Consider the following 72,089-nt stretch of genomic DNA (forward strand, 5'->3'; position numbering starts at 1 on the left):
TTCAAATTAAGATGTGGTTTTCAGGAACCAAATGAGTCATAAGTCTGAGAACTGCCTGTATGTATATTTTCCCCTATTAAATTACAGTCTCATAATGGAAATTAAAAGAGTATATATGACAAAAGTTTCATACTATTTTGAGAATTCTAAAGCCTGTTGCTAATAATGTTGTATTTACTTCACTTGGTTAATGTTTTATTTTAACATGTAAGCATATAAGGTAAAGTTCTAAAAGAACACAATAGTGTTATCTTGAAGTAGAGGCGGGGGAGAATAGGGAAATTTCTGCTTTGTTTTCCCTTGGAAAAAAATGTAGAAATTGAATTTTAATTGGACTTGCTTGTGGTGCAATATTTACAACAGTTGTATTGTTAAGCATACAATTATCTGCTTGGAGAGAGTTTTAAGCTTAACAATACAAGGGAGTTATTTTAAAATTAAATTAACTTTTGGTTTTAAAAAGTTCTGATAAGTCAAAGATACTTTGCTTTAAGAACAAAGAAAAATTTTAAGGGTGCTATGGCATGATCTCATTTCTTTTATAACTTACAGTTAATAAGTCATAAAAGTCCACAGTATGTGTGTTTTAAAGCTATTTTGCGTGGCTACAAGTGAAAAGAAAAGAATTCTATTCCCCCTAACAAAAGGTTCAAGCCTGTAAAAAAGGTTTCCTGCCAGAGGGAGATTCAAGGCTCTATAATCAAAAGAAAGAAGAAAGGAAAAACATTTCTTCAATCAGGAGAGTACCTAAGTTTCCAAAGAGACAGTACAGTAAATGAATTACAATTCCATGTAACTACTCCTCACCAGTACATTTTTTTTTAACACCCACAGAAATATCAGGTCAAATACTCTGGCCCCCTCCAGCGGCATTCATCATTCTGAATGCAGTTATATACCAATATTTGCTCAGTTTTGTTTTTCAGGTTATAGCAGATTTTCGAAAAAGAAGGTTAATGCAAAGTATGTCTCTGTACTGTGTAGCCAGGGGTGTCTAAACATACAGGGAGGCAGGGGGAGGTGTAATGGAGTGTAAGCAATGGATCTACGAACAGTATAAAATCTGACATGAATGAGCCAGCAGTGGGTCACATCTACTTTCCGATTATGTGCTCAGCAGCTAGAGAGAGGAACCCTCCCCCCCCCACAACACAGAAATTATTATTTACACTCAAAAGCTAGGCAGTGCAAATCTATAGAATATTGAAAAAATAATAAAAGTTCATCCTGCATTTTAAATTTCAACTTCACCTTTATTGTTTTACTTCCTTTTTTTTTTGTTCTTCTTGTTGCTTATTTAGTATTGTTCGTATTTATTGATTTAATAAACCTGCTTTCAAAATCAATGGCCGTATTTCCCAAAGCAATAGTTTTTAAATGACAAACTGAAAATGAATGAAAATATGGTCATTGCTGGGCAAATTTGGTGCCTTTTAGCTTCTCTAGGGCTGCACATAGACATAGAAATAGGAAGCAGAATTTGTTGTGACTTGTGGAATAATGCTTCCTTTCCTTGATGAAGATTATGCCATCAGGCACTGGCACCCTCTTGGGGTAGGTGAAGCTGGTTGCTACTTCAAGAGCTCCAGAACACTGACATCACTTAGAAGTTTCCAGAAGAGATGTATGGGTAGCATGACATAGAAACACTGCTCAATTTTTCTCAGGCAAGAAAAGTGAAATAGGATATAGCCCTGGCTTTTGTAAACTAATTAAAAAAATGAGATTCTTGTGTAATATGACTCTAGGAAATGGTCCAAAAAAGGATAAAAGAGTCTAGAATTGCAAGGATTGTTAAGACTGCTAATCTACCCATGGAAGTTTTATTGGCTTTAATTTGATATATGCTAGCATAATAATGATTTTGTTATGTGCTAAAAGGGTGATTGGGGTATAAGTTGTAGCTGTGTTGGTCTAAGGACATAGGCAGACAAGGTTCTTTGGGTAAATCTGATATCTTTTATTAGGCAAACTGAAACTGGGTATTTATATGTATAATAAACAATGTAAAATAAGTAAACAACTTAATCCTAATTGTTGTTGACAATTAATTAAAACTCAGTAAAAAAACACCCCCCAACGTATTTAGAAAGTATCAATCAGCACCTTTAATTCTCCATTCTTTCTATAGATACACTTCAATCGATATCTATACCTTCCTTTGTTACTATAGCCCTTGTACTGTGCCTAGAGGGTCAATAAGCTGTCTCATATCAAATGGGTTAACAAGCTCCAAAGACAGTAGTTCCACCCAAGAAGCTACTTAGCAGAAGTGCTTCCTTTTAACCTAAGGAAACAGCACATGAGATGAAACACCATCACTTATGAGCCTGCCCCAGCTTATTTTAAGTCTTTATCATTCAATCTGGCACCTCAAATTCTATATCACAGGTTCAGTTCAGATCACAAAGCACTATTATAATATGCTTAGTGAAAGATACACATCTTAAAAAAGACTGCTATATATTAGTCCAGATTTAGACTCTAGATGGTTTTAAGAGGTAGTCCTATAGAAAGACAAATTATCACATAGTAGGTGTATCTACAGGTGCACTTAACATGTAGCAATAAACTCTGGTGCAGTTTGATCTGGGACAGAATAGCTCTGGGCTGGCAGGGGATGGGACTGGAGGCAAGGAGGGAGAAGGCAGGGGAAGAAGGTTGGGTCAGCCTGCCAGCTGGGAGCTGCTTCATCCTACGTCAGTGTGCTGGGAAGGGGCTGGCTGGGACACAAGGGTGCTACAGTGTGTGACTAGCCAGCAGGCAGTCCCCAAACCATAGCCCCATCTAACTGTAGTCACCATCTACATGTGCATTTTGGTGCACAAACTACTCAATTGTTGGTCAGTACTTGTCTCAGACAGTACTATACTACCGCAGAATTAATTAACTTTACTGTGCCTTAATATGGGTGCACATGTAGATGGTGATGCTTTACTGTGGACCTAATTAGTCAACTCTACACTAAGCACATGTGTAAATACACCCAGAGTTATGTTTATGCCGGAAAGAATTAGTTTCAATCTGCCCCACAAAAGATGGCCCTCTTAGCCACTGATGGAAACGGTAATTGCCCAACAGTAATCTAGAATCAAATAACAATCCCAAATTGAGATAATTAGCAACCAATAGCAGACAAACACTATTGATCAGAAAGGCAAATATGGTTTGTTTTGTTTTGCTTTTACAACTTTTGATTACATTCAGCAACACTTAAATTATACCTGTGTTTCATTTTGATGTTTCTCATACACCAGAGAGAAACTCATTCTATATATTATTAACAAACTGATAATATTCTTCATAGACAAAAAGCCAATTTCCAATCTATATTTTTCCATGTGTATACTTTATTTTTTGTTCATGTGTGTATGTATGTATGTGTGTGTGTGTGGTATGTATGTATGTATATCCAAAATGATTTTGCTCTGTGTTTGTGCCTAGCACAATGGACCCTGGTGCATGACTAGGGTTCATATGTATACCTTGAATAAATAATATTAGCAGTACTGTAAATAATACAAGGGTTAACTTCCCTGAGAAAGAATTATAATAGTGAAATTGGTCCATTGATAAAATATTTGAGTTTGCTTATTTTTTTCTAATCTCACAACTGTTTATTGCAACATTAATCAAAACCCTTGTAAATGGAGGACTATTGGATTGCATTCTCATGTTTTTATATTTCCCATGTGGCAACATCCTCATACAGTCTGGATATCTGCACACAATACTTTGAACACTGCAGATGTGACAGGCAACACCAATAAATGAATAGTTTTAAAGTTTCTGCCAAACCTTCTGGGATTTATATGAGTTTAATAGACCCAGAATATTGTACTTTCAAGTGTATGTTGCTATCCTACTTCCACATATTAATAACAACTAAAAGCAGGATGTCCATCTATTTTTTTTAAATCTAAAATCCCCTGTAACTACATGCCTACCAATTTCTGAGTCTGCAGAAAAATGGTCTGTCAGAATATTTTTTGTGGAACAGCAGTAGCACCAAAATGCCAATTAGATTAGTTTTAATGAATGCTTTCTAATGCCATCCCAGAGGCTATAGCTTATTCCCCATACCACTAATATAAATATGGCTGGCTAAATTCAGTTAGTCAGCTACCCAGTTTTCTCCTACCTCTCTGCTGATTCCATTTACTATCTTGGGAACAGAATGTGCTAGACAGTTTCTGGTAAGAGTTCTAAATCTTTTACAGATTCAACATCGTTGTAATCCCCACAAAATTGCTGTTTTTTACTCTTTGACTGATAGGACAACTGAAATTTGTGACCTGCCCATAGTTAACCCATCAGAGGAACCAGTTTATTGAGGCTCACTAAAACTTGCTATTCCATGTCTTCCCCAGGCACATCTTCAGGTTTCTTATGGCCAAAATCTAGAAAAGTAAATAAATAAATGCATAAATGAATGATTGAATGAAAAACCACAAAACAGAGGTAATTTAGTTTAGTTTCATTTTTATCTCTTCCCTGGATACTGATATATCAGTTCTGCTACAGATGACACCTCTGGGGCTATAAACATACTTTAGAAAAGCAGTTATTTTGCCTTTAGAAGCCAACAGATTTTATCATGTCAGGTATTTCCACAGAATTTCCCAGAGGAGAGATCCCTCTTGAAACCAGGTGGGGGAAAAAGTCCCACTGTAAATGATACATGCTGACACAGTCAAAAGAAATTGGCATTTTAGGAAAATATTATACAAATTCCAGGGAAATATACATTCAAAAATCTAGAACACTTTGTTCAGAGATGATACCTTTTATTAGACCAACTGAGAAATTGCAAAAAAAAAATGTACTTTTCTGCAATTTCTCAGTTGGTCTAATAAAAGGTATCATCTCTGAACCGTGAGTTCTAGCTTTTTGCATTTCTTTTTTGTCTCAGACCAACACGTACCAAATACATCCCTGAACTAGAGAAATATGTGCATTTAATATTAATTTCTTTGCTAAATGCTAGCTCCTGTCTGCTTCTCTTCTGATTTTGGTGCTCATTAAGAGAAGAAAAAAAGGCATTTCGCTTAAATCATAAAATTTCCAGCCCCTATAGTGCACCAGTGGCTTGAATTGGATCAACAATGCTGGGGTCAGTACTGACAATCAGCTAATTTTCAGTCCCAGCCCTCACACTACACAAACCTTGGTAAAATCCCCAGACTGGAACTGACAGTCAGATGATTGTTGGTCCCAGCCTCTGTGCTACACCAGAATCTTGAACTTATATTATCTCTGTGGAGTAGCCCAATGATAGCTGAATATATCACTACAATTTGGAGATATCCCTCCTATGAAAAATCTTAACTTTGGGCAACTATACACATGCAGTGAGGTTGCTCCAATACACTGTAAAAACAGCATGTTGGAGCAGATTTGATTAATTGAGTCCGCTGGAGCATGGTAATTACCGCACTCTAGCATCATGTGTATTAGCATCCCCATGCTGAAAAATGGTGATGGGATACTTTAATTAAAGCCTGTGTTATGAGCTTTAGTTAAAGTGCCTCCACTGCCATTTTTCATTACTGGGACACTGATACACATGAGGCTCCAAGGTGCTTTAATTAGAGTTGCTCTAATTAAAGTCCCCCCCCCACCCCGCCCACTCCTGGAACACATGTATAAACACTCTCTGTGACAACACAGTTACACTCAGTGTCAGGGTCTTTGATCAGTGATCAAGCAAGCCCAACTGGGCCAGCCATGTGAGTTACCACACCTGCCCCTGATCCCTGGCTAATGCAACTTCCCCAGCTTTCTGCAACTAGATTGGCTGCCAAAAGTGCCACTCACCACTTATAAGCACATCTGCAGCCTCAGGTGCCCTGACACAACTTCACTCTTTTCCGGCAAGCCTTGCATTCACTGATCTCCCTAGTTTTCCTGATTTCTGTCCCCAGTGTTTGCTTTCCTGACCCTGCTCTTGGGTCTCACGTGAAACTCGGCACTAGCTGTGCTCTCTTTAGTTTCCCTGACATCCTGACAGCTTGGCTTCCTTGACCCTGATCTTGGATTTTCCCTGGAACTTGGCACTGACTGTCTGACTCCTGGCTCCTGACTTTGGCTTATGTGTTGGACAAACTCTCTTGGATCTCTCCTCTTGGCTTCCCTAGAACTTGGTCCCATGCTCTCTGATCAATTGATCCTGGCCCTGACCTGATAATCCAGTAATCTATGCCCAGGTCCTACTGTCTTGCTCCTTGTTTCTCAGGGCCTATTCACAGATCTGGCCACTTACATCTCAGCCAAACCCTTACAGTAAAGAGTGCTTCATAGACACATGGTAGCATGGGGTGATGGACCTATCATCAGGACAGATTTCTGGGGATGAGCTGCTGACTGCCCTACAGAGGTTACAAACCCAGATTATAGAACTTCAGGCCCAATGCACTCCACCTCCAGGCCCTTCGGGGTAGACAGCCCACTTATTGCACTCCAAATCCTAGATTCCAAGGCCTGCGAAGTTCAATGGGGATTGCCACTGCTTCCAGGGATTAATTAATATTGTCACCTCACTTATTGTCTTTTCACTGAAGCCTATCCTTCAGCTAATGGCCAAGGGGGAAGTGATGACCAGCCTCTTGAGTGGTGATACCTTGGCCTGGGCCTCCCCACTTCTGGAATCAGCAGAACCCCTCTTTAACAAGTCAAAGACTTTATCCAGGCCATGGTGAAGATCTTTGGAGAGCTGCATCAGGTCTGTACTATAGAGCAAGCTCTCCAGATGTTCCAGCAAGGGTGCAATCTCTGTTGCCAAATTTAGACAGCTGGTCACTGATACCAAGTGGAACAAGGCAGTCCAACAATTGCACTTCTGTCAGGGGGTGCAGGGTCATGTTAAAGATGAGTTGTTCTGGGTGGAGCTCCCAGCTACCTTGGATGGACTTATTGACCTTAGTACAAGGGTGGAAAAATATGGCCTGTGGGCCAGTTCCAGTCCACCAAATTATTCTATACAGCCCACAGCTGTACCTCTGAAGGAGAAATGTATGCAGCCCATGGATGCCCTAGTTTTCAGCACCTCACACCCTTCTCCCATCTCTGTGCCATAGTTGGCTGCTGCAGCAGCAGCCGTTACAGTTCCAGCTCCAGCTCCAGTGACTAGGCAGCCACTCTCCTGCCTGGCCTGGTGGGGCCTCCTCTCCAGCCCCTAGTGTACACTCCAAGGCAGGGGATGCTGAGCTCTTGATCAGGTTTCTGTCCAGCGAGGCTGGCATGCCTCTTTAATCCTGTGCTCATTTGCAGACCAGAAAGCCTGGCCCCCAGCAAGAGTTGAAGCTCAGTTATGGCTCTCCCTGCTGGTAGTAGAGGGGCTTCAAGGGGATGAGGGCCAGGAACTGCAAGTTATCCAGGCCCTGTCAGACTAGACCAGAGCCTGGTACAGTTGCAGACAAACTTAAAGCAGTGTTGCACTGTGTTCCCATGTATTGCTTCAGGCTGGTCCATGTGGGCACAACTGGAGTAGAAGGCATGGGTCCTGCCCAACCCTGGTGCAGCTCCTGCCCAATCCCAGGTCCCTGGCATGGACCTGTGTCAGGCAGGATCCATGCCAGCCATTCAATCTTCACCCATGTGGCCTTAAGTGGGTCATGAGAACACAGTGCAGCACTGGCCCAGTGTGGTCACATTCCAGGCACAGGGAGCAAGGGAGGGGGTGCAGCTTCCTGCAGTAAGCAACTTTGTATAACACCTCCAGCAGATGCAGTAAGAACTAAAATCCCATCTTGATGCCACCAAAATGGCATATAAATACCAGAGTGACCAACATCATCAGCCTTGCCCTACCCTTTCAGTTGGTGACAAGGTCTGGCTTTCTTAAAAAAATATAAAGACCCTGAGACCATCAGCCAAACTGGACCACCAGAATTGGGGCTCATTTAAGGTAGCAGAAAAAAGCACCCTGTAACTTTCAAGTTCCAGCTTTCAGAGACATTGAACATACACCTAATTTTTCATGTATCCCTGCTCAAACCTTTCACTGAAAATCCCTTTCCTAACTGAACCTGCCCCCACCCACCCCAGCTCCATGATAGTGTAAGGTTATGAATAGTATATTGTCAAGCAGGTTTTAGGCATATCCAAGGCAGGCTGCACTACCTGATATATTTGGAAGGCTATGGCCCTGAAGAACAATCTTGGGAACCAGACAACCACATTCATACACACAAACTAGTACAGGACTTTCACCAGAAGTACCCAGAGAAATCAGATCCTGGGCCAGCTGGAAGATGGCCCCATAAGGGGGTGGAGTACTCTGATCAAGCACATCTGGCTGAGCCAAGCACCTGAGTTAGTGCACTTGCCTCTCATCCCTGGCTAATGCAACTGCCCCAGGTTTCAGCCAATAGTGCCACTCACGACTTATAAACATGCCTGCAGCAGATTGGATAGTTAGACCCTTTTTGTACAAGATGCATTTTACTTCCAGTCTCTTCTGAAGGCATTCAGAAACTGTGGCTGGCAATATGCAGCAATATAAAACACTGCAATATATAAATAGATAGGATGCATCCATGCAGAGACACTTTGCTCCTCTAATGACACTGAAGACCCTAGTATCATGATATATAACTTTGTTATGATGTCTCAGGAGTAACACTGACATACTTTTTTGCCCCCTTTTTTATCAGAGCGCTGATTTGAATCATAGAAAATTAGTATTGGAAGGAACCTAAGGAGGTAATCTAGTCCAATCCCCTGCTTGAATCAGGATGATCCCTAAGTATATCGTCACATCATCAAAGATGGAGATTGCACAACTTCTCTGAGAAGCCTGTTTTAGTGCTATACTTCCCTCCTCATGAGAGAGTTTTTCCTTATATCTAACCTAAACTTCCCTTGCTGCAACTTGAGACCATTGCTCCTTGTTCTATCATCTGTCAACACTGAGAACAGTCTAGCTCCATCCTCTTTGTAACCACTGTTCAGGTAGTTGAAGACTGCTGTTAAATCCCGCCCCCCCCTTAGTCTTATTTTTTCCAGAATAAATAAGCACAGTTCCCTCAGCTTCTCCTCATAGATAGGGCCTGGTTTAAATCATGGGATAAGCCAGTGGTGATGCATAGGGGATGCATGGGGGTGCACATACACTGCCTGAGAGCGCCGGTGCACCCCCTGACCAGCTGCGCTCACTGCTTAGGTAATCAGCAGTGGAGGCAGGCAGGAGCACCAGTGCCTCCCCTGCAAGCACTGGCCAGGGAGTGGAGCATGGCACAGCAGCAACTTTAATTTTGGAGTTCCCCCCACAATGTGCTCTCCCTGCTGCTGATTGGTGGAAGAGCCCCAATGACCCTGCCACTTGTTGATCACTCTTGATGGCTGGCAGGCCAAAACCATGGTTTTAAATATGCTGTGGTTTTTACTTCCTGTTGGGTCAGCAGCAAGGGGCAGAAAGCAAACCCTCAGCATATTTAAAACCGTGGTTTTTGTCTTGTGGCCATCAAGAAAAAAACAGCAAGTGCCAGGGCTGCAGGGCTTCTCTGCTAGTCAGCAGCAGGAGGGCACACAGGGACAGCTCCAAGATTAGAGGACCTGCCATGCTGTGAGTTGGGCCCATGATTTTAGCCAGACCCTATCTATGAGAAGAGACTGAGGGAACTGTGCTTATTTATTCTGGAGAAAACTAAGGGGGGATTTAATAGCAGCCTCAAAGGTGGTTACAAAGAGGATGGAGAAAGACTGTTCTTAATGGTGACAGAGGACAGAACAAGGAGCTTACAGTCCATTCATCCAACCCCTACTTCCTTAGCTTGCTTGTGAGAATATTGTAACAGACTGTATCAAAAGCCTTGCTAACGTCAAGGTACATCACGCCCACTGCTCTCCCCAAATACACAAAGCCAGTTATCTCAACATAGAAGGCAATCAGGTTAGTCAGGCATGATTTGCCCTTGGTAACATTGTAAAATTTTATTAATTCACTTTTGTTTTGCCTAATTACTCATATCAGTAAAATAAGTGTTTTTGACATGCAAAGATAAACATATTTTTAAAGGTGCTTAAAATTAAAACAATAGTATATTAGTAAGAATATATCATACTATTATACTATATAATTAGTAATTAACATCCATTATATTAAGTAATATGTTAATTAACGTATGTGGCAGTGGCAGGGGGCCAATCCAGGTGCGCATTGGCCAGCTGAGGCAGCACAGCATTGGCTCTGGGTGTGTGGAGCCAATGGGAGGGAATGTAGGGGTTGCCCAAAGATTGTCTAATATCTCTTCCAAGTATGTAGTTGGTGCAATAGAAGATATGAATTAAAAAAAACACAAACTTGAATTGTTCATTTCTTACCAGATTTGCGCCTTATTACCCATTTTCCAGTCCAGTTTACTATAAATATAGTTTTCTCATCATTTCTAGGATAAATTCTGAGGGTTTTGCAAAATTACAAATCTCAAACTTCCATGTTGTTTATATACCAAAGATTTGATAGTGTAAACCATATATAATTATTGTAAAAAAAATTAAAAATGCATTTAACCCACTATGGAGTAACTATTTGACAGATTCACACAGTGGAAAGTGTGTATGTCCCCCTGCACTGTCTACACATCACTTGTCTGCAATTATTTCAATTAGCTGAGTGAACATTTCAGTGGTGCCAAAGAAATCCATGCTGTGAGTGAGTGGCACTAGCAAATTTCTGTATGAAACTGGTCTTAAGGGAAATAGCAGAGCAGTTAAGGAAATGATCCAAGGAAAGTAAATGTGAGATAATTTATTGAATTAATATAGAGTAGAAACTTTAACAAAAGCTTGTTGTCAGAGCCAAAAACTCCCCTTCAATAAATGAAGAGCTTGTTAAATGTTATAAACACGGAGAACATTGAATAATTAACACAAATTAAATAATTAATCATAACTATCAGCTAAATAAACAATAAGCCTCTCCTAGTTTCACGTTTTTGAGCTATTAAAGTTATATCTGTAAGTGAAATTCAGATAGTGAGAGAAAAGTATTTACTTCATGTCTTTTCTAGGAAAAAATTTACTTAAGGAAAATGTGTAAATAATGAAGGGGATGCAGACAATAAAATTACAGCCAAAAAATCTATTGTAGCACCTTTTTACTCTTCTGAAGCAGTACAGGTATATAGGTGACCAGAAAAATAAGCAATGATTGAACATCTATGCAAATATTTTCAAATATAACGGAACTTTTCCATTCCTCTTCTTGTTCACGAATTAAGGCCAAAATGTTTATCTAACCTAATCTTTCAAACAGAAGCAATGTGACAACAGTTATCACAATATATATTGCAAATTTTCATTCAAAACCAACATCCTATTATCAAGGAGTTGAATCATATGTCTCCAGTGTATACAAACCAATACAAAGAGGCAAGAGTATTCAGTGTACTGGTAAAACATTTGGTTGCTATAAAGCTAATTACACATTCCTTTTTACATTTTCCTTTAAAAAATTATTTTTGTCTATTTAGAATTGCTCTTCCTTAATCAACTTGTGATTTCTTTTTTTTCCTTTCAAAACTGTCTCATTAATTAGTCTGAAAGCAGAGGAAACATTTGAAAAACAATTACAATTTTCTTTATAGAAATAGAAATATTGGTTTTTGAATTTTCAAAGTTTGGGAAATGTTGATTGGGTCCATTACTTATTAGATGTTTATGACTCTTTCGATGATTTTTTTTTCCCCCAAGATGCTCTAAGAACTAGGCACCTGGCTTTTTCTTAGGAACTTAACTTTATCAAATCATCATTTAACATGGAAAATAAATAGGAACCTACTACATAATGTAGGACAAAAAGAAAATGGATTAATTTGAACTTCTGATACTGTTAGAGAAACTGTAACACAGTGGACCACTGCATATTAAGGCTGTGCGAGGCTTCGGACCCTACTTTGGATCCGGAGAAGATTCATACATTTCAGCATCTGAAGCAGCATGTCTGGATCAAAGTGCTGGCTTCATTCAGCTTTCTGAAGCAGTTTGGAGCTTCCAAACTGCTTCAGAAAAGCTTCGGAGCCACTTCGGAGATCTGGCCATAGGGTATCATGGGGAATCAATGAAATATCTATAACTTTTTTAGCTTTTGTCTAATTTGGATAAATCTTGCCGGGGTGGTAGCCTCGGATGACAGCATTAATTCTGCTAAGTTTCAAGGAGATCAGTGCAGGGGTTCAGGGGAAACTGCACCCCAAATTCTTGAAAGCAAGATTTGTATCATGTCTATGTGTTACAACACAGGGGGATGAAAACTGCGTGTGGTGGTGGCACCTGGTGAGGCCTCCAACCTGACAGGTTTCAAGAACATCAGTGCAGGGGTTTGGGGGGAACTGCACCTCAAGCTGCTGACAGGCAAAACTTGTGACATAGATGACCGTGTGTGTGTTAAAGCACAGTGGTCTGAAAACTTCAGAGGTGGTGACCCCTACTCAGGCCATGAAACCTGCCAAGTTTCAAGAAGATAAGTGCAGGGGCTTGGGGGGAACTGCAACTCAAGCTGCTGACAATAAAACTCATGACATGGGTGACACTGTGTGTGTTAAGGCACAGCAGGGTGAAAGCTGCAGCGCCTGCAGTAGTTCCCCCCAAGACAGAGACATTCAATTGCACAAGCATCCATGCCACAAGTTTTGCCTGTCAGCAGCTAGGGGTGGAGGGCCCCGGAACCCCTGCACCGATCTCTTCGACAGCTGCTAGGCATCATGGCTGCAGCAGGGGCTGCCATCCCTGCAGCTTTCACCCTGCTGCACCTTAACACACACAGTATCACCCATGTTATGAGTTTTGCTTGTCCACAAGTGGCTTCGAGCTTCAGAGCTGCTTTGGCTGGATTGAAGCAGAAACCTGGTCTGGAGCTCCGGATCAGATCCCTGGCATCCAAAGCAGCCAGATCTGAAGCTGGATTGAATAGCTGCCTACTCACATAGGCCTAGTGGATATTATTATTAGCAGTGCAGATAATTTGTAAAGCTGTGCCCTGAGCATGACCCTGCTGTGTGTGCCCTGGACAGTATGTGATGAGCTGTTTGTGCAGGCTGTGGGGTACCTGTGCCGCTACGCTCTTCTGATGATGATTCTCCTGGTGCTCTGGGCATACTTGCACTCCTGGTTTGGGACCCTGAGCTATGACGGTATGGGGAGCAAGCCCAGGTTGCTCCACAACCTCTGCCAGCACCTGGAGGGCTACCTGTTGCTATGCTATGCACCCCTGCCCCACTCTGATGAGGAGGATATTGCCATTGGCACTGATCCCTTCAGGGTGTGAAAGGCCCATGTCCACCCAGTAGTGGGGACACAGGCTGCTGAATAAAGTTCTGAACTGTGTGTCCCAACTTTGTGTGCTAGGTGGGGGGAACCCAGGGCCAGGGGAGTGTGGGTGGGTAAGGTAGGGACCAGGGGCAGGGGCCAGGGCTGGGAGCCGGGGGCCAGGGTCCAGGACCAGGACAGGGGCAAGTGCGGGAGGACTGGGAGGGCCCTCCTTCAGTGCAGGACTTACCATGTGTCTAGAGTTGGTGTGGCTGGCAGCTTGGCACAGGCCTCCCCATTGGCAAAAGTGACAGGCTGTGCCTAATGTCCACAGCCTGTGGTGCATGGCAGTCCAGCACCAAGCCAGGGACCTACCCCCTACCCAGGGAGGAGCTGATGCTGTTGGTGGTTGGTGGTGACATTGCTGGCCACTCCTTGTGGCATGTTTTGAGGCTGCACTGAGGGTGAGGCAGCTGCTGGCCAGGGCTCCCCAAGCTGCCAATGGATGCAACAGTTCGGGAGGAGGTCAAGGTGGGATGTGTCACCAGAAGGGTCAGAATGGAATAAGGACTCAGTGAGGTTGCCCCTGCTGATGACACTCCCAGGGTTGCTGCCTGGGTCCCGGGGCACCAAAGTCTGGGTTGGCTCCCACATAAAGGCCATGGTCTTGTGGGCATGACCAATCAGCCTGACGATTATTTGGTCATAGCCATTCACTGTGCCCTCAAGGCCTTGACCTTAATGCGGCACTGCAGCACTAACCAGAAGTGCCTTTGTTGTTGCATATCACCTAACAGGGTCTGATAAATGTGGGCATTTGAACGCTCAACCTGCTCAAACTGCCTCAGCACTTCGGCATCACCCCAGAGTGCCACAATGCCACCAACCTCCTCCCATCTCCAGTTGGGGGCCTGGGTAGTTGACATAGGTGTGTGCAGGTGGGCAGGGCCAGGGCTCAATGAGGAGGATGGTGAGGACATGATATCCTGTGCCAGCTCTCTGGGATCCCATGTGGTTGTCCCTGTGATGCTCTCCCTGGACACCTGCTAGCAGCACCCAGTGCAGGGGCTCAGCCAGGAGCCCTGTGGCTAGGGTCAGCCAGCCCCCTAATGGCAGGGTGGACCCGGCACTAAACTTAGTGCTGGGTCATGTCTATGTGTGTATTACTGCACATTAACTAACTGAGACTAAATCTGATACCTGAATTTGCAGGTATCAAATTTAGTTGCAATTAGCCATTTTTACTGTGCAATAAGGGTATGCATGTATAAACATGTGCCCTTACTGCACAGCAAAGTAAAGTACATTAACTCATGTAGATGACCCCTTAAATTAGCAGCCTCCAGTATATACCCAGAAAAAAAGAAAATAATATATAATATATATTTAGGGCCCAGATTTCTCTTTCTTGTTAGTGTTCTAGAAGCAGAGATAAAAACTGCTGCAGCTGAACACCATTGCTGACTCCTTTCTCGGTAGCTGCATAGCTGGAATGGTTGAAGTGAACATTAATAAAAAACAGAGCCATCTACTGACTGTACAAAATCATTAACTCACAGACCTGCATGATGTTATTAGTTTTGTGAAGATTATTGCTGATATTCAAGGAGAAATTATTAAATCGTGTCATTAGTTTTATGTCTCAGTTTTCAGCCTTAAAAGAGTTAGAACTTGGTGAACTAATAGAATTACTATTGATGGATTGTTGGTATTGGGACATCACTGTATTAATTCTATTTCATTTCTTTTTTGATTTTTTATTTTAATTGACTTAGGATTTTTTCTGTAATAAAGGTTCTTTCTCATACTCCTGTAAATTGGTGAAATAACTTACTTTGTATAATACTCAAAACAAAATAGTCTTTTCTGGCCAACAAAGTTCATCTTTAAAGCTTTTTTATTTCCTGCAGGTACTGTAGTTCACTCAGACTGAAACAAAATAATTTCCAAGTTAGGAAAAACCAAATTAAACCTCAGTCTAGGTTACTACCCCATCATGGTATTGACTGTGGTAGTGACATGGTCTGCACCTTAAAGAATTACTCATATGTAGAATTCCCCACCTTCCTTATGGGGAGCTAGATTGAGCTACATTCCTCAGCCATTTCTTATTACACTTCCTGAGTAGTAGGGAAAGGGAAGTTGAGTTTGATTTATATCCTATTTACTAGTGACCAGGAATGGTTGCTGCAGCCTGTCACATGACATTACACTAACTCTCTGTTGGCTGGTAAATCATGAACAAGTCTGAGGGAGACAGCTGGGTCTAAAATCTTGTCTTTATAATATGATCAAAGACTCAATTGTCCTGTGTTTCTGAACTTTATCTCTGTAAGCTTCATACCGTGCAATGTATGAAGCTTCATGTGTTAATTTACTGAGGTTTTCTACTGATGCAATGTAGGTCACTGTAACAGGGAAACCTAGCCCTGTTACTAAAAGGCAGAGCTACCCCTTTAAGACTAGAGTCTACAGGAACAACAAGCACCAGGAGGGTAGGGGTTAATAGCCCAACCACCCAAGCCAGTCAGCTGACAGGAAGGCGATAGGCCTCTGGGCACATATAAACCCCAGGGCCGAGGCTAGCAGGAGACAGTCTCTGGCAAGTGGCCAGGGGAAGAGAGCTCCAGCATGGCAGAACTACCCAAGAAAGCTGTGGCTAATGAGGCTTTAGGAGTCTATAAGGTACCCAGAGCTGGTGGGGTGGGAGGGGTGCTCAATGCGCAAAGAGCAGTTTGGGGTTTAAAGGAGCCAGAGTGTGGCTTTTATGACTTGTATTATGTTGTAGCCCAGGGGCTCATATTTATGTTATTGCTTTATCCGGTGGACTGGACTGAGGCTATTTGGGGAGGAGGAGGCCTCATTGGGGCACACTGCTGTGCAAAGCCCCAGCACCAGGGGGGATGCAACAGAAGGGGAGTGATCAGATCCCAGCACTGAGGGGTGCAGCAACAGGGGGGGTGATCAGACCCCAGTGCCAGGGGGCACAGTGCCAGGAGGTACAGAGACAGGGGGGCAGACCTCAGTGCTAAGAGGCATAGTGATGGGGAGTGAGACAACCCAATGCCCTAGGGCACAGGTCAACAGTTATATACCATCTGCTAGGCATGGACCACCATGTAGGGGAGGTTTGGAGTGGCGAATAATGACCCTTAGCATTGCAGTAGTAAATGGGCAGCCTCCCACCTGAGTAAAACGTAATTATTGTTCCATCAAGGTGTGGCAGGTGAGATAGATGGGCAGGTAGCCCAGAGACAGGGGTGGGCCTATATTAGACAGGCCAGGGGATGGACCCCTGTCACAGTCACCTTTTTCATTAATGAAAACAACTTTTTTTTTGTATTGATCTGCAAATAAAGTTAGAAAGGTATGACACTTCCATGAACTGACTTTTATTATGACCTTGTGACCTATAGAATCCAGTCTCATAGCAGAAACACTGTGTGGACACTGAAAGAAAAAAAAAATTGTGATTTTTAAATCACTCTAGAAACACTTTACAAAGCAAAATAGGACAAGTTCTGTACCCCCAAAGACTTGGGATATAAGCTATAATACATAAGACAACATCTCTCTTGCAATGAATCATGAAGACTTTGTCATAACAGTTTAGGAATTGTTAAGAGAAAGACAAGAGGTATCTAAAGGAGAATGAAGAATGTGGAAACTCTTCCAAACTATAAAGAGGAAACATCTACACAAGACATTTACTACACAGTTGACTAATTAACTGCACAGTAAATGTCTCAGCATCTACATGTGCATCCCTGCTTGGGTGCACAAGACTAAAAAACTCTACAGCAGGGTAGTACTTGTAAATACAAGTCCTAACCTGCTGCGGAGTTTTCTTCATGCTCAGCAGCCTGACCTGCCAGTTGGGGCATGAGGGTGCTTCAATGCCAGTGCTGCCTGCTGGCTAGCCCCACACTGAAGCACCCTTGTGCCCCAGCCAGCCCCTTTGCAGCACATTGAGCACAGTCAAAGCAGCCCCAGGCTGGCAGGCTGACACCCCCCAGGCTCGGTGCCAGCTGGGGCTGCTGCAACCCAGCTCAATGTGCCGTGTTCCAGGTGCATGTGCATGTACAGATGTATGCCCAGAAGCTTCCTGAGAGCAATAAGTAATGACATAGTTAATTGCTGCCCCCTAATGACACATATAGACATGCCCAGAAGGAAGCAAAATTTGAGAGGGGTTAGAGTATGGTAAAAAATGGGGAAAAAAAGCAGGAAGAACAAAAAAAGATGAAAGTAGGTGTGAGGGGAAAGTTTTCAGGGTGTGATAAAAGCAAAGGTTCAAAAGGGTTTTGAAAGCGTGGATGACAAAAATCAACAATGTAGGAAGGAGAAGGAAGAAGAGGATGGTTGTAATGTGGCAACTGATTTTTAAATAATATAGAGGTAATATGAAATTAAGATTTAGTTTGGAAAGTATAACTTTAGGAGTCTGGGACTTTTAAGGATCTCCAGCATAGTGAAATCCAGCCTCTTGCTATCTGAAGCAGCCCCAAGATATAACTTGACCCTCCTTGTTCTTCAATAACCGGGGAGAAGAATCTCAAATTTACCTCTTGTATTATGTTTAATTGTTAAAAAGCTCTTCAAAACTATTGCTTTGCTATGAAGGATATGTAGGAGATAGGAGTTACAGGAGACAGTGAGATAAGAGGCTTTTCTTTGTTTCGTTTATTCTTCTTTCAAGAGAAAGAGACCATTTCTCTTGAACAGGAACAGAAAGATGGAAGGTGAATTGCTCAGCTTGTTTTCTCTTTAAAAAAATCCTTTAAAATAACAATACCTAAAGTGCAATCTCTTGAATAAAATTTGCATAGTTTTGATGCAGGGCTTGAGACATTTTGTACCTGAGTCTGTTGTATAAAAACAAAGTTTCACATACATGTAGAGTCTAGGATACTTTCCAGAGAACAACTTCAGAAGTTTCTGATAGAATAAAGCAATGAACAATCTGTGAGTGAACAGTGAGAATATGAAAGAGCTCTTTAGTTTTAAATCTGGTTGGCAAGATCCATCCCTGGTGTACTTTCACCAGACGTGAATTTGCCCTACTGAGTTTAAAGTACTGAGAGAGGAAACTATCTATTTAAAAAGTTCAGGAGACACTCACAGAGCTATCAGTGCCATCCACAGAGTGATATAACCCTAAAGGCCAGAGAAAGGGCATGTCATCCTCGTAAGTAACTGTCACTATTTGCAGAGAGATCCCTCAATGGATTTGGAGAGGAACAAAGAAGTGGGGTAGAAGGTGCCCTAGGCAATATCTGGGAGGTTGTCAGAGAGGTTCCTGAAAAATTGAACAAATAAGCACTGTGTGTAGCCTACAGTATGTTGTGACCATAGGGAATCATCGATACAAGTTTCATGTGCCTGGGGGGAATGGATTGGATTATTCTTGTTCATTCAAATTACTTTGGGAAATCAAGGTAAATCTCCCCTTATAAAAGTAATGGTGGAACTAATGGCCTTGATAGATAATACTGATTAAATTATTCATTGTGAAATAAATTATTCCACAAACTTAGATCTTTTTTTTTCTTCATTTTATGAACTGTTTGCAAATTGCTGCTGATTGCTATAAACATGTTTATTATTCATTAGCATTTGCTGAATGGTTTGTACAAAGGCATGTCGTCATATGGGTATCCATTAGTTATTCCTTTAAACTATTCATTATTTATGGTGCAAGAATGGTCACTTAAGTCATGTGGCCAGTTGGATATTTCACTGAGTAACAAATAAAAGATAATGAAGTTCAGCTTTCGATTTCCAGTTGCAAATATCCATGCTAATAGTTGTATAAATGTTAGGATTAAAATTTTCATGAATAAATCAACTGTTTTTGAAGTAATTAGAAAGTTCTTCTAAAATGACAGCATGAATTTGCTACATGAAAAAAAATTGAAAGTATATCATGCAGCCACATCTACTGAAGATAAAACTTGCCTGTGCTACTTCTACTTCAGTGGAGGTTTGTTTAATTTTAAGGCAAATCTCTTTGTTATAGGCTATAAGCTCTATTATTTGTATAGTCAGAGGCATGGTGACCTGGGCAGAATATTGGAGAGTGGGGCAGGGAGAACGATGCTCAGATCACTCTTTGCCTTGGCTGCATTTACTGTGGCTTATTCTCCCTGCGCTGCAGCTGCTGCTGCTACCATGTGGCTCCCCGTGGGCTGCCATTGTGGCGTCCTCTCTAAATTGGCAACTGCTGCTCTCTTCACTCTACTTACTGTGTTCAGTAGACCAAAAAATAAATGAAACAAGGGAGAAAGAGCAAGGTACTTTATTACTTTCATGGACAATAATTTGCAGACAGGTACTGTAATTAATATCAACTTGTGATTCTCCCAACATGACATCTCATGATCCACATAAAATTCACCAGACTCCTTAAGTACTGTTTATGTGGTTTCTAGGTACCTTTTCCTACTGTGAAGCTCATTGCAGTTTGGGGAAAAAAAAGCTCTCTCGTGGAAAGGATTTCTAAATTGTAGGATATGTTACATCACCAAAAGTGACCTCAAACAGAAAATGGAACATCCAGCACACACCACCCAGTAAGTGCTATAGAGACATAGAAAGCTGAAAAGATAGGGGGCTTGTATATGTGATGGTGGGGCCATGTACACATGACAAAAAGTGACAAGAAATATTTATTTGTCTAATGTCATGGCATCACCATGAACATATGCATGATTTTTTTTTCATGTAAAAATTAATTTCAGCACGGCAACTTAGACCACCTCTAACATATTTTAGTTTGATTGAGACAAATTGTCCCATTGTAAATAAAAAAACCCCCGTGCACATGGACACGTCTGATGGCTGGAGGAGGCGGTGGGGACGGTGCACAGGGCGCTGGAAACCCAGGCATGCTTGGGGAAGCTCTGGCATGGTGGGCTTCCAACACCCTGTTCACCATCCCCACTGCCTTCTCCAGCCACCAGCACACCCAGCTACCCTCCTACTGCCCCCCTGCAATGCCCCAGGGTCTAGACAGCCTGTTTCCAGGCAGCCCCAGGCAGTGGGAAGGTGGCTGGGATAGTGGACAGGGTGCTGGAAGCCTGTTGGATCTGGCAGTTTCTGCCTGTGAGATGAGGCAGCACCCATGCACTAGCAGGCTGCCTGGGAAGCCCCAGGGGGCATCAACACCGCAGAGGAAAACAGGAAATGCCCCCCCCCCCCTTTTCCCCAACAGCTCAGGGACTGCATGACATGGCAGCAGCTCACACAGGCAGGCTCTGCTGGGGGGGGGGAGCGGGGGGAAGGCAGCAAAGGGCCAGCTTTTTTTTTTTTTCTCTGGTGGAGTCTGCCTAGTTCTCATGTGGCTGTGGGATGAGTTGCCTGGTCCTTCCCTGTGTGGCAGTGGTGGCCCCTGGAGCTACCTGGGCAGGGTGCTAGGATGGGTACTGTCCCAGCTCACAGGCAGCACCCGTCAGATCCATCTCTTCCCTGAGTCTGCATGCTGAAAATCTGCCAGTCATTGCTCCCTGCATGGGCTTCAGGAAGAGTTTAATCCAGTGGGTGCTGCCCCTGAGCTGGGGCAACACCTGCATAGCTAGCACCATGCCCACATGGCCCTGGGGGCTCCCCACAGCTATGGGGCCACACAGCCTGCTGGTAGCTCATGCCCCAGCCATGGGAGATGCAGACAAGCTCTGGGGGCAAAAAAAAAAAAAAGGATTAGGCCCCTCACTGCTTTGTTTTTTTCTCAGGAGAGCCTGCCTGATCAAGTTGCCACTGAGCCCCAGTCCTTCCCTCCATGGCAGTGGCACTCCTGGGGCCACCTGGGCAGGCTGCTAGCAGGTGGGTGCCACCTTGGGAGGGAAGGACCAGGCCCCCTACCACAGCTCAAGGGCCACTGGCAGCTTGCCTCCTGGCTGCATGAGAGGCAGGCTGGCTGCACCAGAAGGAAAAATAAAGTATTGGGCCACTTGCTGGTTTTTGGTTTTTGTTTTTTTTCCCGGTGGAGCCCATCCAGGGGTCAGAGCAGGGAGGGTGAGCTGATGTCAGGCCGTCATTGTTTTATCACTATGATGGATGCCCCTGAATTAAAATGGTGGGTCACAATAAAAAATGCACAAAATTAAAAACCCACCATTTCAATGCAGGGGAACTAAACCCTCCTCACGTGTACAAGCACCCATAGAGGAAACTTGAGATATTGGGCATTTAACGTTGAAATGAGTCTTCTCATTTGTGTTAAATTCAATAGCCTCCAAGCAGGAAGTGAAACTAAGATAAACCCTCTGTATGCCACTTGGAGTAATGTAAGACTTTTATTTTATTTATTTATTTATTAGATTTTTTTATATCTCCATTCCAAAAATGGCTCAGGGCTGCTTACAGTAAGAGAAAGAACATCATATACCAGCAAATGGAGTAGAATATAAAATAAAAGTTTCTTTAAACAGTATCCCTACCTAGCCTTGCTTGCTAAATGCCTACCCAAATGGGAAGGTCTTACAATACTTCCACAGGATATTTTATGTATTCAAATGACTATACTCATCATCACTCAATTTACTCTTTATATAGAAAATATTGTTTTAAAAGAAGTCTAAAAACCTGTGCTGGATGCAGCATCCATGTGTCAACATAATCAGATGGAATGTTTATAGAAGGTCCCTAACAGATGGCACGTTACAATAAATGCACAATTTAAGCCATGTATTGTACTAGAAAGGATTAATAAAGCAAGCAGAAAAGGAGTCTCCACTGTGGAGGGTGCTATATACAACTAAGCATCCAGTCCAGGGCTCTTATCTCTGGGCTGTTTCAGAGGATTATGTTTGAGATTTGAATCCAATATCTCTTTAGCTACATGAAAGGTTCTTTTTTAGGCTGACCTTAGCAGAGGTAAATCCATCTCCATTTTCTGAAAACAGCTGTCTCCCACAATCTAGGACTGAATATTTAACTGCTGTAAATTCTCTCAAATATATGTTATTAAGATATCTCATAAACTTCGAATCCAACCCTTTAAAAGCTTTGGACAAATGCTTTTCTTTGACATACATTATAAGCTGTACAAAGCCCTGTCTCAACATTGATGTTTCATTCCCAAGCATCTCTGCTGCTACTTGTAAGATCTATAACTATCCACCATCCAGCTATATCCTGCAAAGCATGTGCAGTTTAAAGTACTACACAGTGAAAATCAGCAGTTTTCTTGTTATATTCCACATAGATACCTATCAGCAAACCTGCCATATATATAGGAATGGCCAGAAATAAATACACACTAAAAAGTTAGAGGGAACATTACTCAGAATAATTTAATGTGATGATCTGGATTTCTTTGTTCTTAATATAAACATCAGCTGAAAAACCAAAACCCTTTAAAATGCAAACCATTGAGGATATTATGATTTTTATGCTTGATTCATGATCCAAAACTAAGCAACAGTAAAGGCACCATCTGGATATTTAATAGCTAGGGGTATTTTTTTTTTCTTAATGGTTCCATCCTCCCTCTAAATTAAGTTTATTTTTTGTCCATTTCTGCCTGTCATTCATTATCATGCTTTACTAGTCACATGCTTTATTAAATGTTGATTTTAATAAGGCATTGAAGAAGCAGGCAGATCATGTTTCTAAGGCCCCCTCTACAACTATATCCATTATGGAATTACCTTGTTAATTGCCCAATAAATTTAGACTGGCTACACGTGCGCATTAACTACAGAGCCTTAAAAAGCTGCAGCCAGATACAAAGTTATTACTTGAAAAATCATAATACCTTTATAGTTGGTTTCTATCCAGCTTTATTTGCACATAAAGACAGCCTGAAGCTGAGAGACCTCTGCTGCTGAGATCTCCCAGCTGTAGTAAAAAGACGTTAGGCTCCCTGATTTTGCAATAACGCTTGAGCAGCAACTATGTGATAGAAGTGTCTTATGACCATCTTATGACCCTTGTGCAAGATCATAAGGTCTAACGACTAAGCTGTGGTCTGCTGTTCTTACTGCTTGCCTTCGATTTTGAAATCATCCCTGCCCAGTGCCCTAAGGTTACGCTAAGATAAGAGGTTACTAAAGTTTACTAACTTTGCCGCAGTTCCCCTTTCCCTCTGCGCATGCAACAAAAGATTTTGCTGCAGTTCTGCTTTTTGAGTGCGCATGCACTAACCCTGATAAGTCACACTAACCAATAACAAGTTAAGTTCAGCCTACAAGATAAGACGTAACAACTAGGAAATGGTAATGCTGCCAATAAGTGCCTAATACGTCAAGACTATGTTTACGTAAGCTATAAAAATGTAATTCCGGGCCAGACTTGTCGTCGACTCTGATTTGAGCTCAGCTCCTGGGTCGAACTGTTTGCAAACAATAAATCTGAAATTGGACCTAGCCTGTGTGTGTGTGACTCTCTCCTGGGGTGGATTGGACAAGCCTCCACGGGCACGAAATTAGCCGTTTGTGCAACACAGCCACTGGGGAACACAGTGAGCCCCCAAGGCTGGAAGATCACAGCCATTGAGATCTCCCAGCTGCGTGTTTGCTCTACGCAGTAGCTAGGAGATTGCACCTTCTGCAGTCTCTCAGCCGTTGTGATCTCCCAGCCACAGGGTTCTCCACATACCCCATGGGCTAGGAGATCACAATAGTGCCCCATGACTGCTGGAACAGAGTCTCACAGCTGATGGGACTTTTGGTCCTGGCTGTGCCACATGTGGAGTCTGGGCTGGGAGTCCCCTCATCTGTGGGACTCTCAGCTCTAGGTCTACATAGGCCCCCTGGCTGGGAGTCCTATCAAGAGGATTGGACTCCCCCTACACCAGCAATTAGGCACAATGGGATCTAATGCACCATCCCACAATCATGCCTCCTGCCATGCACTTGTGGCATGGCAGGAGGTGTGATGATGTTGATTAGCCATTAGATACCATGGCTCCTTTAACTGCATCTGTAGAAAGGGCCTAAGAAGTATAGCTGTTGTAAGGATGGTTTTAGAGATCTACAGTCTCTTTCACGTTTTGCTGACATTTCAGTAATTTTATCAGATCTCCCAAAGATTTCACGTACATGTGAAATAAAATAAAGAAGAGAAATTAACTTTTTGAGGCCTTTGGAAGCCAAGAGTCCATTGGCCATATATGCCTCTGTGCAGGGCCTGAAAAAAAGAACATGAGACATTCTATTATGGTTACCCACAGTTCAATTCCTTTCATCCCTCTAGCCTTATGCACAAAAGTATGAGTATCACTTACATTATGACTTGTGGAGAAGACAAATAGGACAGGGGTGGATTTAGCTCCATTTTCAAAGGAGAAGCAGAAGTAATTGCCAAATAGCCACAGGAGATAACCTAAAGATAGAGAGATAGCTTGTAGTGTACAGTGTGTGATGTGCACAATAACTCTAAGTATATTTTATGAAATGAGTAAATTTGACCTTCAATTGTTTTTATTATCATTATTAATTTCTTGCACATTCATAGACCACATTTCATAATTGAAAGTTGACAGGAGTGACTGAAAAAGGGAAACCCATTTATGTTGGATGCGAACTCCTCATTCTTTGCCCAACAGCATTTGTTTGTTTGGTTTCGGGTTTTTGGCATTTGATAAAAGTAGCAGCTCAGCATATTGTAAATAAATGAATTAATAAAACAACTCCATGAAATATAATTATCTGCTTCTGACACCACAGTCATTAAATAAAGCATCTGAATGATTTATAAATATATTTATTTGATATTGGTATACATGTTATTGCTCAAAATATATTCCCCTAAATAAACTTGCCCAAATATTTTGCAATTTATTTTAGGGCAAGATAAAATATTCCTTATAGCTAAGTTATGTGTTCTTGGGGTTGCCTAAGTTTATGACCTTCTTTGACTGCTTTTTCTCATTAATCTTACAGAAAAAGAAACCTACAGTTGTCTTTTTGATGACACATGCTAAACAAGCTAAAATATAAGGGTATTTCAGAAAGTAATGGCTATTTCAAAATAAAAGCATTTTATGTACAATGATCATTAACTGGACCAAATCACTTATCTTCATAGTCATAAATGGGTGCATTTGTCAATGTCAGTGTTCCCCGCTGCTATGTAATTCCCAATAATTGCACACAAAATTATTTTATTTCAAAATTGTTACTTTCTTAAATACCTTTCTAAAAGGCCACCACCAAATTCTAAACCATGGAATTTCTTTCATTTTCCAAATCAGAAATGGCTCTTAAGTAAAATTTAAAAAAAAATCAAATGCTATTCATAAATAATCTCACTCTGTCTATCTCTCTCTCTTTAATATAACATTTTAGGATTAAAAAATTCATATATTAATATCTAAATTTGATAGCCATTCGACCGCTTCAGGGGTAACAGCATGGACTGATTTTTAGATCTCCAATAAATGACCTAATTGGACAATTGTTCACAATGTGTTGCACTGTCTGAAAAATTGCACCACAATAGCAAACCAGACTCTCTTTAATTTTCCATTTATGGAGTGGGTGTCCACATTTTCCATGAAGTGTCTAGATGAGATATAGGGAAGACCAAATCTTTCCCGATAGGTCAAATTCTGACTAGGGGATTGTAGGGTTGCTGACGATACATTTCTGCAGCAGGTTGGTATTTACCTAGGCTTCCCTCCATTATTCTTCGATGCTCTTGTTATCATCATATCTTGTTATCATCATCTTCTTGGTGTATTTCCAGAAAGGCTCAAATCTAGAAAAAGTATCTGGTGGTAGTGTGGTGATGTCCTTGTTGATTGGGAGGTTTTGGTTACCAATGGCCTTATAGTATTGCCTCATGCATGTGTCATTGAGGATGACCTGTAGGAGAACAATGCTCACTAGGACTGGAAGCCATGGCAACAGTGTACATTGTAGTGTTCCTGATATAATACACGTAGCTGCATTTAACTGTGTATCAACAATCTGTTTATTCATGCTTTTGTTCCAGACTGGGGAGAAATATTCTTCTGCAGAGAAAACAAGTGCTAGACTAACCATTTGAAGTGTGGTTGCATTAGCTCCCCATGTCGTTCCAGCCAGTTTATTCACAAGGTTAGTTCATGCTTTCATTTTTTTCAGTATATTCTACCTGCTAGCCCCTGGGCACGTGTGATTGAGCCGCTTTGAGCACAAGCTTCATGAAGTGCTCAAAATTGTCTGGTTTCGGAGGAATCTAAGAAATAGTGCGCTTGATATCCTCAGTAAAATCTTCCCAATTAGCCTTTCCAAAGTTATGTCAAGGCATGGGAAAGGACGTTATTACTGGAATTTGAACCCCTATGTGTACCAAGACCGGCCTGTGTTGGCTGTTTGGGAAATCACTTAATCCCATTCCTTGGGTGAACCACACAAAGGTTCACCCAAGCTATTGTTCGTAACAAAACATTGATAAGGATTTGAATCTTTTCTCCATCATAAGGAGTGAAAGGTGCTATGATCTTTAGCATCAAACAGAAGAAACATGTTTTCTATCATTGCCCAGGCAATGAACTGTTCACAGTTTTTGTCAGCTGTGTAGCCCCAAGCTGTGTGGTAAATGTTAAAAATGCTGGCAAAAACTGCTGGTTGGTTAACGGTAGGCAGCATGCTTGGAATCCATGTGGCATTTGGAGGTTTATATATATTTATCATGGATACATCCCACATTTTAATGGTAATAGCCATAGATGTATTGTTTTCTGGATTTGTTGTGGTGACATCTTTAAGACTGGATTTCACATACATTGGTAGTCTATGTTTGGGATAATGGTGGCTTGTGACTAGAAGAAATCCCGGGATTTTCATTTTCAAGGCTCTTTAAGTGTTAGTTGTATGGGTTTCTTGAAGCAGTAGCATCTCAGTCTTATGGAGTTTGAAGATTTTTCCCAAGGAATCACACTTGGGCCTTGAGGCTTGCCACCTTGAAGGCTAGGTACAGACAGTCAAAAAGCCCGAGGCTGAATTGATTTAGCCTTTGTAGGTTAGGCTAAGATGCACATATTAAATTGAAACAGAAGTGAACAGACATTTACCTTGGATTTGGGAAATAGTGGCTCAGGCCAGAAGCTGGGGGGCAGGGGGATGCTAGAGCATGGCTCTCTGGCTGTGTGTTCACTTCCTCTTCCTCCTGCCCCTGAGGTTTCTGGATTTTGCAGGACCTCATCCAGGGTTTGCCTGGGGGGCAGTCCTCCCATGCAGACTATGCGGAGAGCCGGCTTCTCTCCCCCTCCCTCCCCACACTCTCCAGCTCCTTATTAGCCTGCCCTCACTGCTCCAGCTAGAAAACTCTGCTCTCTAGTGCAGACAATCCAGCCCAGCTCAGCCCAGCCCAGCCCAGGGCTGTAAAGCATGCTGGGATGCTGAGGGACTATGATTTAACTTGAAGCAGGAAGGGATCTGGGCCAGAGGTTTCATAAACCAGCTTGACCCAGATCAGTTAAGTCTGATACTATATTCAACCAGGTTTATCTTAAACCAGTTTCAAAATGGCTGAAACTGATTTATGTGCACTAAACTTATGTTCTGTTATAGGTTTAAACCAGTTTTTGAACACTGAAATCCATTTATGGGTAACTTCTGTCCCTAGCCTAAGTGGCACACATGTAGTGGTGGTCCTACATTGTGATAAGTTTGGCCTAGAAAAAGGTTTTAGGCATTGCCATCCTGATTAGGAGTCCTTTACAGGCATTTGATCATCAAGTTAAAGACATTGGTTGTGCTTTAGCACGTAACAGGGAAGACCACGAGAAGGTTGTCATCTTCTTCCTCAGCATCTCAGTCAGTTAAATGCTTATTTGGCATCTTCTTCCCCATCACCTCAGTCAAATGCGTCCTTTTGAAAACCACTAATGAAGGAAGTTGTACAACTTCACTGGTCAGTCTAGTCCACTGTTTTACCATTCTACCATTCAGAAAGTTTTTCCTGAGATCATCATTAAAGTAATTAAAGTCTTTTCCCTTTGTATTCAAACCCAAATTCTCTACAAATTTACTTACGTTATTCATTATGAGAAGTCCTACTGACTTCACATGACTTTAGAGAAATCAATAGAAATAGTCACAATACATAACATTAAATGGGCGTAAATGGAAACTAATTACTAGAGTTCAATTGCAAAGGAAGAAGAGAGAGGTGAATTTAATACTTTGAAAAGCAGAAGTGGAGGAAATTCAGAGGACTGGCGTAAGAGGTATTTGAGAAAGAGAGAGAGATGAGAAGCTCTGTGGCTTCTGGATTTAATGTATTCCCTGATGTGTTGTTTTCATTCATATCTTCCCCAGGAACTATGGAAAGTTAGTAGGTGGGTTGGATAAGCAGAAAGACAAGCTTTATAAATGTTAACTAAAGTAGAAGGAAATAAATGTTTTTGTCCTGGAGCAAATCCAAATTTCATTTAAATTGTTTCTATGAATGGACTTTCAGACAAAAAATATCACCCTAATTTGGTTTTCCTTTGGTTCATGGACAGTGATGATTCAAGTAAACCCATGCAGATCACACCCAAAGGATATTAAAAATTAGAACAATGCATGGAATCTGTTTTACAGTCTACCCCGAGTAGCTCCTGTTTCTGAATAGGCCATCTCTTACTGTGTCGTGAACACAAATGAAGTATTATGCAGTGTTTTACTGTAATTTTAATGGAAGATATGTAACTAAAGTTCTTATGTTCCCCTTTAAAATATATCTATATGATAGAGGTTTATTGACAGAACTGTACTTATAGTTCATTGAAAGTATATTTTTGGCTACAATGCATGTAGCAAAACTCTTGCTTAAATACAACTTGCGGCCGCTGAAATTATCATTAAGAATTTCCAGTCGGTGTTTAAAAACAATGTGATTTCTATTTATCTCTACCATTTGCTGATTTGTAAGCATGCAGAAAATTCCATCATCTAGCCATCATTGCTTATAATTTTTTAATTGCATAGTAGCTAGTAACTCAGGGACTCAAATGACTGCAGAATTAAAGAAAATTAATCCAGGAACTATCCGGAGAGTGTTTGTGTAATTCCAGTTGTTAGGAAAGCAGCTTGCTTTGTCAGTTCAGAACAATTCATTAATTTAGATGCTGGCTTCTAGGCACTATTTAGACCGCAGGTTGGATTTAGAAGATAAATGGTGAAAAAGGAGGTTTTCTGCCTACCCAAGGTGATTTTTTTTTTTCCTTCAGCTGTAAGCAGACTTTGTTTGCAAATTGTGTGAGCTAACCTTTTATTACATGGAAAGGTCACAAAGTGACTAATGATAGAATGATAAGAACGATGATATCTCAGTTAAAAAATTTAATTAAAGTAGGGAATTTTTAGAGCCCTATGGTATTTTACTGCCACTTACAGACACATAAAAATATAATTGCCACTAATACATCATTTTAATATTACTTTTAACTTGTACTTTCATGGATTCCTGTTTCATTTATATACCTTATGCGTGGAAGAAGACAATTCTATTATTATTTGTTCTGTATACAACATACACGTTGCGTGATACAATCAACTTGTTTGAGATGAGATTCTGAAGTAAAAATTAACTTTGAATTAAAATTTTTCTACGGTATTAACTATTCTGCCCCTTGCCAGCCCATTTGTTTTAACAAATGGGTACCCTCAATCTTAAACCTTGAGACACATATCACATTTTCAGTCACCTTTATAACCTGTAGGGTGGTAGTTTCCACTAAGATTTTTCATCCCAGACAATAACTAATGACTCCATACTGCAAACATTAGCTCACATTCATGCATCTGTTGACTTCAGTAAGAGAACGTATGGGGATACAAATAGATGGGAGCATGTTAAAGCATGAGGTCCTACTAATTTATAATACATTACATACATCTTTGAGCACGATTCATGCAGGTGTAGTGATGGGATTGAAATAAAACTACCAGATCCAAACACCCCTAAATGTTGGGAAATTTTGGAGCTGGATCTACAGTTAAGTAATCCTCTGTTCAAAGAATGTTTTAGATCTGGATCTCAATTTTTATTAAATTTGATAGCAAGTCAGTGGGATAAGTAAATAATGACAAAGATATCATTAAAAATGAAACATTTATGCATTTTTAAAATGTTTGGTTAACTGTTTTTGTTCTCAAAATTATTTGTATTTTTATCATATTTCTACACTGATTAGCTGAGCTAGATTGGATATATTATTTCCAATTTAACCTGATGAAGGACTTTATGTATATACAGCCCACTTCATTTTGTTCATAAACTGTCTGTTCTAACAACATTTCTAACCCATTCTTCTAGATTGCTGCACTGTCTGTTTTTTGGGGGATAAGCATCTAACTTTCTGAACTACCAGAGAGAACTGTGTTCATTCATCCTTTTTTGTGCACTGGAGGTGTGTCTACATGAGACATTTACTATGGAGCTTCCTTATTAGCTTTTCAGTAAATGCCTCTATCTATACCTGTGCCCCTATTAGGGCACACAAAATTAATAAACTCTGGAGCAAGCTAATACTTGTAAATACAAGTACTAGCTTTCTCTGGAGCTTTTTTGTTTGTTTGTTTGTTTGTTTGTTTGTTTGTTTGTTTGTTTGTATGCAGCAGCACATGTGTAGATACTGCCTGGGTGCCTGGGACACAAAGGTGCTTCAGTGTGGGGGCTGCCTACCAGCTACCTCCATGCAGAAGCACCCTTGTGCCCTGGCACATCCCTCCACAGTACAGTGAGCTTGGTCAGAGCAGTTCCTGGCTGCTTTCAGCCATTGCTGCTCCAACTGGGCTCAGCATACTGTGCATGAATAAACACCACAGCGATATACTCTGGAGTTGTTTCTGGGTACATGTTTAAACAGTGTACCTGGGAGCCAAAAACAATTGCCGCAATAAATTTATTTGTGTGCATTAAGTGCACTTACAGATGTGTCCTGGGTATAATTGAAGCATACTACTGTTTTGAATGAGTCTTCCAGGAATTTGGCAGACTTTTAAATAGATACTTCCTCTTAGATTAGTGCTTTTAGGTTGCCAAACATTTTGGACACTCAACCTTAAGAAAAATGTTTTTTTTCATGAGTAGGTGGTTTTTAATCTTGAAAAACACTTAAATGGCCTCAGTTTGAACACTTAAAATATTGAGCACCAAAACTTTCCAGTCACTTTTGAAATTTTGACTGTAATTTCTGATGGTGAAGGGTACAGACTGAGTGCCAAGGGGTTTCTGTGCCAAGCACCAATATAAATAATTCTGTAATTAGGAGTACAAAGTAACAAATTTAACTTGAATCTATTCTCTGATTCCATTTTTTTTTTTTTTTGATTCTCCAGGGAAAGAGAAAGATGTGCCATTGAAAGATAAAGTTTAGATTAGGCACCAGATTAATGAAATAAGAAAACTTTAATACATAGAAAGCTCTATGGTTATCAAATAGAACTAACAATTATGGGGAATAATATAATTAAGTTACTCAGCTGGAAAAAAATCATAGATACATACCATTGCCTTTTGCATGTATTGGACTCAGAATGATTCCCTGGCAAATATAAAAAATATGTTAATACACAGAAATGACCACACAGAGGAACTATCTTTCATGCAGTGCTATCTAAGCTGTTTATAGCCTCAGAAAAAGAACATAATGAGTTTGGTGAGTTAAGTGACATCTATATTTTAAATATTGCCAGTCCTCATAATTTGTTTTCCATTTTCCTTGCTTCTGTGTTACCCAGGAAAAACTAGAATTGAATACCAATTAGAGGTTCAATAAATATGTGATGCTTGCTTTGTACTTTTTAAAGCCAACTTTTAAGGTTTTTTTTCTATAACTGATAACTCTTTACAGTATCTTACATTGCACTTTGTGAATAATGTTATTGAATTAATATTTTTCTGAAGTATGCTCATGACTCCAGAAGACTTCTACGGTGATATGTGAGGCATCTCCCTATTAATATTGTTCTCAGTGGTACATGTATATCATTACTATAGACATTGAAGCCCATCTCCAAAAACTCATAAGTTGCTTAACTCTCATGGATTTCAGTGGCAGTTTTAGACCTAAATACCTTTAAGAATCTTGGCCTGAATGGTAGTGTAAGCTGTCCCTTTTCCCTCAGTCAAATTTGAAACAAACCATCCTGTGTGTAGTCAGCATAAGCTCAGTAAGTTAGGACTATGAGACAAATGAAAATGTAGCAGACAGTGGGCACATCTACATTAAATGTTTACTGCAGAGCCAACTAATTAACTCAACAGTAAATATCTCAGTGTCTACATGTGTGCCCCTACTAGGGCACAAGAAATTAATAAACTCAGCAGCAGGATAGTACTTGTAAATACAAATACTATCCTGCTCTGGAATTTTTTCATGGACAGCAGCACATGTGTAGATGCTGCCCCAGTTGGCTGGGGCACAACACTGGCCTACAATGGAGCATCTTTATTCCTCAGCCAGCCCCTCCATAGCACATTGAGCCTGGTCAGAGCTGACAGTGATGCTGTTGGTAGGGCTGGTGCCCCCCCCCGACAGGGCTGCCACTGTCGGTAGCTTCTGTGGGTGCCCCCCCCCCCCCTAGATTCAGGAGGTACCAGTCACTCATAGATCTAGTCCTGGGAGAACGTTCGAACAGTGCACCCAGGAGCAACAAATTCAGAAGCAATAAACTCTGGAGTTTATTCATGTGCACTAATTACACACAGAGACACATCCAGTTTACTACAGACACTATTTTAATAACAGAGGAAAAAAAAGGAAGAAGAAAATGACAAAAGTGACAACTGTCTCAACTTTCAGGGCTGAGTTCTGGGTGTTCACCAAATATGGAAAACTAGCCTCAATCATTTCTCCCTAAACTTTTTGGTGCCATGCAAAGTTGTTCTCTTTCAGCTGAGAAGCTGGTTTAATATAATGCAATATTTCCTGGCACCTCATAAATATGCTTCCAGTTTAAAAGTAGGACTACTTCTGGTTCAAGGGCATGGTGTAGCCTGTAGGAACACGGCTATTCTGTCTTTGTTTTGAACTGGAAGTAGTCTAGCTACATACCTATGGTGCTGTGGCTGGGTTCATTTACTCCACTTCTTAGCAAACTAAACCACCCAGTTCTGGAGGTTTGTGGAACATCCAGGATTATGTTCTTGATTTTTTTTTCTGCCCCGAGGTGCTCTCTTTAATGAAGTTTCTCTATTAATGTAACTACATTAGAAGAAAGGGAGAGACAGAGAAACAGAAAAAGAGAGAAAATACCAGATAATGCAGGGAAGACCGACAAGTTTAATACCTTCTTTGGTTCAGGCCATGTATGGCCTTACATTTCTACCAGGATAATCACAGCTCTCCCAGTATAAACTATGAGCATACAGGCATTCACACAGTTTCACCTAGAACAAAAATGGCAATTTTGACAGAAAAAAATAACCCCTAACTCAGTAGAAATTTCTCCCTGGAGAATTTTCCCATCAATTGACTCTTCCTGGGGAAACAATCCCAACACTTTCCCAAGACTAGGCCACCCCATTCTGGAGAGGGCATGGGAAACATTTGCTGTTCATCTCCTTCCAGTGCTAGGAAGTGTCAAATGGAAAGGAAAGACTCCCATGCCTTCTTCAGACTGAAGTAACCCCAGTCTGGAGAAGGCTTGGAGGGAAGCTTCTCCTGCCTCTCGTATAGACTAGGAGGAGAGGAGCAACAGCTGCTGCTCCCCACCTGTTCCCCAGACTGGGGTCACTGGTCTGGGGGAGGGGGAAGGATGTTTGCTTGGCTGCTCTTCTTCTCATTTCCCAGTAGGGTATGTGAAGTAAGCAGTATTTGATTTGGATTAAGCCTGATTCTGGGGACAGTGATTTGATTCACTGATTCAGATCACTGTCCTGATTTGATTCAGCCGAATATGAAGATTCAGTTCTGATTCAGAGAATCAGTGATTTGGCCATAGACACAGCTTTATATGTTTTTTCTATGTACCTTGAGGTACCAGACACAGCTCGTGAATGCTGACATGGTGGGGAGGATGGAGCATCCCATGGGAGTGTGGAGGAGTCCCCCGCATGATTGGCAGTGGACCCAGAAGTGGTCTGGAAGTACTTATGATCCATTTCTGGTCCCTGCACCCCCCCTCCAGCTTGGCAATTGGCTTCAGGGAGACCCTGGGTGCCCCCCCCCCCCCGATCCAGGAGGCACCAGTCACTGAGCTGGGGGTAAGGGGGTTCTCCCACACACTCCACGACGGACCCAGAAGTGGACCAGAAGTACCTCCAGGTCAGCCGCGCTCCTGTGGGATGCTCCATCTGTCCCACCATCTCAGTGTTCATGACTCATGCCTGGTACCTTGAGATATGTAAAAAACCCATATAAAACTGCATCTATGGTCGAATCATCGAATCTGTCCAAATTGAATCAGAGGCTTCCAATTCAGTTTGGAAAGATTAATGAGTCTCCTGATTCAATTCATATTTAGAGATTTGGCCACCAAATTGGGCCAAATCTCCTCTGAATTGAATCAGTGACTGAAGCTGCGCACAGCCCTAGTCCCCAGCCACTAGGAGTCAAGTGGAGAAGCAACCTCTCTTTACTTCCTGCCTGGTCCTCAGAGTCTCCACTAGAAGTAAAAATCTCCACTGTTAAAAATATTTTTTGTTACAAAAGGGTTTATTTGTTACCAAGTATCTAACACAATTAATTTAATAAAGAGATGGTAGTACAACTCAGAATAGAGGAAGAACAAGATAATGAGCATTTAGATAGGATAGATTAGAGATCAAGGTAGCAAGCCATGATTAAATCTATCCAAGGGTCTGGGACAGACATTGCATAAACCAGTTTGAGCCAAATCAGGTAAGTCTGATACTACATTCAATCAGGATTATCTCAAACTGCTTTCAAACTGGTTTATGTGTACTGAACATCTGTTCTGTTACAGGTTTAAAACAGTTTCTGATCATTTGAACTACTTTATGTATAATGTCTGTCCCTAGCCTTGGGGATGTACCAAAATAATCTCTGAATCAATGCTTTTTATCTTCACCCCAAGTAAAGTGAGGAAAGTTTTTGTAGGTTGTATAGTATAGTAATACTATGTACTTTTTCAAAGAGAAAGGGAAGGGACACAGAACCCAGATAACTATAGACCCGTTAGCCTAAATTTCATTTCCAACACAGTTTTATTCCTGGCTGGATTATATTCAGTTTTTCATTAACATCTTGGATAATGAAAGAGAGAATATGCTTATAAAATTTGCAGATAATACCAAAGTGGAAAGGCTATAAGCACATTGGAGAACAGGATCAGAATTCAAAATCATCTTTACAAATTGGATAATGTTTTTGCAATCAACAAGGGAAATTCAATAAAGACAAGTGCAGTGTGCTGCACTAGAAAAGGAGAAATCAAATCTTCATATACTAAATGGGGAACAGCTGGTGAAGCAGAAGTATGGTAGAAAAGGATCTATGGATTATTGTTGACCCAGGTATATTTATGATCTACTGTGCTATGCTGCTGCAGAAAAGGCAAATCTCATCCTGCTATGTATTAACAGGAGTGTTATGTATAAGGCATGGTAAGTAATTCTGCTCTGTGCATATGGAGTATTGTGTCCTTAGGCTGCAAGCCGAAGAAATGTTTAGAGTATCTGGAGAGACTCCAAAAGAAAGCAGAAAGAAAACAAAAATGATAAGAAAAGAGAAAAAAAAAGCTCTGAGACAAATTGAAAGATTTGATTTCTCTCTTCTAAGAAAAAGAAAACACTAAAGAGGTCAGGACACTTGTATATAAAATTGCTTTAAAGAAGAGCAATAAATTATTATCTAAGTCCACTTGGAGGAAGGAAAAAAAGAAATCATCTTAATTTGCAGCAAAGAAGTTCCAAAATGAATATTACAGAAAACTGTATCACCATTCACGTGTGCACCAGTGTTAGGGTGCAGTAAATTAATTAGCTCGGACAGTGGAGTAATTAACTGGATCAAATGCTCATGTGGATGGTGACCACCAGGTGCAAATTGCACCTGGTCAGCTCAGGAAGGCAGGGGCCAAACCCTCAGCCCCTGACAGCCCCTCCATCACCTGACACTGCCACCCAGAGCTGGGGGGTGACCCCCAAGGCCCCCTGTTAGCCAAGAGCTGCTCTGCCCTGGCTCTAATTGCTGCAGTCTTGGGCGTATATATGTAAATGATGTGCCTGGGAGCAGTTAACAGTGACTCAAACTGCTCTGCAGTTTATTGTGTTGCCTTAATAGCATTTGTAGATGCAACCACAATACCTTCCTTAGGCCTCTGTTGTAGAATTTCTTCATTAGAAATATTTGAGGAAAGGTTAGACCAGGGGTCAGCAATGTTTTTGGGCAGAGTGCTGAAAACACCCACAGTAAGCTTGTAAGAAGTTGGCATACCAGAGGTGGACAGCAGGAGAGCTGCATGGGGCCTGATCCTTGTTGTGGCAGCGCGGCCCTGACCCCTTTCTTGCCATCTGTTCCGAGGCATGTGTATATCCACTGCCAGCGGAGCCCTGGTGCAGCTCCTTGTAGCCTCCTGGCTGCCTGCCACAGCTGGTCCAGGCTCTGGGCAGGCTCCTGCTGCTTGCCACAGATTCTTGGCTGCTCACATCAGGTGGCAGGGAGGCTGCAAGCAGCTTCACTGGGGGCCACAGAGCCCGGGCCCAGATCATTGCCAGTACGGGGTGCACACACACCTCAAGGTAGACAGCAAGAAAGGGCCTGCGACTCCACTGCCCCAACAAGGATTGGGCTTCTTGTGGCTCTCCCACCATCTGCCCTGAGGTGTGCAAGCCAAGCAAGATGCCTTCACATGCCATGCTCTAGCATGCATGCCAGGGTTTGCCTACCCCTGGGTTAGATAAACATTTGGAAGTAATGGTTTAGTTATACTTAAACCTGCCTCTCTGCAAGAGGATTGGAATAGTCCAGATATGACTCTGCCACTACTGTATTTGTGTGACAACCTCTCCCTGATGCTCACTTTTATACTACCATTGGTATGTAAAGTCAGATTACAGGGGATTGTGTCCCTTATCTTTATATCTTCTATTGATATACATGAGCAAGTAAGAATGAAAAACTCTTTTGTGCTTGCTTTGTCTGTGATAACAAGTTTCAACTGCTTTTAACAGTTTGAATATGAGAGGCCAGGTAAAGAAGACTTGGGTACACTGGACCTGCCTTCTAAAATTGTAAAGTTCATAAGGGGACTAATGCTGTAAGAGAAAGTTGGGTAAATGTTGCTGAGGGGTCTGTATTCACTTTGACTTATGTGAAAATCTAAGGTGAAGGCAACCTCTGCTTAGGAATCACAAGGGGAGGAAGAATGACAGCAGTGGAGGAACAGCACTTCCCAGTTGTGGTGAGGCAAGGGAAACCTTAGGCCAGCAGCTACACTGGCTCTACTGACCACACTGTTCACCCTGTATGGGAGTAAGTGAGAACTCTGCTCATACTGACTGTGCTAAACTCTTAATAATGGGTTGAGGTGGGCTACTTACTATTAAGTATTTCCTAAATCTGTTTAATGTCAGATTTCCCCTCTTCCCCATCAATAAATCCTCTTATAGTTTAATACTGCTTGACAGTGGGGAAGTTTATTCCCTTTGGAATACCCAGGCAGAAAATATTTCCCCAGGTTAAGTAATCAATTTATGTAAAAATCCTAAGTCAAACTTTGCTATTGCCATCTGATGCCTCACAGAAAAGTCATACACATTAGGCCTATGCAATGCGGCTAGTATTCATTGGCTTCGGATTTGGCCCATTCAGGGGACAGTGATTCAATTTGGTGATTTGAATCATTATCCTGAATTGATTCTGCCGAATCTGATTTGTAGATTCAGCCACCACCAAATCAGCTGACTCTCCAAATTAAACAGGCCCCATCCCCCGCCTGCTCTCCCAGCCCCATCAATGGCTGCCCTGCCCTGCCCAGCACCCCCCCTCAAAAAGCCCCACACTCACCAGCTGCTGCCAGGTGGGGGGGGCCATCCCTGCTGCCCCCCACTGTCCCGTGCTGTGTGCGGGGCTCTGCTATGAGCCCCCATAGGCAGCGGATGGTGCAGCAGCCAATGAGTGTGGGTTTGTTGTGTTTTGTTTTTTTAAGTGCTGGGACGCTGGAGCCAGGCGGGGCAGCCATTGACAGGGCTGGAAGAGTGGGCGAGGGTTGGGGGCTACTCAGGGTGGCTGGGAGAACAGGCAGCGGATGGGGCCTGGTGGGGGTCCCCTCATGGTTCCCTCCCCACTCCTCCAGCCCCCCCCTTTCCTACCCCCTACTTACCGGCATGGAGTCCAGGTCCAGCTCCCTGCGGTGGCGAGCAGAGACTGCCCAAATCACCGAATCTCCAAATCTCCTCCAAATCTCCTCCAAATCTTTTTTCTGAATTGATTTGGAGGCTTCAGATCTATTCAGACCTTTTTATTGGTCTCCTGATTCAATTTGGATTTGGAAATTTGACTGCTAAATTGGGCCAAATCTCCTCCGAATCAAATCAGCAACCAAAATTTCATACAGCCCTAATATGTATGCCTGTTCTTCCTCCACTGTAGGGGAAGCTTTCACTTACATCAGAGGAAGAGCCATTTCTATATGGACAGTTACCATAGAGAAGCTGACACATCTATTCCTGTCCCCTAAAATCTGTTCCTTTTTCCAGACCCTCCATCAAAACAGAAATGTTACACAGAAACATGTAAGATCTAATTTTTGCACAAATGAAGAATGAAATCACACGCTGAACCTTTGAAATAATGCCAGAATTGTTTTGTGGCCCTCCCAGTTCCAATTCTGCACCTTGAATTGGGCAAAATTCCCATTGAAATGAATGGGAGCTTTGCCTTTGTGTATAATCAAGAAAGATTGCACAATTTGGCTCTTCAATCATAACCATGTGTTTAGTCCTGCAGGGAGGCATTTGCATATAATAAAGCTTTTAAATGAAATCTGCAGAACATTAATGTTGCCCCTATGTTAACTGTATACTTAGTAGAAAGGATAGGCAATTTCTGCTGAGGTCTTTATATTAAACTCTGCTGCCACAATTTAAATACAAAAATAATTAGTATAAAGAGGTATTAATGGTTACAGATTATCAAATGATTATGTTGCCACTAATATGTATTGCTAATGCACGCATTTTTTTGTGAAAAATGAATTGAATTCGATTAACTCAAAGAATTGCAAAATAATTTTGTAACATGGTAGTTTTATTTTTTTATTCTTGGTTTTTTTTCCCCCTTCAGTCCTGACATAAAAAGAAAATGACATCAACCACACATGTTATTGTCATATTTTAGTTCATCAATAAGGAAATTAAAAAAGCATAGAATGCTAATTAAAACTGTAGGAAGCAATAAGTGGGAGGAAAGCAACTATCTCTAATGATGCTAACCTTAAATTTTGTGTTAATGTTTTCATTTAAAAACCTGTTTTCTGGTGTCTATTCAGCTGTATACATTTATGCTGGGATAAAAATGAATCTATCAGGTATCAGCCTAAAAAAATATTTTTAGCAACTTTGACTTCTTTCTTAAATTGAGCCATAACAAAAAAATAAGGAGCCTAAGATCAGTATCAAGTTAGAAACTATGTAGCTGCTGAGAATCCTAGAAAGCAACTCTTTTAGCTGAGAACAAACAATCTAAACCCATGTAAACTGAAATACAGAATGAACTATTGTACCTATTTAAAAAGCAAGTTATTTATACCTTCATGGGAGCAGTGGTCTGGTAGAGGGAAAAACATGTTGTGGGTTGAACTTCATTGTAGCTGGATTTGGATAGCTTCAGAATAGTATAGTGGTAGCTAGTTAGGATGAACTGTGTAATGTGCCCTGGAAGTCTTTTTATGATACTCATGTGGGTTGGCTGTGTTTCTTTAATTGCTGCCTTTGGGTGGCTAGGGAACTTGACTGTTGGTGTCACAGGCAGGGTGCAGGCATTTCCCCAAAATGAGTTTTTTTGCCCTTCAATTCAGCTAGTTATGGGCCAGGGATTCTTTTGGGTTTGTTTGTTTTTTTCCTTGGCTTAATTTTTCCTAAGATGCTTGAACTTTAGTCTGGTGTTTTCAAGGAGTAAGAGGAAGGGAACAGTTTCCATACTTTCGTCTTTTGAACACTTTTTCATTGTGTTCTTTCTTTCAGTGGGACCCTGAGAAGGAGCAGAGCAGAAGGTATCTGAAGAATAGTAAGTCTTCCATATGCATCTTGTCTCTAGCAGTCTCTCCCTCATCCTTCTCTATGTAGAACAAGTCTTCTGCTTTTCTTTTCTATTTTTTTAATAAAAGCTAGAAAATGAATATTCATTGATAAATATTTCTGTTTATGTTAAACCTAGTTAAAAAAATAACCAAAATGAAATGTAATCATTAACATATTTTTGGAAACTAAAATTTTGGAGAAAGCTGCTTTCTTTCTTTTGTTCTTTCTTTCGTTCTTTCTTTCATTTTTTCTCTACCACCCCTTTTCCCCCCTGCCCCTGGAAAAAATAGATCACTTTTCACTGGGGATTTTATTTATATATATATTGTTTAAACAAGAAATGTGTGTGTGTATATTTATATATTTATATATATTAAAAATAACCCAAATCAAATGTATTCATTGACATTTTAATATTAATAATATTTATAATATATATATTATATCATTGACATGTTTAATATTAACCATATATATATATATATACACACACACACACACACACACACACATATATATATATATATATATATATATACACACACAAATATTAAACATGTCATATAAATATTTCCCCCCCACCAAAAAAATAGCTGCTTTCAACTTATTTCCTAATAGAGTTCTGCGGAAGAAAGCGCTTATATCAGTGCTAGTTCCACATATACCTCTAAGAATATATTTTTTCAACTCCAAAAAAGTCTTTGCAATGATATCAAGTTTTAAAAAAGGCATTGCTAAACTGTGGTGCAAATAGTATTGAATAAAAGTAAAATGCTATTCGGAAAACTCTTGCATTTAACTACAGAGATCCAGATGTGATCTGCTTTGTTGTATAATGTCTTTTTTGTTTAAATAGAAAATGCAGTAAAAGCATAATTATGTAGTCTAGCATCAATTACACTTTTTAACCAAAAATGAAACTTTAATAGGAGCCAAGATGACAGTTTATAAAATGGCTTTTATACCTCTTTTTCCTACTGCTGCATATTCGCACAATAAGTTTTTCTTAGCCATCAATATATGGAATCTTTTCAGACTTTGAAATGCTGGAACAATGGTAGATGATTAGTGAAATTTTCAGGACAAATTCACCCAATTTGCATTATGTCCACCAGTGTTTTTACTTGCATATTTTTTAGTTTGCCATTAAGGCCCATTTTCAATGACAGACAAAAATACTAAATCACTGAGTTGTTTAGTTAACAAAAACCATATAAGCATAAAGCCCCATATCTAGTATACCTTATCACAACAGACCATATTAGTCTTCATGAATTCATTCCAGGTTTATATATATATAATTTATTATTGTGACAGAAATAATTGGTTTTGTATTTTTGAAATTGTATAAAAAAGGAAATAGAAAACTAAACACTGTTCAAGTGATAAGAAAGACATATAGGTAAGGTGTTTCATAATTAAGCCTGATGGCTGTTCTTGAAAATTATTCAGATGCTCCTATTACATTATTATCGCAAACTACATACAGCATATGCTGCAAATGGTTTGGAACAACCATGTAGATTAGGGACAGAGAGTGAGCTTTGGGTCCCAATTCAGCAAAGCATCTAAGTTTAATTTTAATATACAGCAACTTTCTACATATTAGAATTTTTTATTTAACAATCTGGTAAGTTGCTTTTCTTTTCTTTTTCCCCGTGAGAAGTTGGTTTCAATGTGAGTCAGATTCTGCTTGAAGACAGGTCCCAATTTCCACTGAGTTCAATGGAAGCAGAATCTGATTACATATTAGTAAATCAAAAATTGCAGTAACTTTTTTGAGACGGTAAATATGATGAATAACATCTTGGTTGCCTTAGTCAACAGCTTATATTCTTAAAAAGGCAAGGCTCTGGTCCATCTGTTAGAAAAAAAACATCATTTTTATCTGAAGAGCTCAGCAGTAACTGTGTAAAAATGTGAAGAAAAACACTGTATTCAAAACTAATAAGAAAATGAAGGTAGGAGGAGGACATATTTTGCACAGATGTTATGTGTCACAAAAGTATCATCTCATTGATGCTATGATATGATAGATTGCTAATATTGGACTTCTATGCACAGTCTGTGTAGTGAGCTGGCTGGCAAAGGCTTGCACCAGACAGCACACACCAGGCTGGAGGTGTCTGCAGGCTTGCCGGAACTACAGCCAGCCACAGGCCGTGAGGTTAATTACAGGCCTGCTCAGAGGACTGAGCCAGCTGTAAAAGATAAGGGTCTGGCCAAAGGAAGTAAAAAGGCTCCCAGGGAACAGAGTCAGGAAGGCTAAGATAGAAGAGCTGGGAGCTAGAAGAACTGGAATTCAGTAAGATAACAAGGTAGTAAAAGGAAAGGAGTTGGTTGGCTAGTGGATGCAGTATCAGGACAGAGACTCTTTGAACACCTCCAGACAAATGCAGTCATATGATATGTGGCACTGCAATACATGTTTGCAGCACCACGTACCGCACAGTCTGGGGTTCTCCGCACTGCAAAGGTGTGCTGCCCGAGTGTGCGCTTCGCCAGGATTTTTTTTCCATGGGTTTTTTTGACCCCTGAATATCCAGGGGTCAAAAAAATGCAGAAAAAAATGGTGCAATGCGCACTTAGCCAGTGTGCGCTGCTGAAAAGCGGAGCCATGCTGTGGCTGCTGGCCAGGCTCCACAAGGTAAAAATGCCATGGCTGCAGCCCCGGGAGGCCCCCAGAGCCTCAGGTAAGGCTTCTGGGGCCAGCACAGTGTTGGACACAACCTCTACCCCACCTGGAGCATCTTGCCATGTGCGAAAGCATAGGCATTCCCCAGGGATAAGTAGTGGCAGCGCAAGGTGTGCCACCATTACTTGCCCCAGGGAACCAAACATCCACACACATCTGGATGCACCCTTTGGGTCTGGGAAGAGACCCAGGGTTGTAAAGTTGGAGGCAGCAGTACCACAATAAGGAACTCACCCCAAGGAAAAGAAGGAGAACTGCAGTGAGAGAAGAAAGCAGCAGACAGCCAAAGGCACCTTCTTGTAGTATGTGAATTAATCCTTCAAGGACTGTGAGTGACCCCTGTGTGGACTATGTTAAAGTTGGAGTAGTGAGAGTAGTTTATACTGGTTCCTGAAGGGTAAGTGGGCCTAGGAAATAAAGGATTTTGTTTAGTTAAGGTGTTGGCCTGTAGGGTCAGGCCAACTCTCAGGATCTAAATATTGTGCTGCTACACAGAAGGGTGTGACACAATTGCACATATACAAACACACAAATCAATTAGGTGCATACACACACACACACACACACACACACATACACATCCAAACCAGTCTAGGCACATGCATACCTATCACCAATTCAAGTACATATACTATGAACCCCAAAAGTTAGACACAGATCACAAATTCATATATCATGCACACAATGCCATATATATATATATATATATATATATATATACATACACATACACATTGTCACCAGTTCACACATATACAACCCACCTACACATACACACAGGTAAGTTCCTAACTTGGATGGTACAGTGTGTATGTGTGTGCTTGGGGTACCTGGGATACTTTGGGAAAAGGTTCAGGTGAGAGAAAGAGAGTTAAAGTTACCAGAACCAGGATTAGAACTGGTGGACTACAGAGAAGCTGGCTGAGGAACTGGGGTTTGGGTTTATGTAAGATAGACTGGGGCTGGAAACTGAAGCAGATGACTGAGATATTGGGGGTGGGGGGCAGATAAGTGGTGGCAAGGAGGAGACATCCAGGAAAGAAACTGAGGCAAAAACCTTGTTGCTTAGGGGAAAGGAAAAGGCAGTGGTGGTAAAACAGTGGCAAAGAAACAGGGGGTTTGGAGGCAGAGAGGAGCTCAGGACAGGTGTTGGAGGTGGCAGCGAGCCAGAAGCAGGAGAGGGAGAAATAAGACAGAAGTTAGAGGGGTGAGGAGCAGAGATTGGAGCAGGGCCAAACCATAGTAAAGCAAAACCCAACGTAGGGGTCCAAATAGCAGTTTTATTACACAGACAACACAATACACAGCCCCATGAAGTTATTGGTTCACACGCACACACACACACAAGCACTCATAATGGCAGCAGGAGAAGGAGACTCAGTGAAGGGCTGGATTCCAGGTTGGGAAGAGAAGCAGAGTCCAAGTCCTTGGTTGAAGAGGGGGTGGGGGGTGATAGCCACCTATCCAGGCTCGAAAGGGGTCCTTGTCCAGTAGGTGTTGTCCAGAGGGGGGTTGCCGGCAGGGCCTCTGGGTGGATAGGTGGTGTGGCATGGTGCTGGTCCAGATGGAGAGGGTGTCCCACTGGGTGTCTTCACTGCCCCTTTTTATAGGGGCAGAACTTGTGTGACCCTAGTGACAGGAGGCATGCCCAGGCAAGGGTCAGCCCCTGTTGTACTGAGCATGCGTGCTTCATGCAGGGATGTGCAGTTTCGGGTGTCTGTAATGGTGAGGTACAATGGTAGAGTTGCTGGTTCTGCAGGGTCTTTTGTCTTTCAAATGCTGGTCCTGTCTGTGTTCCTGGGTGCGATCCATGGTTCCTGGATGAATCAATGCGAGGTGATGGCCCAGTTGTTACAGGCCATTCAGTAGAGGCCTGCTACCATTGTATTTTAATCATTCCCAATCACCCTCATTCATCCAGGAACCAATTTACATGGGAAGGGTGTGACTCATACAGTTGCAACATGGGATGCCCAGGCAGAGGACACAAGATGTAGACTTGACATACAAAATGGAAACTTGACATGACTTTGGTTCACTTACAAACACAGGCCTAAACCATACAATATCTATATGAAACAATAAAAATCAATATGAAAATGATAATAATACAATATACAACAGTAAAAATCAATACAAACCTAATAATTATACAATATAAAACAGTGGATATCCAAAACCAAAAACTTGCTACCAAAATAAAAATATTAAAGCTTATCCTAAGTCTGAGCTTGCTTATGCTTGTCTATAGGGAATAGAGAGGGAGAGAAAGAAAAGCCAGAAAAAACTGGGGAAGGAAGGGAATGCATATCTATCATATATATATATATATATATATATATATATATATATATAAAAAGAAAAACTGGGGGTTTTGCTACATATTGGACTGTTTGAGCTAATTACCCCAAAATATGCTACATTTCCTTATCTTGTTTTGCCTGTGGATTTGTTATACTATTTGTGGTATTCATGTTTTCTGCAGGTAGTGGTGACCATCTTGTAGCTATAATTTGAATAAATCTGGAACAAATTTCAGCATGAATGTTAATCAATTTTAGCATGAATAATTATTTATTAAAAATATGTTGAAAGTTTATTGTTAATCTGTTCTCCTTTAAAAAACCCCCCACAAAATTACTATACAATCAGGTATATGACAGGATGCAGTATGATACAAATCATTGGCCTCCAACACAAATGCAAATAAAAGTCTATGGACACATAATAGGTGGAAAATTCAACACAACAAAAACAGAAAAGGTTCATGTGAATCATGCAGTAGTCTTGGTTCAGCAATGTTTTGAAGTTAATGAACTACTGAGTTCACTGGATATTGGATCAGATACAGGAGTTACATTTGTAATTATATGTCATGGTCCAGTGGATGGGACACTGGATTGCTATTTAGAATACTTGGTGCAAATTTCCTCACCTTTCTGATTTCCTATTGTCCTTTTTTTTCCAATTTGGAATATAAGCTTTTTTTTAAAAAGTCTCTTAACATGCATAGTGTATACTAATAGGATGCTGATCTCTTTAATAATAATTCAGTGACTTTTTTATGTATGGTCTCGTGGCTCCAATAAACATTCCAAATATTTTTAACAGAAACATTTAATTTAATAATGAAAACACATCAACTTAGCCTATTATATAATGCCTGTGAAAGAGTTTGCACGTTTAAAAACAAAAATTTAAAATTTAAAGGTTTTTTTGTTTGTTTTTGTTTTATGTTTTGATAATTTATATAATTCTACTTTCCAAAATAATCTTTAAAACTTAGTTGATGGCATTAAAAGGTGGAGCCAAAAATTTAAAACAGTTAAATAAAAACAGAATCTAATGCTATGATTAGGTGCCCAAACAGGCCTAATTTTCAGTTACTTAAGTCAATGGGACGTTGAGATCCCAATTATATCTGAAAATCAGTCTGACTTTGTTTAAGTACCCATCTGTGGATGTGGGTTGTCTTTTAGAAGCAAGCAGAGACATGTTGTATGTGTCGAGGGGAGAGGCTTCTGCATACTCTGCTTTGGTTTTCTAGAGAGCACTATTTTATTACAGAATTCTGATGACGAAGCCAGTTTATATGGTAGAATTTGACAAAAGTCCTTTTCTTTATCATTACACAATGGATTACTGTCACCTTTCTAACAAGGTCAGAAGGGCGGTATTGCACTGGCCATGTCTACATGAGTGAGGAACTGTGCAGTTGTTACTGCACAGTCATTTAGTACTTGCATAAGCAAGTACTAAACGACTGCTCAGTAACTAGTGTCACTGCGCAGTACTGTCACCACATTTTTTTCCCGATGCTACTGTGCACTAGCAACAAGCTACTGTGTAGTAGCTCATTACTACTGCACAGTATCATCGCTGCAACGTTAGTGCCTGGCAATGCTACTGCATCGTAGAAACAAGCTATGGCACTGTAGCTCAATGCTCAATGCAGCCTTAACAATACTTACTGGTTTGTGTACATAAGATGTTTTACTTGAGAGTACAGCTAATTACTGCACAATAAGCATCTCCATCTACAGGTGCAGGTGCTTGTTACTTAGTAATTGGTTCTAATCATGAATACATTTACTACCTGTAAATACAAGTAGAAAATTTACTCTCAGTTACTTACTGTACAGTAGCACACATGTAGACAGTCAACCAGGAACAAATGTAGTCCTGGTCAGCTGGGCAGGAGAAGGTGGGAGATTGCTCCCTTCCTCCAGGAGCTGCCTGCTACTAGGGTGGGCTCTTATCTCCCAGTGCTTGGTTTGCCATCGCGATTGGGGTATGGGGGCTAGGAGAGTCTTATCTCCTAGTGCTGGCTCTGTGGTTGTGGGGATGGCGCTGGCAGGTTCTTATTTCTCAGCCCCAGCTCTGCAGCTATGGGGCCTAGCAGGAGGGAGCTCCCAGCCCCCAGTTTGCGATCACAGGGTCTGGGCTGGGACAACTGGCAGCCTGGGCCCTGCAGCCACAGAGCTGGTGCTGGGAGAAAAGAATCTCCCAGCACAGGCCCTGTGACTATGGAGCTGGCACTGAGAGATAAGATGCTTCCAGCCTGGGCCCTGCAATTATAGAAAAGGGTCTGGGAGCTCCCTGGTGCTGGGGCAGGAAGACATTGTCCCGGGGCAGGAAGACATTGTCCCTGCCCAGGCTCTGGTGGTGGAGCCTGCCCAAGCAGCAGACAGCTCCCAGGGGTAGGGAGCAATATCCCAGGCCCTGCCAGGAGACAGCTGGTTCCTGATCCTGTGCTCCCTGCTAGCTGGGAAAGCACCCAGGGGGAGCCTAGAGCTCCCTCTGGCTGCTGCAGGAGCCTTTTACAGGGCTGCAGGGAGCAGGAGCTGGCTGCTGCTAGGAGAAGCAGTAGGGTAAACTGATCCTGCATTAGTTGCACGTGTAGATGCACCCACTGTTATGGGACGCATCTACACAAGATGCTACTGTGCACTCATTACTGCAAAATTATTTAGTACTAAATAAATGCACAGTAACCAGAGTTACTGTGCAGTAGCTCTAGCAAATACCTTTAAGTGAGGCTACTGTGCAGTAGCCTAATAATACTGCACAGTAGTGTATTAGTACTGTTAGTGCTGTGATGCGCTACTGCATAGTAGTATTTGGCTACTGTGCAGTCAGCACCTCATGTAGCATGTCCATTGCTATCCAAATGCATATAAAGAGTTAAGTGAAGGGCAGAAACACCTGTTACATAGGGAAATACCATACATTATTTATTTGTTAAGATAATATGTTATGGCTATCAGTGTTTATATTCTGCAATGGGGATCTCACATGCTTCACATCTATGTATGCAGGGTTTTCAGTTAATTTTTAACTACACTGTCAGTTGTTTTAAGTACCCAGTTATTACCTTGATAGAAACAATATCACAATGTTGTTTTTTTTTTTAATTTTACCAAAGATTAAAATTTTATAAAATCAGAGAAGGAAAACTGAAGTTACAAATATAAAATGAAAAGGAAGACAGATAGATCTAAGACAGTTTATAGTTTTTGAAGCCAGCACCCACAGACAAAATAAATGTTTCTGACAACAGAAAGGAAAAACACACGTAAACAAAAATTACAATAAAAACATTTTAATATGAAAGTAATTGTTTTTCCCTCCAAAAACTCAGCAAACATTAATGAATCCTAAGACATAAATGCTTTTTCTTTTGTGTTCAAACTTTTTTCCTACATAGTGATTTAATTAGTTTTCTTGCATATATTCTTACAGTTCAAGAATTAATAATATTCTAGAAATCAATTAGATAACAACAGAAATAACTTTTATTTAATGGAACTATTATCTGAGCAATATTATTTATCAAAATGAATGTTGTTTTGAGGGTACTATGACACTGAAAATTCTGGTTGTTTGAATAAAGAAATTAAAACAAACAAACAAAGAAAAACAAACACAAAACCCAACAACAACCAAAAAAAGAAAAAGGAAAATATCCTATTTTCTACTAGCAAGTATTTTTGTAGAATTATCCATTAAAAATTCAAACCAAACTTTTCCAGTTTGGTTTCCAATCAAAGTAGCCAGCTTATTATAACAGATAAATATTCACAACCTTTAGTGGCTTCAGTAACATGCTTGGTATCTATCAAAACAACCTCCAGTTGTGCTCATAGGGCATGTCCAGATGAGCATGCATGTGCGGTATGCAGCTCTGAAGACCCATCTGAGCATTGCAAACTGCATGTGCTACACATGCAGGCATTTGCTGCACTGCTAATTTGCAAGGGAGGGGGGGAAGGTTATGACACCAGGAGATCCCCGTGTCACAAAACACACACACCTGAAAGAAGTGGGGTGGTGCATGTGGCGACAGCGTGCACTTCCCAAAACCAGAGCCTGGCTAGGTGGAGCCACACTCCAGCTGCTGGCTAGGCTCTGTGTGCCGGATTGCCACTGCTGGAGCCCTGGGAGTTTCCCCAGGATCCCAGGTAAGGCTGTTGGGACTAGCCTAGGTGCTGTCCCCAGTCACCACTACCCAATCTGGGGCAACTTGCCATGTGCCAGAGCACACATGCATATGCATCCTCTGAGGACAAATAGCAGCAGCACAACTATGTGGCACTGCTATCTGTCCCCTGGGAAACACAGGAGCATACTTGATTAAAAGTGCCCATAGTATCTGACCAAATATTCTGTCACTTACAAAAGCTCATGCCTCTCTGAGCCCAAGGTGCCACTTCCTGCCTGGCTTCTGACTAACATGGCTATTTTTCTCTACTAATATGCTTAGATGTGGATTACTTTCTTAATGTCTGAATATTTCAGCATGCCATTTACACAGGGATCCTTGAAGGATTGTGTATCATTTGCCTCCCCCTCCTTCCCCACTCAGTGAAAGAAAGAGAATTTCTTGGAGGAAAAGTAAAAGCTTATTGCACTATTCTCATTAATAAAGCAAGAGCAGGCATAAACATGTAGGAGTTTTGTTCCATCTTACTACTAACTTAAGAACAATTTGCAGGTGATAAAATATTTATGATATATATATAAAACATGATTGTACTATGTGTTTTAAATGGTGTATGAAGCCAATATTAATACACTTTTCATAGTAATATATCATAGTATGCATGTTTTATTTTACTCTCTTAATTCTTTTAGAATTGTAAAATACAATTATATATTCCATCCTCTATGCCATGCATTTTTATATGTAACTAAGTTTCCTGAATACATCATATTTAAAATAGGGTCCATATCTGGGTCTTTGAAGTGCCCAACAGCACATATGTTTGGTTCACTTGTGCTTCTCCAAAGGGATCATTATAGGTAGATAATTTTAAATAATATGACGCTACTCCTGAAATCAATATTGTTTGAATGGACTGCTTTACAACACTATTAGTTGCAAGGCTGCAGCTTTTCAAGGTAAGTGTATGAATGCAATGGACATCATATTCATGACAGGGATCACCTCCAAGGTTTCTCTCTTTTTTTTTTCTTTTTTTTTTTCCTGCAGCATCAAGGCAATGTCAATTGGGGAAAAATTGCAACTATCTAAATTGGAATCTAGCATATTCCTTCAGGGTCTGTTCTGAAGCTGCTTTGTGAATAAAACTTGTATTGAAATCAATAGGGATCCAACATGTGAAGTAACTGCAAAATCAAGATTTTAGAAGAAAAACTGAACAGTAGTAAATGCTGCCCTCTGTTTGGCTCTCAGTAATGAAAGCTTGCTCTCTCAGACCATCAGTAAAGACAACGTTCTTGTATGAAATTACATTTTCATACTAGTTGTAATTATTCCAATTACTCCTCTGTACTAAAAAAAAAAAATCTGATAGCATTTCAAATATTGCAATGTTTGTGCATCTTTTCACTTCAGACCTAGAATCATACATAACTGTTGGGTGATTATTAATCAAATGATATACAAAATTCAGCCAGGATTAAAAGTATTCTTCTTTTTTTTTTTTTTACAAAGATTTCAGGAAAAAAATACCTCAGCAGAGGAGTAAAAACATGATGTCCACGTCATCTCCTAACCATTGTCAGAGTGCATGACTCCCTACCACCTGTGTCTCCGTTAGATCTGAGCTTGGCTGTGGACCACAAACTATTGCTCAATAGGTGTTAATGAATGTAATTATATCACAAATAACCAATTAAAGTATAATGAAACATGGCTCAGTCAGTCAATCCTGTGTTAACAATGCAATATGCACAAGGATTAACTTAGCCCTTATAACTAAAATAAAAAGAGGACAAGCCCAATGCCATTTTCGAGTCACAAAATCTAAACTGCATTGTGCTATATGCCCAAACTTGTGTTAATGCAGCTATGAAACTGCTATTCTGTCTCTATTACATTGGTGCCTAGAAAACACAACTCCAATAGGTAGGGTGACCATACATCCTTGTTTGGTCTGGACCCTCCCAGATTCTGCATGCTGGAGTCTGGTAGAGAGGCTGCTGGGCAGGCACCATTGATGTGTGGAAGCAACATGTGGTGTAGTACATGTGCAGGGTGGCCATGGCCCTGTCCATGGTGAGCAAGTGGGACAGCTCTTCTTAGAAGGGCACAGCGTGCCTCCTACTCCTGGATTGTTTATTGGCATCAGGCATACACTTGTACTGGATCTTCATTCATTGCATCTTGGACCAGCACTACACTCAGTCCCTGTCATGGACTTGCACTTGCATATGTTAGGCAATGCACTTGACCATATTCCTGTTGCAGTGCTCTTTGCAGAGCTGGTCTTGGGCCTCCCGCTCACCCCAGATGGTGACTAGTTCTTTCATCTCCCTGTGGCTCCAGTTGTGTGACCAGGGTTGGGTACTGGAGGAGCACAGGACAGGTTCTTCCATGGTCCACAAAAGTGACTGTTGGGTCCCGGTGTCTGCAGTGGGTGAGGGTCTGGCTGCAGGAGGGAGGAAGGATGGAAGTAGCGGTAGATGCACACAGGTGTGGGACCTGGCCCATGACTAACCCTATCCCTCCAGCTGGTGTGGGCCATGCTCAAGAGTAACTGGGGCTCCACTAGCCAGGCCACCACATAACCTCAAGCTTTCCAGGGGCTTTCAGCAAACACCCCCATGATGCTGGCAATGCCCCATTCCCCAGTGTAGAAATTTCCAATGTCCTCTACCTGCAACGCTTAAGAGAGCTTGTTATGCCTTACCTGCTCCTTAAGTTTCTAAGGGCATCTGTCTGCTTGGTGCTCACTGCTCCACACACTGTCCCCATCCCTATTACTCCAGGACCATGTAGTTGTGGGCCAAAAAATCCTTCAAGCATGTCAAGTGCACATGCCTGGGTACCTGTTAACAATGGCCAAGACTTGGACATCACAAGGTCTTGTCCATGCAGGCTTAATGCTGATGTTTTGCCTCTTGCCAACCTGACCAACAAGAGGTAAGCCACCTGCACTGGCTCCTGCCAATGGGGAGGTGTTTATGTTGGGGTCCAGGTGGCAGTGTGCCTGTCTATGGTCTCTGAGATGTGGTGTGAACATACCAGAGTTAGGGTCTGTGGATCTGGGGCTTAACACAGGGGTTATCTTGGACTGTGCTGGGGTCTGCATGTATGTTGTAGGGTGCTTCATGATGGGGTGTTGAGGCTGCTAGCTCATGGCCCAGGGACTCAAGTGCCCAGGTCCTGGGGCTCATGCAAGGGACACCTGCTGCCTGCCTGTGGCTGGCTGGTGGCTGGAGGTGAGAATGGGGAAAGGGGCTTTGCTTGCTCAGTGTTGAGAGCCTGGATTTAGGACCTGCTTGGTGTTTTTGTGTAGCAGCTAAGTGCAGGCCAAGTGCTAGTGTATCTCCTTTCAAGAGATGGGTAGGAGGGCCAAAAAGCAGTTTGGGATGCCAGAGGTTGGTAATCTAACTCAAATCATTAGGTCAGCAATGGAACAGATCAAAGCTGCCTCCCTAATACTTAAAATGTTTCATTTATTCCCAATGATTCTTAGGTCATTCCTTTCAATATAATTGTAAATAATTTTAAAGGACCATGTTACCAATTTAACTGACTTTTGAAGAATAAGGGCTCAATATGAAATACTCCTGTTCACTGTGATTTTTGTAGTTTTGATGCATTATGCAGCATAAAAGTGGAGCTGTTTGATTGATATCTGTGTTATTCAATATGCATATTTATATGCTAGACTGGCTCTAAGAGGAATAAAGTTTCTGTTGTTTTAACTGAATAACTGCTGTTCAATACATGTCATTTTTTTCATTTTAAAATAAAATTAAAGTACTTGTACTAATGAAACCAATTGATTATCAGATCTGTGATTCATCTTATGCTGAGCTGTCATTGCTTATTTTATTATTATTTTTGGTTTGCTGTCTGACTGGAAACAAAATTATATTATTCTTGCCAAAACAAAGACAAAACAAAAAAATGTTGGTGGTCAACCTCAAATTTGCTTTGTTTCACTTGGGAGAAATGGAATGTTTCATTTTACCCAAAATTGAGCATTTTGTATTGGCGTTATTTACACCCAAAGGTCAAACTATGTCCTTAATGTGCGGGCCTAGAGCGGTCCGAGGCTTTCGGGGGCGCGCGGCGGGCTGTGGCCAGCAGCTCTGGCATGTGGGCTGGGGAATGCAGGCCGGCGGACTAGAATTAGGCACGGACGCGTAGCGGTTGATTAAAGATTATTTTACTTACACCGTAGATGGTCGCGGTGCAGGCAGGAGAAAACTTCGCTTATGTTGCAGTTACAAAACTCGTACGAACAAGACCCGTAGAAAAACTCGAGCCTCTTGAAATAACTCAGAAAGAGCTGTGGATACACACACACATGGAGTTTGCTAGGCTCTGTGGAATGAAAGCGTGCAGGGAAGGGTACGTCGAGGGATTAGGCGGCGACGGGGAGAGGCTAGAGGTTGAACAGGCCCCTATATCCTTCTTAAGGCACACGCTGGGTTTGTTAGGCTCCGCAGTGCTTAGAGTTCTTCACAAGATGTGCAGTCCTCCTTCTCCTCCTCCAGATGGTTGTGGAGTCCTCCAACTTGGGCGGAAACCACTCAAGCCTCTTATACGGCTAACAAGCCAATCGCTAGCCGCCATGTGGGAATAATTTAGAAATAGCCAATAGTGGGGAACAAATTTGCATGCGGGTGGTGGGAACTCCTTTGCACCGGGGTTTTCTCTTTGCAACTGAGAATTGCACTGTGCAAAGAAAGCTCCTCGTGGCGGGAAATAATTCTGCAGTGCTGAAGCACACACAAAATCGTACCCTTGGGTTATGACACTTAAGAACTTCAAATCATTTTTCCCATGTTTTTCAGGAAAATCTGTGCGCCCTATTGAACCTCAATTTATGAACTTTAGTTTCCCTACCCTTTTTTTGTTTTAGCCTGTGTTTTTTGCTTTTAGCCTCATTACTATTTGCCAATAAAATTTACCCAGTTTCATACAGAACCCAGTTCTATATGGTCCTAACTGTATATGGAACCGTACAGCTTGTTCCATATAGAAACAAACTCTATCAACATTATATTATATATTTTAAAACCTTATCTTTCTTCCATAGAAGAACAGCATTTTGAATGAAGTAGAGTATGAAGAGAATGTCACAAATTTACTTTAAAAATAAGACAGTTAAAGTAAGTTTTGTTATAAATTATTACTGTAGACAGAACATGGTATGGTGCCTACAGTTAAAGTTGCATGAATGTTTCCATTTTCAGTCATTTTGAACCACTTAGAACTGTGAAAATCTTTTAATTCTCCAACTGAATTTTGCCAGGTTTGTTCACAGCCCTGAAGTGATTTTTCTTTCTTTCCCTGGCAAGTGCATGAAAAATAACAGCTGCTATTTCCAATGAGTAGGGGAAAAAACATGCTTGAAAAAAATCTTATATATATATTGTATATATAATATATAATAGACTTGAAATTAGGCAGTCCCTAGCTTTTCCATGATCCACCTCTCTTCAAACCTCCATGATCATATGGTTGGTGCAGACATGCACTGATAGTTCCACTTAATGAAAAGAGGTGTAAATGGGCTAGTGATTTGCTCACCAGACTGTTGGAGCTTCAACAGCTTTGGGGATGCAATTGCTTTCCTTCAATGGTGTTGTCAAGCACAAATACCTATTGAGCAGTGTTGCATTTCTGGCATTGGTATGATTCTTTTAGAAAAAAAAGAAAAAAAGCTTATTTTTAAGCTCTTTCCCTCTTGTCTCTGTGCTGAATATTTCTGAAGTACCTATCATTGTAGAATGACAGCACTAAGATTGTGCAACCGCTGGCGGTAATATTTGAGCAGTCGTGGCACACGGGCCAGGTCCTGGAGGACTGGAAAAGGGCCAGTGTGGTCCCCATTTTCAAGAAGGGGAGGAAGGAGGACCCAGGCAACTATAGGCCAGTCAGTCTCACCTCCATCCTAGACAAAGTCTTCAAAAAAATTATCAAGGCTCACATTTGCGAGAGGCCGGCAGGACAAATTATGCTGAGGGGAAACCAGCACGGGTTCGTAGCAAGTAGATCATGCCTAACTAATCTAGTCTCTTTTTATGACCAGGTTACAAAACACCTGGATGCAGGAGTAGGGGTTGATGTCGTATACTTAGACTTCAGGAAGGCCTTCGATATGGTATCCCACACCATACTGGTGAACAAGTTAAGAGGCTGTGACTTGGATGACTACACAGTCCGGTGGGTGGTGAATTGGCTAGAGGGTCGCACCCAGAGACTCGTAGTGGATGGGTCGGTATCGACCTGGAAGGGTGTGGGCAGTGGGGTCCCGCAGGGCTCGGTACTCTTCAATATCTTCATCAGTGACTTGGATGAGGGAGTGAAGTGTACTCTGTCCAAGTTTGCAGATGACACAAAACTGTGGGGAGAAGTGGACACGCCGGAGGGCAGGGAACAGCTGCAAGCAGATCTGGACAGGTTGGACATATGGGCAGAAAAGAACAGAATGCAATTCAACAAGGAGAAATGCAAAGTGCAGCACCTAGAGAGGAAAAATGTCCAGCACACCTACTGGCTAGGAAATGACCTGCTTGGTGGAACGGAAGCAGAAAGGGATCTTGGAGTCCTAGCGGACTCCAAAATGAACATGAGTCAGCAGTGTGATGAAGCCATCAGAAAAGCTAATGGCACTTTATTGTGCATCAGCAGATGCATGACGAACAGATCCAAGGAGGTGATACTTCCCCTCTATCGGGCGCTGGTCAGACCGCAGTTGGAATACTGCATGCAGTTTTGGGTGCCACACTTTAAGAGGGATGCGGATAACCTGGAGAGGGTCCAGAGAAGGGCCACTCACATGGTTAAGGGCTTGCAGGCCAAGCCCTATGAGGAGAGACTGGGGCACCTGGACCTCTTCAGCCTCCGCAAGAGAAGGTTGAGAGGCGACTTTGTGACTGCCTATAAGTTCATCACGGGGGCACAAAAGGGAATTGGTGAGGTTTTATTCACCAAGGCGCCCCCAGGGGTTACAAGAAATAATGGCCACAAGCTAGCAGAGAGCAGATTTAGACTAGACATTAGGAAGAACTTCTTCACAGTTCAATTGGCCAAGGTCTGGAACGGGCTCCCAATGGAGGTGGTGCTCTCCCCTACCCTGGGGGTCTTCAAGAGGAGGTTAGATAAGCATCTAGCTGGGGTCATCTGAACCCAGCACTCTTTCCTGCCTGTGCAGGGGGTCGGACTCAATGATCTATTTAGGTCCCTTCCGACCCTAGCATCTATGAATCTATAAGAGCTGTATTGGGTACTCCCTCTCACAAATCCACACACATCCATACAGAAATATGGGATGTACTGGAAAAGGAAAGTTCCAGGAGTTCTGTTCAGTAACTGCATCAAAGACCCGCTTCAAAATTAAATGGATAGTCTCCATCTCTAGATATAAAGCTGAAGAGACTGTATTCATTCAACCTCTATGCACAGAACTTAGAGGGTCCAGTGTTTTTTGTTGTTTTGTTGTTTTTTTTTTAATTTCAAAATGAATGCTTTATTACTATTTCTTGCTTCAGAAAACTGAACAGCTGCTGCAGTCTTTTTGGACAAAGCTGTTGAAGTACATTGAACATACTGATAAAGCTAACTGCACAGAAAAATGTTCAGTACCATTTAAAGAACATATAGTTCTGAAGTTAGAATAGATTTTCAAAACAAACCTGGGAATGATCTATATACATCCTGATTAACATCCCCTCCCCACCCCCTTGTTAAATTAATCTAACATTGTTTTTTGTTACTACTGCCTTTGCCAGTTTACCTTGTCTTTAGTTTTCCTTCTCACTGGCTGAATGTTATATTTCCTTCTCTTTCAGTGATTTGATAATTTTCAATTTTCAGAATTTTCATGCATGTTTCTGACCTGAATTGTTTCTTTTTATATCTTCTTTCCTTCCTTTCTATAACACTTCCTGAGATTTTTATACCCACATTACATTGTTCACGGCGGGATTTTTCAGTATTATGGGTTTTTTTTCCTATGCTTCGATGTTGCTCTGCTCTCTTTTTGGATTTTTTCTCCACGCTAAGATTATTATTTTTGTTCCTGATTGTAGGTTCTTTGGGACTGACACATCCCTCTAATTTTTTTTTGTTTAATTTCTTTCCTTCTCTAATTATTTAGCATCTCACACTGCCCTCCCTCCCATTTCTCAAGGTTTCTCTATAGGACAATAAGGTCTGAGCTTTGTAAGCTGAAAACCTGAACAGATTAAAGGAATTGGCCCAGGATAAGACAGGTTGGTGAAAACCGACCTTTATTTTATGCAGCTGATGGTATAAGGAGTGATTGATCTTCCCCAAATTCTTAGTCTCCAGATTCACCACTTCTGGATCATCATGACTATTCAAGCAACTAAACATTGCCTATAAAACTGTAGATTCCTTTGAAAGAAGGGTCCTATGTGGCTAGTCACTTTACTTCTCCATGCACATTCCTCTTCCATTTTTTTTCTGTGTGTCTAGTCAACTTGCATATTCTTGGAAGTATTGAGTTTCCTTTACCTTGCCTGTGTATTGTACCTAATACAGTGTGATCTGTGATGGAGACCCCTGGGTGCGGGTGGGAGATAAGAGGTTGGGGGTTATGAATGACCTCCCTGGCTTTGTTTGGTCTCCCTAAGAGACCCCTGAATCCAGCCCAGGTATGGTTTCTAGTCATAGGCTGATTAACACATGGGCCATCTGGGCCCGGGCCCAGGGGCCTCTGCTTTGGCATGGATGAAATCAGTGGCCTGGCCAGGTCGGGAGTGCACAATGCAGCAGGCCATGGCTGCCAGGTGCCGTTGGCTGCTTGCATCCAGACTGAGCCATGGCGGAGTGAGCTCAGTCCATGCTGCACACACCCGAAGGGCAGCGGCTCAGCAACCCCAGCACTGGTTTCAGTATGGACCTGCAGGCAAAGGCAGCCGTGGCACCCACCTCAGGCCTGCATGGGCAGCGTGTCCCACTCCTGCCACTGCTCCCACTGTGCCAGTAAGGGACAGAGCCCATGGTTGTGGGGCAGGGCATGGGTCAGGGTGTGCCCTTGGCTGGGGTGGGGGGGGGCAGGCCCCAGTGAGTCTTAATACACTCCTGTTTCTAGTGTAAGGGAAGGTAAACTGCTTCCAACTCTGACTTCAGGGCCTTTCTATCCTTGGCCCTTCCCGATTTTCTGTGGCTACACCTCAGGGAGTTTCCTTCTAGCTCAGCTCCTGAGACAGGGGCTTTACTTCTTAATAGGGTTAAGTATACCCCAATGTTCCAAGCAGCAACATGGGAAGTTCATCTCCAGTGAAGACATTTATTGGAGTAAAGGCCACCCAGAGAGTTCAACATAGATTATTCAAGTGCTTTCACTGCTGGAGTGCCATTTTGTAACAGTACAGACCCTATTAACCCTTTTCCCATATGTAGCTAGTTGGGGAAACTACGGCACACACCACTAGTATATACTTCAACACTAATTCTGCCTCTGAAGGGATTTTCCACTTCCATTCTTCCCTAATAAAGTCCATGGTTCCCCACAGGTTTGCCACTACTTGCAAGTTGCTTCAAAAGTTACAGGCCAGTTTGCATCCTGATCCCCACATTCCAAACTCCACCGGTGAGACTCATTTCTGGTACAGGAATCTTTTTTTCTCAGTAAAACTTCCCAGAGTGTGTTAGCATTGCTGTAGCAAGCTGCTTCCCACAGTTTAAGAGCAAAGTCACTCAAGAGTTCTGTTTTTAATTCAGTTGCTAGGGCAGGTAGTCTAACCAGTAGACTGTCACTGTCTAGCATAGGAATCCTTGCCACCAACTCCTTTTTCTTTTTGGCTTCTGGTAAGGACTAAATCACAAGGAATTTTCCTCAAATCAGATCCTAAAATTATCCAATGGACCCTCTCCTCACCCAGTCATTCCAACCTCTGAACTTTTCCTTGGTGTCCCATTTCAGATATATTTTTTTAACAGCCATCCTCACCATGGGACTAAGCAGTCCTTGGACTCCTACAAATAGGTTGTGAACCAACTTTCCAGGGTTCACCACTTGGCTGCACCAGAGTTATCACAGTCCTGGTATCACAGAGAGCCTCAATAGGTGTCCTACCCTCTGCCACCACGACTGAGTCTGGGTTACTTTCTCTGGATAACCCTAAAAGCATTCTATAAAACTAATATTCAGAGTCCCAACCAAAAGTCGGAAAAAAAAACCCACTTGGACAAGAAATCTGGCATCTTTCTTGTGATCTACAACCTTGTTTCAAAACATAATGCTATATGTATTTGTTGGACTAGAGTGGGCTTTGAATCAGACCTTAAATTCTCTCCAGCTACTGGCTAATGGAAACAGAATAGTGGATGATTGGACTGTCTTTCAAAGATGCACTAAGGGTGAACATGCCTTGCATAAGATTGAGAACTAAAAGTTTGTAATTTATTCAGCACTGAAAGAGAAATAAACATTGGGTCTGAGACTTAGAAATTATCTGTGGAGCTGTCAAAATTATGTCTCTTCCTGCATGTTGTGGAACTGCATCAAAATGTACACATATGGGGAAAAGGGGTGGGCAATCTGAGCATTCTGAATGTGAACATTATACTTGTATGTCTTACAAATGGTTCTTCTAATCTAAAAAAAAGTTCAGTAGTGTATTAGGTTTGGATTCAGGAATGGTGATCAGGGAAATAATCATAAACCAGAGTTTATGCTTTTCTTTGATGCATAAAGAAAAGATGGCTGCTCTTGACTCTCCTAAGAGAAAATCCATATTCTACTCATCTAACTTATTCTACTCATTCACTTAGCCTTAAGTGAAATGGGAGACAACCAAGCAAGAAGTAGAGTGGCTGGAGTCTTCCTCCATTTGAACAGACAAGACATCATATTGAGGCACCTTGAATTAAAGTCTGGAAATAAATAACTAGTATATTTGTTCTAAAGACTGCATTATCATGACTTCATTTAGTAATAGAAACTCTTCCCTCAATCCTTCTGGTTTGGTTTTGTTCTCTTTGATTTTGAGGATCTGATTAAAAGGTTGCAAATACAAGTATTTGTGAAGGTGCCTAAAAATCCTATGTCATTATCTTTGAGCTGAAAACCTTTTTCTATTTAAAAATCTTTGTTTTCCCCTGTCCCCCTCACCCTGATGTAGATATAGAGAAATGCATTTCTAAATGTTAATTTCTCTTGAAACTAAGTGGAGTTTTACATTCTGGGAGTGGTGATAACAGCATAGACTATTTCCTTGGAAAATAATCTTCTAACTAAAAAGGTTTGAATTCTTTTTTTAACCTTACCAACATTAAAATTGTTTCCCTTAGAGCTTTATCACTCTTGTTTCTTTTAGTTTTCAATGAAAAATGTCCTTTTCTGCATTAGAGAGAGGTAGTTAGCAATGTTAGTTTGAAGTCAGGCAGAACACAGGGTAGAAATGCACCCTATAGACTATCAAATTTAGGGATGTATGAGCTTTTGTAAACCTGCAATGTGAAAGGGCATGCACAGAGTACTTTCTTAAATAGAGGGATTTGAATACAAAAAAAGAGGAAAGGGAGGGAGGAAAGGTAAAATGGGGATGGAGGGCAGTGCTGGGAAAGGAAAACCATCCCATAGCACAAAGGAGCTAATGTAAGTAAAGGGGTAAGAATCTGTAGTCCCCGTTTAAACCATACTTAACCCACAATCCAGTCTGTGGATGATTTCTTGTTCCCCAATTTTCCATTTGAGTCAGCTTTCAAGTTCGATTATTTAAGGACACCCTCTCTGGGCATGTCCCCGTGAGTGCACGCATGCGGCTTGCAGCACCTCAAAGCCATTTGATCCCAGAGATCCCAGTGTCAAAAACAACCACTGCTTAAAAAAGAACCACAGAACATGTGGCAACAGTGTACACCACCAGAAACTTGAGCCTGACCAGCCACAGCCACATTGACCAGGTCTGGCTCAGTGTGGCTGCTATCTTGGGAGGCCCCCAGGACCCCAGCCTCCCCTACCCTGTCCTGGTCTCCTTGCTGTGCACTGGAGCGCACGTGCAGTGGCTCAAATATGTGCTGCTATTTGGCCCATAGGAAACATGCAGCCTAGCACTCCCTCTGATGCCAGAATGGAACATCCAGAAATGCCATGGGTTTCTCTGTGTTTTTTCGATTTGATAACACATCAGTGTCCCTTCATTCTTTCATGTAAGGATTGTCCCATATGTCCAATATAAACAAAATAGGGGAACTGAAAGCAGAAACTAGCATATGTGACAGTAGAGGTGTGGTGAATGAACCTTAGATGTTATAATCCATGTTATTTGCTCCAGTGATGATATGGTCTAGGTCTGGAGCAAGGGCTAGTGGCTCCTAGGAGTTGGCTGGACATATCTAGAACCTTGTTCATAAGAGTTAGCCATGTGTTTCTTTTATAAGATTTTTAGAAGTAAGGTATTCATAAATATGCAATGCTCCCTAATAATTAATCCCTATAAATGCCCCTTTTCCCCATTAATAAGCACACCACTAATCTGTTTGAGCATTCAAATAGCTTTCTTCTAACTGTTCCATGTACCTCTTTGCTTGCAATGTGCAAATAGGGAGAATTTACAGTGATTTTCTCTCTTTTAGACTTCCAAACACTTTGCAGGTTGATTAAGTCCAGGATGGCATTTACAAAAGTCTCTGAGATTTTTAAACAGAGATTTATTTACTTTTTCATAAATATGTATATACTCCATGTGGAACAGACTGTTTCCTGCACTAGCTCCTTATCTGCATCTCAGGATTGGTCCCATGAGATGAGGATTAAAACTGATTGAAGCAGCTGATACTATAATTCTTCCTTAACATTTAAGAAAAGCAAAAACTGAAATCATCAGGCTGAGAACATTCTGCACTTATCTCTATTAACATATTTGGGAAAAAAAAAACAAAACCCAAAGGTGCAAACACTTAGTTTAATAAAAATGAATTAAAAATAGGTAAGTATATGGAAGCACTATGTCTTTTCAAGGAAACATACATCTCTGTAAAAAACGATGTTTTTGTGTGTAACGAATGTTACTTTTAGTAGCTGTCACAATAGAAATGTGATATTTTTGAGACGGTCAATTAGTTTGGATTCTTCTTGACTGACCAGCAGTCTAACTGCTGGTCAATCAAAAGAAATGCCACGGTCCAAAGGAATAAGCACAATATTAGGACTTTGGCTTGAGAAGATCGGTATACCTAATTTTCTCAATCTGCAGAGAGAGATAATAACAAACAAGCCTCAGTCCAACCTCACAAAAATGGCATTAAGTATGTATGAGTTAGTGGTTGAGCCATTCTTTGAACACATGAAACAATGGATACATGCTAATAGATGGCCTCAGTTCTTAATGGAGACATGTCTGCACTCTGTATTCAATACCACAAATGCTTAGTAATCTATTGGCTATCTCAGTACAGTGACCAAGAAAGTGTAGGAAAACCCCCAGTTTTTCTTTTTTTTTTTAATTTTGAAATGCATTTCCTCCCTTTCCCAACTATTTCTGACTTTTTCTCTCCCTTTCTATTCCCTATAGATGAGTATGAGTAAGTTAAGACATAGGATAAGCTTTAGCGTTTTTGTAGCAAGGTGGGTTTTTTTCTCTCTCCTTCTTTGATCTGCTGTTTTATATTGTATAATTATTATGTTTATACATTTTTACTGTTTATTCTATTGATACTATATGATTTAGGCCTACATATGTAAATTAGCATAAGTAAAGTCAAGTTATGTCAAGTTTCCATTTTGTATGTCAAACCTCCATTTTGTGTCCTTTGCCTGGGTGTAACCTATGATTCATGTCTAACCAGTCTCATGTAAATAGGTTCCTGAATGAATGGGGATGAATGAGGGTGCTTGAGATACAATGGTAGCAGGCCTCTACTCAATAATCAACAGAACAACTGGACCATCAGCTCAACGACCGGACCATTGCCTTCCATTGACTCACCCAGGAACCACAGACCCAGAATTTGAAAGACAAAGACCCTACAGAAATCAGCCAACCCACTATTGCAACACAGACACCTGGAACTGCACATCCTTGCCTGGAGTGCACATGCTCAGTCCACCAGGCCTGACCCTTGCCTGGACATGCCCCTGCCACTAGGGTCATAGAAGGTCTGCCCCTATAAAAATGGGTAGTGAAGATAGACCCAGTGGGATGCCCTCACCTTCTAGACCAGCACTGTGCCATACCACCTATCCACCTAGAGGCCCAGCCGGTGACCCCCTCTGAACAACACCTTGCTGGAGAAGACCCCAACTAGCCATTGAGGATCAGCTCCCAGCCTAAGATTTTTGTCTAATTTTTGGTATGTATAGTGTGTATATGCTTGACTTGGTGATAGGTATGCACTAATCTTGGATGTGCACGTGCCTGAGTTGGTAGTGTGTGTATGCACCTGATGTGTGTGCAATTGATTTTTTTGTGTGTGTGGATGTGTAAGTGTGTCACGCCTTCCTGTCTAACAGCACAATTTTGAGATCCTGAGATTTGGCCTCACCCCACAGGACAACAAAAGGGTGGAAAAAAAAGAATGAACTACCTTTTCACTCCTGGAATGATGGAGCTTGGTATGCCAGTACAGAGAAGGTCATTCATGGCTGGCATAATATCAGTTCTGTGGTTCTTCTGAAGCAAAACCAGCCTTAGGAGTATGCAACATGAGCAACCACCCAAGGCACCATGGTCAGGGAGGCACCATACACATGCGCATGTGCCCACACACCCTGTCCTACCCTGCTATCTGCTTGTGCTAGATGAAGTCATTAGGGCAATTTGATGGCAACTAATCCTGGGGGCTGAGCAGTGTGGCCTACCCCTCCTCCAGCCACATCTGGAGCTGCTTGGAGTCAGCTGTCTGGGGCAGCAGGATAAAACACCTTGAGCAGCAGCAGTGAGAAGCGGCTGCTGCCAGGACTCATCCAGCTCAGCCTTCTGCAGCTGCACCCAGACCTAAATCCCCACCTCCTGCCACCACCAGCCTGCTTGCACATGAAGCAGCTCTCACCAGGCTCCACTTATGATCTGGAGTGCCCCAAGTGCCCAGGACCACTTTCCTGGGGTCTGCTGCTCTCCCACTCCTCCCATATCTGAGGCAGCCAGGATCAGGCAGGGGCCAGGAACAGTGAGGTTGGCAGAGGCAGCAGCAGCAGGCAGGAGCTCACCACTCAGAAGAGTTTCACTGGTGGTGGCAGCAGTTGCCGGGCAAGGTGACAGGTTGGAGAGAGGGTGCCCAAGGCCAAAACAAAGGCAAGGCCATGGTGCCTAGCAAGAAAGGAGTGCAGCTGGGTGACTCCAGCTTATGTGCAAAGGGCTTCACCAACACTGACCTGCTGGGGCTGGAGGCTGAGCTGCAGCATCCCCCAGCCACCACCACCAATGCCAAGGTTTAGGGCATGGGAGACCAGGTGGCTTTAAGTGGCAGCAGCATACCACTGGGGCTGGGCTTCCTATGTGGGTAGCCCTGCCTGCTGCCTGCTCACGTGCCCTTCCTGCCACACCACTGAGTTTCCACTTCTTCCTGGCCCTGTTGTCTCACGCTAGGCCAGCATCTCAGGTGAGTGGACACACGCTGCCCCCACAGTAGCCCATGGGATCACCTACCACCCCCAGCTGCTGAGGCATGTGTGTTCCTCATGCATGCACACCCCACACACACACCCCACCCCTCCCTGTACACACACACACACACACCCCAATCCCCTACACACACAATTACACCCCTCCATGCACACACCCCAAAGACACAGCACTGGTGACCTGGCAAGGGTGTCGGTGGGAGGGTTCTGAAATACAAGTGCCAAAATACAAGTTTGCCCAGGGTTCTATTTTCCCTAAGGCCAGCTATGAGTAGAAGGCTGTATTTTTCAGTGCTATGAGTTTAACACCATGCACAAACTCTGAAGCTATTTTAATATAAGTTAAATCCTTTTTAAAATTGTTGATCTGTTATACAGTCAGAATTTAAATATATGTGAAATATATTCTACACTATAAAAGTGGCAGATTTCATAATCTTTATAAGATACATTTCTGAATTTATGATTGGAAATCAGGCCACAACTGCTTTGCCTGATCATTCATTGTTTAGAGTGTGGAACACACCAAGGGAGAATAACACGTCATATTAATTCCCCAATGTCAGATTCTGTGCACATTTTTTGATAACGAAATAAGCGAGGGTCAAAGTAAGTAGTCCTCCATGAAGTCCCTCAGATGAGGTCCTGGCCTTCAATCTGTTTTACATTAAAAATGATATTTGTTATAAATTTGGAGAAATATAGAGCATACAACATGTGCTATTATACCTTTGAGAGATGGGTCAGTATATGTTTTCTTAGGGACATTATTGCCTATACACATGCTGTTTCATGTCCAAATTATAACACATCAGAACAGACTCAATTAATTGAGTTTGCTCTATGTTCTAATTAGAATGCTATAGCATGGCTTCTCTATCGTGTGTATAAACTCCATGCATTTAAAAATGGCCACATGGTGTTTTATCAAACCTCATTGAATAAGGTTTAGATAAAGCCTCCCACATCCATTTTTAAAACCATGGGGGCTTAATGCATGTGATGGTGAGCTGTTTTCATTAAAGCAGCTGTTCAGGTACCTCCCTAATTAAAACACCCCCCAGTATTGAAATGGTTTTCAAAGTAACAAAACTATATTTGGTTTTAAGGAACATTTGAAATTATGTCATGATTATTTTTAATTATTAATATTTATGTTTGTGGGGGTCTGGAGTTAGCTACCCTTATAGACACCAGTGCTACAAACACTGAAGCACATATACACCTGTAACAGATGGCCAGTGTGGGCTCACCAGATTGGCTTGAGATACTTAACCTGAGCTAGCAACAGTGACAGTGAACTCTGAGCAACCCCCAGGGTGGAGCAGGGGAGCTCTGCCTTGTGGAGAAGGGGAAGCCAATTGAAAGAAGGGGTTTTCAATCTCCTCATTCGAATGGAAGGCAGATGGCCGGGGTTGGGGCCCCGCCACCCTGAGCCCTGGTTGGCTGGTTTGCAACCCAGGGGGGGACTGCCAGAGGGGATAAAAGCAGCAGCTGAACTGGCATGGGGGGATGCTGACAGTGACTCTGGGGAATGATGCAGGAGGCCTAAGAAGAGCTGAGCTGAGCTGACCCAGCAGAGGAAGCAGAGAGACCCCTCTGAAGAGCCTCGAAGGCCCTGGGAGAAGAAGACAGCGGCAGTCGGCTGCGCCTCCAGCCTTGCAGCAGAGAGGGAGCCGTGGCCAGGGCTTAGGGCAGAGAGTTGGCGCCCCAAAGCCCCATTGCAGTGTGCTGGATGTGCTGGGCAACCCAGAGACTAGGGGTGGCAGTCGGCCCTCCACTCCACTGCAGAGAAGAGGCAGCGGCCAGGCGTGCAGGCAGCATCCTTATCAGGAGCAGGGAGCAGGGCCGGTGAGTTGAGAAAACCCCTCACCTTCCCTGGGGAAGCAAGACAGCAGCAGGCAAGGCACTGGGATCCTGAGGAGCAGCAGAGCACCAGGACGAGGGTCCCTGAGATCTCGAAGTGCAGGCTGCTGCTCGGAGCAGGATTGGTGAGCCACAAGGCATGTGGGGTGCCTGGCCAGTCGTCTGGAGCAGGGGTTTGGAGCAACAGCCCCTGGGAGCTGCCTGTGCTGCTGATGCTCTGCCACTGACTGCCCCACAGAGGACTCAGTCCTGTCCCTTATTCTGCAGCTGAAGGTCATTGGATGGAGTCTCTGAGCTTTGTGCTTAGGTCATGCCGATTGCTGCAGGAGCCTACTCTGTTTCTTGTTGCTTGCCTTTTTGTTTGCCACAGAGGGTCACCCTTCAGCCTTTTTGGGGGGCTGGGGTTTGATACAATTTGATTGCTGCAGACTAGAAGAGCTTAACCTGTTGCAGTCTGTTGCTTATTGGGGATCCTGTTGGAGCTGCAGGGAGTGAGCACCTTCCTTCCTTGTGGTAGCACCTCAGCAGTGGCTGAATGCTGCCAGTTTCCCTACTTGTGGTTCTTGAGTCAAGGGTTGACTAATGCATTCTGGTTTGTGTTGTGATTCTGGTTATGCCGTTTAAGTTCACTTATAAATAACCTTTCCTATTATTCTTGTTTTATAAATAAAGTGTAAATAGTTAAATCAGTTAAGTGTTAGACCTTGGTACCACAGGCTGCTCTATGGGGAGCAGGGGCCGGACGGAAAGTAAATTGGTACTGGCCGGAAGCCCTGCCCCACTCTCACCACACCATCCCTGATATTGGGCAGGAGTGGCAAGTATTGGGGCGCCACCCAGGTTACACACCTTTACTTACAAGTATGGTTTCATTAAAAATCAAGGACCAGTTAAGTAGTAAATATATAGGCAGGAAGAATAATTATTATTTCAAGGAAGTATTAAAATGCAAGAAAAAATATAGCATGCCCCAAAGGAATAATTAATCTCACACTTCTGACTATCAGATGAAATCCACTCTACAGTGTAGAGATATTGGGTATGTACAAGCATTATATTTAGATCTTCCTAACTGAGCTTGCAAGCATTCACAGGTATTAAGTCACCTCAGATATGGTGCACCCAATGTGAAGTAAGCTAAACTCAGAGGTGAACTAACTTGAGATCAGTCTGGGTTAGCTCCATCTAAAACAGGTTATCCTGGTCTAATGAATGTCTGCATGTGTTCACAGCTCAGCCCCAAGGCTGGAAAAGCCGAGCCACTCACCACAGCTGTTCTTATGCCCCTTGAGTACTCTTCTTCCAACTTGGCAGCTCTTCTCATAGATCCATGAGGCTCCCCAGATGTGCCAACCACCCCCTAATACTCTCAGCTCCTGAAGCTTCTTGACCTTCAGCTACCTGTGCAAACACAGAACCTGACTCAGGTTTAGGTGGCTCAAAGTAAGCTGCCTGACCTGATTCAAGTCATTTGAACACTTGTTCATACCCACACAGGCTGTCACTGGTACCAGAATAGGATGCAAAAGCACAGAACCTCCGGTGGCTTAATTTATTCTGCTTCCTCTTCTTTATGTGATAGCCTAGCTCTCACTTAGTGTGTGCAGCCCTGACATACAATTCTCTCTCCTGCCTAAGAAGATTCAGCAAAACTCCTGGCAGAGGTATAATGGTGTGTCCAGGCACCCAGGGCAGCTAGCAAACACAAGGACAGTTGTGACTTCTGGTCACTGCTTCTGGTGCCAATAGAATGATTGTGGGGCTATGGTGGCAGCTGGGTTTTTTTTTGTATCCCCCTCAAAAGTTGGCACCCAGGGCAACTGGCCCAATGGTCATGACTTAGTTATGCCACTGATCCCTTGATAGCCAGGCATTACACCATTTAAAATGGACATACTGGCTCACTCACTTCATTTCTTAGGAAACAAAAATAAAGATTTACTGGGTTGGAGAGATGAAACACGAAAAAATACCGCTCTATCATCTCGCGGTTTGGGTACTCACTGGGTGCATCTATACATGCGCATTAATGCACGTTAGCCTATTTTAATGCACATTAAAGCATCACTTAAAAACCATGGGCACTTTTACACATGCTCTGGAGGTGGGGGGATGATGCTTTATTTAGGGCGACTCTGAGAGCTGCTGTAATTAAAGTGATGCCATGTCTCCTGGATCAGCATCCCCGCACTTAAAAATTGTGGCAGGGGCTCTTGAACTAAAGCTCATTCAACGAGATTTAGTTCAAGTGTCCCACCACCATTTTTAAGCATGGGGACACTAATATACAAGATGCAGGAGGCTGCTGGAGTGTGGCAATTGCCATGCTGTAGCAGACTAATCAAGTCTGCTCTGAAGTGCTGGAATTGTAGCGCATTAGAGCAGCCTTGGCACTTGTGTATAAGCACCATTTGCTCTTTAGTTAATGTGCATTAAGACAGACTAATGTGCATTTTTCTAGTATCTCACAATGGAGGTACTAGATTTAATGTGCATTAACTAAAGCACAGCAATGGACATGTAGACATACCCTGCATGACCTAAAGAAGTCTTTGAATCCAATTCTGAATTAGACCCTAATTCTCCTCTTAATTTTGGGGCCATAATTCTGCAAGTCTTATTTATATAAGTAGTTTTATTTTCTATGCAGAGTAAATTAGCCTACACTGGGCACATCCACACATGATGCTTAATACGGAGCAGACTTATTCTACTGTGCATTAGCACACACGGCAAAAACAGTGTTAAAAAACAAATGTGCAGTAGTCTATTCCATATTAAGCATCACACAACGTGTGTGGTCATGCTAATGTGCCATATGGCAGCCTACTGAGCATTTATTTAGTACTTGATTATACAAGTACTAAATTTAATGCTTAGTAGGCACTGTGCAATAATGAATGTGTAGGCACACCCACTGAGGTCTATGCAGGGTACAGTTAGACTCCTATTTAGTTACCTAAGCTAGCAAGCTTCTGAGTGTCTCTTTGTTCATGGACACATATTGCACTTTAGTTTTGATTCATTTTCAATTTACATTTAAAAACACATGCATGTATCTTTATTTATTTATTTATTTGCTTTTGACTTTTAGTTTAAACTCTACGCTTCACGAAAGGACTTTTCATACCTTGTTGATTTCTTTTTCTTGTTTGTAGGGACAGGGATATGGATACACTATGAATGACATTTTCAGTAGGATTATCAAGTAAATTACTATGGAAATTAGATGCCATTTAAACACCAACCCTCCCCCCCCAACAACAACAACCAAAAAGCTCTCCCTCTCCTGCCCCCACCCCCAAAAAAACCCCACAGACATACAAAACCTGAACCTCTTTAGAGGTTATGATTATGAAGAGCATTTCATTTTATTCTTCCCCATTTTAATTATTTTTAAATGAAAAGGGGTCTTTATTTTCAAATACCTTTTGTTCTTTCCCTCATAATTTTGTTTTGTCAAAAGGAAAGTTTATAAGGAAACTGGTTTATGAGCTGAAATATTGTTGTACTTATTCCTTTCCTTTTTTTTTTTTCCTGGCTAGTGTTCTGGGTCTCAGTAACATGCAGTTACTGTAACTGCCAAAATGAGCACTGCCTCAGAAGAAAGCAGAAAACACATCTGCTGTTGCCATTACTGAAAGGTAATTACATAGCTAAATCAAGGGAAATAAGTAGTACAATGTAAAGAATACTAAAAAATAAATAGGATGTAAAATGCAATTCTACCCTGAAAAGTAATTATGTGGCTATTCCAGCTTCCTGTTCAAGGTGTTTCTTGGCTCTGATTCTGATCTCATTTATACCAGTGTAAATCAGAATTAATCTCACTAAAGCCAATGGAATTAGAGGGGTGCAAAATGAATGGAACAGAGACCTTCTCTATACCTGTGTTTAGTCCTGATTTAACCATCAATCAGGGAGCACTGGAGCTAAACTGCTGACATTCCCAAAGGAAGACAAGAAAAGCTATAATTTGCACTGGTGTACCTTGATTCAGATTCAAATGCTATCAATGAAAATCACCACTTTCCTTCTATACAGCTAGGGTTCTTTCCATCAGTCTATTTTTATTGATTGCTAGTCACAAGTAAATGAAACTGATTTGTAAAGAAAACCTAAAATCAGATTCAGGTAATTTCTGACCTGAACTGAGATACCAAAACACTGTGGCTAAGACACATGTTAAATTTGCTTTATCCTACTTCTTGGGCAAGTATAATTCAGAGGACACTTTTACTTTGAGGTGTGGTACTTTTGTGACTTGTTTAATGGCAGCTATCTGGATCTGAGGCTGAAAGTAATATACTTATAGAAGTATCCTTAAAGCTTGGTGTAATCTTTGATATTTGTGTATCCCTCTTGATTTCTGTTATTTTCCTGCTTTCAGAAGCAATGGTGTATCCTTTATGCATACAATACATTTTTAATGTATGTCATATGCATATTTTTTTTTGTTGTAAATGGATGGAAAATAGAACTAATAGACATTAACTGATAGTATGTCTCAAGAGGGTGAAAGTACAGTTTTATAAGTGTTCCAGATGCACCAGTGCTCCCAATTTCAATGGCAGCAAAAGAAGACTCTCAGAAAACTTTTAGTACACATCATATGTTCTGTAATGAAGATCTTAAATCTAATTTTTTTTAGACTTTTTCTGTGTGTTAGTCTTTTATGTGCTGACATGACTTGAGTTTCAGTGCCTGCACTTAAATGACAGTTAAATGATGAGTTACACTCTGAGGAATGATTTATTCTGTCCTTGATCCACATTACTGATCAAAGCCAGTAAATATAATGGCACTTAGATGCAATAATTAAATCAATCCTGCTAAATTCATGAAAACCTTCAAGCTTTTCTTTTTATTTCCTGAATACTATTATTTGCAGGGAGCAATGGAGCTTTGTCAAGTGCTGAGTGATGAGTTGCCAAAGTTTGTTTGCAGACAATTTTTTGAATCTCCAAATCTATTAGTACTCCTCAACTGTTTGATCTAGAAATATACATAAAACCAGAAGCTTCTGGAACTATACACAGTAAAGTTATTTCATAATCCTTGCTAGCACATTAAAATGAATATATTTAAGGACCTACTTTGAGGTAAAGGAGGAAGAAAACTGGCAGTAG

The 72,089-nt window shown here is 41.7% G+C and overlaps 1 long non-coding RNA gene across 1 annotated transcript; it reads left to right on the plus strand.

Annotated features, from left to right (window-relative positions):
- The first annotated feature begins 15,845 nt into the window (after positions 1 to 15,845).
- On the plus strand, positions 15,846 to 53,284 carry LOC132250628 (uncharacterized). The gene is made up of 4 exons (XR_009462222.1): positions 15,846 to 15,933; positions 26,188 to 26,291; positions 40,321 to 40,363; positions 51,030 to 53,284. It is a non-coding gene; the product is annotated as an uncharacterized LOC132250628 (long non-coding RNA).
- Positions 53,285 to 72,089: the final 18,805 nt, after the last annotated feature.

Source organism: Alligator mississippiensis, chromosome 5 (genome assembly GCF_030867095.1).
Source record: "Alligator mississippiensis isolate rAllMis1 chromosome 5, rAllMis1, whole genome shotgun sequence".
NCBI classification, from domain to species: Eukaryota; Metazoa; Chordata; order Crocodylia; family Alligatoridae; genus Alligator; species Alligator mississippiensis.